At 51.0% G+C, this 71,577-nt stretch overlaps 1 protein-coding gene across 1 annotated transcript; it reads left to right on the top strand.

The window, feature by feature from the left end:
- Window positions 1-12,364: 12,364 nt before the first annotated feature.
- ANGPT4 (angiopoietin 4) lies at window positions 12,365-51,534 on the top strand (the record flags this gene model as incomplete). Its single annotated transcript, XM_082645340.1, has 9 exons — window positions 12,365-12,673; window positions 32,086-32,241; window positions 33,715-33,836; window positions 36,368-36,600; window positions 40,527-40,642; window positions 43,288-43,389; window positions 45,064-45,230; window positions 50,313-50,443; window positions 51,374-51,534. 9 exons carry the CDS (start codon window positions 12,365-12,367, stop codon window positions 51,532-51,534), a joined length of 1,497 nt encoding a protein of 498 aa, XP_082501466.1.
- Window positions 51,535-71,577: the final 20,043 nt, after the last annotated feature.

Genomic DNA, 71,577 nt, shown 5'->3' with positions numbered 1-71,577 from the left:
CGGTATGTGGGCCTCTCACTGTTGTGGCCTCTCCCATTGCGGAGCACAGGCTCCGGATGCACAGGCCCAGCGGCCATGGCTCACGGGCCCAGCCGCTCCGCGGCATGTGGGATCTTCCCAGACCGGGGCACGAACCCTTGTCCCCTGCATCGGCAGGCAGACTCTCAACCACTGCGCCACCAGGGAAGACCTGTTGTCAGTCTTTTTGATTGTAGTCATTTGGTGAATATGTAGTAGCATCTCACTGTGGCTTTAATTTGCATTTCCCTAATGACTTTTCATGTGCTTATTTGCCATTTGTATCTCTTTCTTCATTGAGAGTTTTTGTTCAAAACTTTAGCCCATATTTTTGGGGGGTTGTTTGTTTTTTTATTCTTGAGTTTTGAGATTTCTTTATATACCCTGGATATAAATCCTTTATCAGCTAAATGTTTTGCAAATATTTTCTCCTCATCTGTGACTTGCCTTTTCATTATTTTAATCGTGTCTTAGAGGAATAAAAGCAATTAACTTTAATGATGTTCAGTTCTTATCTATATGTCTGTTTTTGTGCCAATACCACACTGTTTTGTCAATTTATCAATCTTTTCTCTTATGATTCATGCTTTTGGCGTCCTTAGAAATCTTGGCTGAAGTTGTTTTTGTAACTTAATATATCATGGATCTTTCCAACAACCTCACTTTTAATAGCTCCTTGGTTTTTTCAGCCCACGAACTTGCTACAGTTTCTTATTCCCCTTCTGGAAGAGGAGTCCAGGCAGAGGGCCTCTAAATCCCCAAAGCTGGACCTGTGGAGCCTCCTTCCCGTCTCTACAAATGCCATCTCCTTGGAAAAGCCACACACACATCCCCCTAGTCATCCAGCTCTGTGAGGAGGGGCCATTTTGTTCACAGTCCTTCCTTGTTGCCTAGAGAGAAGTGCTGGGCATACAGTAGGCATGTGGTAAATAAAATAAGCAGGAAAATAAATAATAAAAATAAGTGAATGAATATTGTATGTGGATCACTGAGCAGTGTGCCTGGTGCACAGAAAATCTCACTAAACAGACACTGTGATGACTGCAAGAGGGAACCTTCATTGACTGTTGTATTAGCTAGTGTAAGTTGGTGAATTAGTTTCCTGGGGCTGCCATAACAAAGTACAGCACACCTGGTGGCTTCAAACAACAGAAATGGATTTTCTCACAGCTCTGGGAGCTAGAAATCAAGGTATCAGCAGGGCCGTGTTTTCTCAGACACTCTGGGTAGATCCTTCCTAGCCTCTGGTTTCCAGTGATGGCCATCAATCCTTGGCGTTCCTTGGCTTGCAGCTGCCTACTACAGTCTCTGCCTCCACCTTCACGTGGTGTTCTGCCCTGGTATTGAAGCTGAGCAGGACCCTGTGGGGCCTTTGCAGGTACAAAAGCCCCTCTGTGTTCCCCGTTTCTTATTTGTAGAAAAAAGCCTTTAGTCTCCTAGGCCTTCCCCGAGTTCCAAAGAGCAGACACATTCGGTTACTAATTAGGGAAGTGAGGGAGTGCAGAAACAAACAAGGCAAGCAAGAAAAGTGATGATAACTCAGACAATGGTTCAGTGATAAAACAGAGTCCTAGTTCCTCCTCAAGGGATGTACATAACAATCTGACGACCCCCACCCAGGTGGAAGATGGTGACTACATGCTGACCCCAGACTGGTTGGAAACAGAAGGTTGATGGTTAAGATTCCTGCAACCATCACCCCAAATGTTGCCTTTAAAAACCCTTCCCTAAAAGCCAGTGGGGAGTTCGGGTCTTTTGAGCATGCACTGCCCATTCTCCTTGCTTTGCGCCCTGCAGTAAACACTGTACTTTCCTTCACCACAACTCAGTGTCAATAGATTGACTTTGCTGCCCAGGGGCTAGTGGACCTGAATTCCATATGGTAACAGTATCTTCACATCATCTTCTTATGAGGACACCAGGCATATTGGATTAAGGGCCCACCCTAATCCAATTAAGGGCCCACCTTAATCCTCATCTTCTTATGAGGACATGAGGCATATTGGATTAAGGGCCCACCCTACTCCAGTATGACCTCATCTTAACTAATTACCTCTGCAATGCCCCTTTTTCCAAATAAGATCACACTTTGAGGTACTGGGGTTAGGACTTCAACATATATTTTGAGGGACACAGGTCAGCCTAAAATAGTTGTTATGCTGCCATAACAAACAGCACAATACAACAAAGGTTTTTTTCGTCTTTCTCCTCCTTCTTGTCCCCAGTGGGGATCGGCAGGTAAGCTCATGGAAACCTCACTGGGACCACGAATTTTGACCACTTGATGTTGCTGCTGTCTTAACACAAGGCTTCAGTTTCTCTGCAATAAGGAAAGGTAGCAGAGAATCCCACAGTGGTTCTTAAAAGTGTCCAGTCACATTCTGTGGTCAAAGTAAGTCACGTGGCCATGTGTAACTTCAAGAAGGAGTGTCCTGGGAGGAGAAGAGACCTGGAAATCTAGCACTAGGGATGTTTACTTAAGTGATCATCAAATACTTAAATTATCATGTTTGCCTTTACATTTAAATAGCGATACCCTCCAGAAAACCTGGAAGGATGAGGAAGTTTTGGATAAAGAGGGGCAGCAGGGAGAACAAAGGGGACATAAGAAAAGTCACAAGTCTAAGACCACCAGGACATGAAAGAGAACCTGTCAGGTACCAAGTCCTCACTGGGTGATACTGACATGCACCATCTCATTCAATCCTCACAACGACTTTGAGGGATAGATATTAACCCCCATTTTACTGAAGAGGAATTGAGACTCAGCAACCTGCCTAAGATACACAGCCTTAATGAGCTGAGCAAAGGGAAAACCTGACTGGATCTGCATCAGCTTTTAGTATCTCACAAATCATTCCCAAATTCAGTGGCTTAACACAACAAATATTTACTATCCCCACCTTCCTGTGAGTCAACTGGACAATTCTTCTGGTCTGAAATGTGTGGTCTAGGATGTCTTCAGCTGGCCTGGTGGTCAAGGATGGCCTCACTCATCTGGGGGTTAGTTCAATGTCAGCTGAGGTGATAGGATGACTTGACCACATGTCCATCATCATCCAGCAGGCTAGCTGGGGCTCACTCACACTGTGGTCCCAGGATTCCAGGTGAGTGAGAGAGCAAGCCCCAGGGCACAGTCTCTTTCAAGCTTCGGAGCCTCACATTTGAAGGGGTCCCATTGGCCAAAGCAAGTCACATGACCAAAGCCAGCTTCGAGGGGGTGGTAACATAGACTCCACCTCTTAAAGGGAGGAGCTGGGAAGTCACATTGCAAAGAAGCGTGCTTACAGGGACCGGAATCTGTGGCCAGTTTTGCAATCCACCCCAAAACAAAGCCCAGTGTCCAACAACAGAGAATGAATTAAGAAAACCTTGGCTGCACCAGTGGAGGCTTGCGCCACCATTAAACATGTGCTTATAGAAGAACCTTCTGCTGTAGAAAGTACTTCATAATACATAGAGTGTTAAGTAGGAAACACAGGCTACAAAATTACGTGTACATAATTTCACGTTGATTTCACAGCCATCAGATTGCCACAAAAGTAAAGCCTGACAATACCAAGGGATGGCAGGAGTGCTGCGCAGCAGAGACTCTCCTGCCTGCTGGTGGGTGGTACCTCAGTGCCGCCTCTTGGAAGCACAGACTGGAAATCTACTCAGGCTGGCAATGCACATACCCCACATCCCAGGAGGAGCACCCCTCCATTAATACCCTAGAGAAATGCTTGCTCATGGTACAGGGCTAGCGTATAAGAAAGCCACAGAACTCGTTAGGAACTACAGAAGAATTGAGTCAACCCAAATGTCCATCCGCAGAGGCTGAATAAATAAAGAGTAGTGTGATTATTGACGCAATGCTGCACAGCAGTGAAAAGAAGATGATCCCAGTCACGGGATCTATCTGTGAAATTTGTATAGATCTGGAAAACATGGTGTGCATGCAGGACATTGCTTACAGCTTAATAGCATATGTTTGAGTTTTAGAAACACAGAAATAGTATCATTATTTATGGTTACATACATATGGACCTGTGGGCAGGGAGAAGAGAAAATGAGACTGGGAGGAGGATGTAAGGGATGCCAACTTAACCTGTAACAATATTTCATTTCTTAAAAAAAATCTGGGAAAATTTGCAAAATGTGGACAGATGCCCATTTGGAGTGATGGGTATATGGGGTTGTATTATATTACCCTGTGCATTTTTTATATTTTGTTTTTCAAAAAGTAACACCAATGTAAGTAAAACAAATTTTGTAATGGCTTAGAAATGTTCCTTTGAGGTTCTGGAAGATTTTTTGTTTTGGGGGATTGCTAGAAAACCACCCCAAAATATACGTGTCTGTATGTAGAGAGAAATAATTGGGGGAAAAATACTCCAAAATGTTAGCTGTGGTTTTGCCTCTGGCTGGTGAGAGCACAAGCAACATTTATTTTTTTCCCCTCTTGCTAAGTATATATTTTCTGACTTTTCTATGAGGGACATACTGTGCTCGTTTAATAAAAACAAACAAAATGCAGAGGGGCCTGATGGTTCTCTGGGTCACAGGCTCCCCTGGGCCTCCAGGGGGTGCCAGGTTCCAAAATAGATCTGCCCTTCGACCTGGCAGCCTCACTCTTCACGTCCTGCAGCGAGTGCCAGGCGTGGGCTCAGAGGCAGTGGGACTCCCCAGGCCTGAGAAAGGATGGATACGGATAGTGGCCCAGGCCGAGTGACACAGATAAGAGGTGCGTGTCCTCCACCCTGGTCCCCTCAAACTCTGGGGTAGCAGAGTCAGGCCTGCCTTTGTTCAGAGGGGAAGCCGAGGCCAGAGGGGATACCCCAGGGAGAGGCAAGTGTCGCTAACAACAGAGAGATCTCTGTCCGAGGCCCGTCTGGCTGGGACTGGACTGAGTGCTGATATGCTGGGTGGCTTTGGACAAATCCCAGAGTGTTTCTGGGCCAATTTTTCTGGCAGCCCCGATGGAAATAATCCCACTTCCTGCTGCACCTTTAGCCATTAGAAGGGCTGAAGGACATTTTCATGCAAAGAGATGCTGGATCCTTCCCATAATAGCAGGGATAATAATAACAGCTACCAACTATTAAGCACTTTTGTGCTAAACACTTAAATGGCATTTTCTCATCCTGCCCTTCTTTGGCAGATTATATTTTCCAAAAATGGCCACATCTCCCGTCCCACATGCTCTTCCAAAACTTTGCCACTCTCCATTAAGAGGTAGTCTATTCCCTTGCTTCTTGAACTTGGATGGGACTGTGTGAGCTGGCCTTGCATGATTCATGAGGCTAGGTCATAAAGGTCATGTGCTTTCTGCCTGATTCTCCTGAGATGCTCCCCCTTGATAGCCAGCCACCACGTCGTGAGGACCACCCCGCCCCATGACATGCGGAGGCCGTACGTAGTCTTTAGGGCTCACAGCCCCAGCTGAGGTCTCAGCTATATGAATGGATGAGCTTGCAGATGATTCCAGGCTCTAGCCTTCAAGCTGTCCCAGCTGATGTCGAATGGAGTCATGTCAAGCTGTCCCTGCTAAATCTGGCCCAAACTGCACGTTTATGAGTAAAATAGGTGTTGCCATTGCTTTAAACCGCTAAGTGTTGGGTGTTTTATTACACAACCCTGGGAACTGGAAGCCCCCTCCCCAAATCACCTTGCTAATGAGGGACAGCTCTCTCAATATATAGATGAAGAAACCAAGTCTCACCTACTAAAATGGAATCAAGATTCAGTACCATGAGTGGGGAACTCTTAATTGATAAGTGTGGGTCACAGGAGTGACCTCAATACCTAGCCTGGGTCCTCCTGATCCGTCAGCTGTGTTGTGGCTCTAGGTTTGGGGTGGCAGAAAGCAGAGGCAGGGAACAGTCGACAGACTTATCTTGAGTGGGAGGTCTCACGGGGCGGGGGGGCACCATGATTCCTGCTCCAAAGGTCCCCCCCCTTGGCCTCCTGAGGACACTGACAGACCATCCCCCCGGTGGTCAGCAACCCCAGAGCTTCCTGCCAAGACTCGCCCCGTTGCAATCAGCAGCCCTAGCAGTTGCCAGGCCAAGTTCTCAGGGATGTGGGGAGTAGAGAACAAGAGGCTTGGGGCACTTCAGGCTGCCCACTTGCAACCCTCAATTATCACCCTGGGTGTTGAAATGTAGGCGGCTGAAAAGGGAGGTGGGCGGGGGAAGTGCTGGATTGTGGAGATGAAGCCAGGAGTAGGAGACTCAGACTGGTGACTAAATCCTCTTCTTTGGATCCAAAATCAGTAAGTGATTCCCCAAGAATGATCCCGTTTTCCCCACCTTTGTTCCCCGGAGCAGAAAGAGCCATACTTCCAGGAGAATCGACCCCAGTGTGTGACTTGGGGCAAAGTCACCTCATGAGCTAAATGCGAGGTGAGAACCCGTGGTATCCCTGGTTATGCCAAGGCTCCCCTGGCTGGGGGCGGGGGGACAGGAAGCCAGTTTGCTTGGTGAGTGACTAGGATGGGGAAGCAGTGGGCAGGTGGTCTGTGCCCATCAACATCCATCTCCCTTCTGGTCTCTCTACCCCAGGTTTCCTTGAGAGCCACCCTACCCTTCCCTCAATCCCTTTGGGTCCCATGAGGTTGACCCATGAGGCACATGGCCCAGCCTGACCTACCAGAGTACCTCATCCCTCTGGCTACAGTAGTTGGTTCAGGAGTGCCCATGTGACCCAAGCCAGAACTTTCCCAAGAGCTGTCAGGAAAGGGGTACTCCATTTCTGGGGGGGTGGCTAAGTTGATAGATTAGATCTACCCTCATCAGTGGTAGAGGTGATGGTGGTGAGGACTGTCTGGCGATAAACTAACAGAGGAAAACAAGAACCGAGAGCTAAAGAAAAGGGGGAAAAAAAAGAATTCCTAATATCAACTGAGCACCTGGACCCAGGCTATGCCTGAAGCCATATACCCCTACACTTTTCAGTTACATCGGCCAATACGTTCTCTCTTTGCACAAGACATTTGAGCAAAAGCCAAAGTCTCCAGAATGATATGAATATTTTCTCCACGTTCTGGCTCCACGGCAACAGCAGGCCAGCAAAGGGAAAATAAACTAGGGGTAGAGGGGTTGTTTTAAGTATTTGGAGGCAAGATACGTGAAATACCCCAAACAGAAACTTCCTGCTTCCCTTGCCCTGGAGAGGGTGATTTCCTTAGTCTCCACCTTGGGACTGCAGCTCCAGTCCCCACACCAAAGTGGAGACTATTTATTCAAACACTCTTGAGAACTTACTATGCAGTTGACCTTAGGCGAGGCAACAGACACAGAAATGGAAAGTGTAGCTGATGCCCTGAAAGAGTTTTCAAACCAGAGGGGGATAAAGGCATACAAACAAGGCTTTATAATACAGGGTGAGAGCTTTGATGGGGAAGCACAGGCAGGGGGCCCTGGGGTCCCAGAGGAAGAAGGCCTATTTCCACCAAAGGAGGGAAGCTGACGGGGAAGGCTTCCCAGAGAAGGTGATGGCTGAGATAAGACCCAGAAGACAGGTAGAAGGAAGCCAGTGAATAAATGTGAGGAGGATTGTCCAAGCAGAGTGACTACAAAAACAAAGGAACTGAGGCTGAAGATAGCAGAGAGAGTGTTGGAAATTAAAACCAATTCTTCATCACAAGGTACCAAGTCCTAGGATAAGAGTGGTGAGGCTGGAGGCCAGATCCTGCAGAGATTTATAAACCATGTAAAGAATTTGGAGTTTAAAACTGAAGGGTCTTAAGCAAAGGAGTCAAGAGCTGGATTTGTGTCTTAGAAAAATCACTGACTGCAGCATCAAAGATGGATTAACAGGAGTTCAGTTCTGAGGCTGTTATTCTCCCTTTGGCTAGGGATGAAGACACTGGGCTGAAAGAGTGACAGTGGGGGGAATGATGACATCATTGCGCTGGCATTTATTGAGCCAGACTCATATGTGCCAGACTCCGTGTTAAGCCTTTACAGGGATAAGCTTTTTAATCCTTTTAACAACCCTACCAGGTAATTGCTAGTATCAACCCCATTTGACAGAAGAGAAAACTGAGGCACAAACAGGTTAAGCAAATTGGCCTAGACCATACATTTGGGAGATGGGAAAGCCAGAATTCCAACCCAGACAGGCTGGCTCCAGTACGCCCAGAACAGTGAAGAGGGGCAGAAGGGAGAAATATTTAAAGGATCATGTCGGCAGAACAGGTCCAATTGGATGGCAAGTGGGGTTACGGGGGTGGTGGGGCCTTGTGTCCCCCTGGCAGGACCGGCTACATAATTTGAGGGGCCCAGTGCAGAATGAAAGGGCTGGACCCTTTGTTCAGAACTTATTAAGAATCTAAAGGTGGTGACAGCAGGGCATTAAACCACGTGTGGGACCCTCCTAAGCGTGGGGCCCTGTGTGACTACAGAGGTCACACACCCATGAAGCAGGCCGGCCCTGCTTCCAGGTTTCTGGTCCAGGTGCCTGGTCAAGGCGGGGCAATTCCCAGGGATGGAAGAATCCAGAAGAAGTTCATTTGGAGTGGAGTAGCGGAGGAGAAAATGAGGAGCTCCGTTTGAGACCTAGGAGGTCACGTCCAGAAGGCGAATGGGTCTGGTGCTCAGGAGGGAATTCGGGACCAGGAGTCCACAGCACAGAGCATGCTGGTTACCAAAGACCCTTCAGGTCCAAAGTTCAATGTTGCCTCCAGGCTCCCTGAGCTCGCTAACCGACCCCAGATGGCATCTTTCCAGTTTCCTCTCTGGGTCTGGGCACCAGCTCCCCCTGCCTGCTGCCACCTGGGCACTTGCTGCTTCTCGTGGGACTGGCTGGTTCCCACTTCCCAGAATGCCAAGAGGCCACTTTGTAAAACCTCCGTCTCCTGGCTAGACCTATGCCCAGACTACCTCCGACACTGGCCCTGAGGCCCTGTGTTCAAAGATTCTCAGCGGCCTGACAGTTTGTAAACTTTCCCTAGAGCTCCCCTCTGCGAGATCTCAGGAGACCTGCTGGAGCCTGTCTACGCCCTCCGCCCTCCGACTGAGGAGGTAGCTTTGGCCCCAAATGGTGATCTGCCCGAGGCCTCCCAGCGTTGTGCCAGCTGGGACTTGCCCTGGTGCCACAGCCCCATGGCAGCTCCACAGCATCCCACCTCCTGCCCCCCATCAGTCCGATGGGGAGAGCCTGGCTCAAGCATTCATTCCCTCATTCATTCATTCATTCATTCATTCATCTGACAGATATTTATTTACTGAGAACATACTGTATATCAAATGCTGGGAACAGAGGGAGATAAGTAATTACACCAGTAATTAACCTCTGAGCACCTTGAGGAAGGTTAAGATAAAGGGGTAGGGCTCCAAGAGGGGCGGGTCTGGTTTGAACAGGGCTGAGGGGGCCGTGTAATGATGTGTCAGTTCTCGGACCTGTAGCATTTCCCAGAGGCGGCTACGCTAACGCACTTCCCGTCCTGCAAGCTCCTCTTGTGACAATGACACTCCTCCATCAAGGGATGGTGTCTACATTCCTGCCTTGAACCTGGGCAGACCCCAACCAATAGCATAAGGTAGAGCTTCCACTGAATGCCTTCCGAGGCTAGGTCATAAAAGGCGATGTAACTTTCACCTGGCTCTCTGAGGACATGTGCCTTTGTAGCCGCCATGCTGGAGACACCACCATGTGGAGTGAGGAGTATGCCCAGATACTGGCAGGTGAGAGAAGCCTTCAGGATGACCTTGGCTCAGAGCCACCATCTGATTTCAACTTCATGAGAGAATGGAACAGACTGTCCAGCTGAGCTGCCCCTGAATTCCTGACCCACAGAAACCCTGAGAGATACTACGTGGTTATTTTTGCTTTAAACCACTAAGTGTTGGGGTCATTTTCTGGCAGCCATAGTAACTGGAACACTGATGAAAGGTGGGGGTGAGGGCATGTGGACAGTAGTGTTCTGGACAGAGAAAGCAGCATATGCAAAGGTCCTGAGGTGAGAAGGAGGTGCTACAATGAAGGTGCAGGGGTTGGCAGGGCCATCTCCCAGTCTTTCCACAACTCTTCTTTTGATTCTACCTGCATTTCTCCTGTGAACAGACAATCCTATTTCCTCTTCTGTGCAGAGAGCCATTCTGTGTTAGTGCAATTATGGGGCCCATGTCTATTTAATTAAGCCCTGGGTAGGGGCGGGTAGAAATGAACATTCATTCTTTCTTTCAATCAATAAGATTAAATGCATTGCCTGTGCCAGGGGCTTCCCTTGTCATATTGGTGCCCACGAGGAGGTGTTAATGCTCCCTTCGGTGCACAGATGAGGAGGCTAAGGCTGAGGGGCAGGCATCCTCACACACTGCCTTGACAGGTACGTGGGAGGAAGTGGAATGCGCTCTAGGGCCAGCATGGCTTTTGAGCCTGCCCACCTTCACCACTTCCGGGTCAAGCCCCTCCAGGCTGTGTGACTTTGGACAATTCACTTTCCTCCTCTGGGTTTCAGTTTTCTCCTCTGTAAAATGGGGAGGATAATAATGCTGGCCTTACTGAGATTATCTCGAGGCTCAACCTACACAGTCTTAACGATAGCTGCCCTTACTCTGGGCTCATCTGCGCCCGGCACTGTGATAAACTTGTCTTACATTAACATTCTTCTTTCTTGCAAGGGCAGAGGTGTTGTTACCCCCTTTACAGTGGAGACAGTGGAGGCAGCGGTGGGCAAGCAGGGCTCCGTGAATGCTGGTAGCTGATGACCAGCTGCCTTTCCTTTTCCTGCCAAAGCCTCACACACCTGGTTTCATGTTCTCAGTCCCCCGGATGAGCCCCTACTTTGCTGCTGTCCCAAGCAGCCTGCCCACTTCAAAACTCCGTCAGGATTTGGGAAGACAAAGGGAAAAAAACAATGCCAAACAGCCGGATAAGCCCCCACTCTGGGAAAACAAGCAGAGAAAGCCAGAAGGCAGCCCACATAGGAGGGGCCCAACCAACTCCTGGGCACCTTTTGTCCAGCAACCAGGTCCCCCAAGGACAAATCCTTGCCCCTGTGGTGTTTACATTCCAGCAGGGTGGGGGAGGGGAGGTACGTAATAACTGTGACACTGATGACAACAACCAAAAGCATTTGTTTAGCCAGCGCTGCTGTAACTCATAATTTTCACACCCTGTGAAGTGCATGGTATTATCTCTCTCTGTTCACCAAGAGGAAATGGAAGCACAGAGAGGTTAAGCGACTTGCCCGAAGTCACACAGCTGATAAGTGGTGGAGCCAGGATTTGAATCAGTAAACAAGTTAACAAGTAAATAAAAAATTCCTCAGTCCCCACGTGCAGAACTCATATACGTTCCTCATGCAAGAGATGGGGTTTACCCAGCTTACACACCAGCGTATGGAAGCCGAGAGAGGTGAAGTTGCCCACCCAAGGTCTCAGGGCCAGTAGTTGGGGCAGGAGGATTTAGAGCCAGATGCCGCTAACTCGGGAGCTGGTCAAGACACTGCTGCACCCCAAGCTCTTCTCCCCAAAATCTACTTCTCCACTCCAGCCAAAGACGGCCCCAGAACAATCTGCCCCAAGACAGGACAATCTCTCATTACTGTCACAGCAATGGAGCCAGGGCAACCTTAAGGCCCAATGTCCCTCCAGGCCCTGAGGGAGAAAGGAGGATGGGAGCCCGCTCCGGCTGGGGCGCCCACTTCCCTGGCTTTGCAAGGATGTTCTCTGTCTCTAGAAACAGATTGAACTGGCTGCCTCCTCCCCAGCCTCACCCGTCTGCCCCCCTCCCCTTTGCTCCCTGTAAGGTCACTTCACTGTGTTCCAAGGCTAACTGGGAATCAAAGGGGGGAAGGTGGAGTGGGGAGAGAAGGGGAAGGCGTTGGGGGCTGAAATTTGAGATCCCAGCCTCCCTGTGGGGGGAGGTTGGAGAGAGAGACACCGAGAGACAGAGACAGGAAGAGAGAATTCAGTTGCCTTTGGTTTTCCAAAGCGGGCAGCTTGGGGGTTTGTGTGTCTGTTGTTTTCTTTCCTCCGCTCAGGCAGGGAGGCCAAGCCTCCCCTGGATAATCCAAGGACTCAGAGGCGAGGCAGGCAAGCCAGTGCAGGGACACAGCAGTGTGCGGACAAGAGTGAGGAGGCAGGAAGGGAAAGGGGGAAGAAGAGAGGTGAGGGGGTGTCTGGGGCGGGATCCTGAGGCGGTGGGAGGAAGCGGAGCAGCTGTGGTATTTGGAGCAAGTATAAATAGCCGCCTGGACGGAGCTTGGCCAAACAGGGCTTTGCAGCTGCAGCGGCTGTGCAGGCGGGACTGGCCACTGTTGGCCACGGTGGGTGCAAACTGGGCAGGGAGACAGGCAGTGGACAGGCACGGCCCCTGGGCTCTGACCTGACACACCTCACCATCACATCTCTGGATGCCTTCCTGGCCAGCCATGCTGCTGAGTGGCCTCCTCCTCATGGTGGCCACCACGACGGTGGCCCAGCGGAGGGGGCAGGAGGCCGGCGGGCGCCGCCGGGCACACCGAGTCCAGCAGGGCCAGTGCAGCTACACCTTCGTGCTGCCTGAGCCTGAGCCCTGCCCACGCGAGCCCGAGGCCTTCGGGGGCTCCAACAGCCTTCAGAGGGACTCCCCGGCAGCCGCACTGAACCTAGGGGACTGGCCGACCCAGCGGGTACGACAGCTGGAAAAAATGCTAGAGAACAACACACAGTGGCTGCAGAAGGTAAGGGTTGGGCCTGCAGGGGGGCGGTGCGCAGCAAGCAGCAGGTGAAACATCTACCCCAGAGGCCTGCCCTGGACACAGATGGCCGGGCTGATAGGTCCTTTGTCTCCGAATTGTAAGGGTTGGGATGATGAGGCCCAGAAAGAGAGGAGCCTGAGGCCACACAGCAAGACTGGGCGGAGTCAGAGCTGGAAACCTGACTCCCTAACTGCCATTCATTCATTCATCCGATTAAGGGCCAGGCCCAACCTAGGCACTGGGGATACAACAGTAAACAGAACCGTACATCCCCATCTGGACTAGTGGAAGAAAGAGGCAATAAAGAGATGAACAATAAATATCTATTCTGTCAGATGGTGAAGCAAAATGAAAAAGGGGAAAAGGCAAGGAATGACCAGAGGTGACTATTTGAGGTCAGATAATCCGAGAGGACTTCTCGGAGGTGACGTTTGAGCCCAGAGAACAAGCGAAGTGATGAGGCAACCCAGGAAGGTATCTGGTGGGAGGGCATTCCTGGCAAAGGGATCAGTAAGTACAAAGGCTGTGTGGTGGGAATGTAGTTAGGTTACCTGGGGAACAGCAGGGCGGCCAGTGTGGCTGGAGCAGAAAGGAGGAGGACAGAGGGGTGAGGGACAAAATCCGAGAGATGAGGGGAGGGCAGACCATGTCGGGCCTTGGAGGCCACTGGGAAGGATTTTGGCTCTTTCTCTGAGCATCACGGGAGCCATTGCAGGGTTTTGAGCAGGTGAGAAACACCTGATTTAGTTTTAACAGAATAGACTGTAGGAGAAGATTCGATGCTGGGAGCCCAAGGAAGAGACCACTGCAGCCACCAGGCAAGAAGTGATCAAGGTGTGGAGCAGGACAGGGCTGGGGGAGGGGGTGTAGCCGTCAGGTTCTAGTATATTCTGAAGAGGCCGCGAATGGACTCTGCTGATGAATTGAATACAGCGTGGCAGAGATCAAGGAGTTGAGGACCCCACTGCCATTTTGGCCCAAGGCCAGGGCCACTCTAGGGTCTCCTGTCCTCATACTTTCAGCAGACACTCTGAGCACCCTCCATGTGCCAGGCCCTAGGCAAGACACTGAAGTACAGAGGTGAACGAGGCAGGTTTGGCCCTGGGTGGGGTGGGGGCGGGAAAGGCATCCTGTGGTGTCCAAGATGGGGAGAAGTCCCTCCTTACCCATGGTTTCCAAATTTTTCAAATCATTTGCCCGATCAGCAAACAATGCTTCGCTCCCCCAATACACGCATATTTATTTAGAATTTATGCACGTGCACCCATATTAATATAATACGTACAGGGTATGAGACAAGTGAAAATGGAACTTTAAGAAGATAAGATATGACATCATATAAACTGAAGTTCTGGTGGTTTCCTCCTGTTTTCCAAAGGATTGCCTTCTGCATACCCTGGGTTGAGCCATCCCCCAGGTGGAGAGGTTGCACTATATGTATCTCATCAAGCTGATTTGTGCACACAGTCGAATACACACTTAACCTCCTGTTTCACTCCTGCCCTGGCCGTCTATCTCCCTAGCCCCCCACTCACCATCTTCCCATAGTCCCTGCCTACTTGCCCTCCACCCCTCCTGCCCTGCAGCACTTCCAGCTGCCACCATCCCACCCCTGGATCCCCCTTCAAGGGAGCTCTTGGCCTCATACACCAGAGCCCAACCCAGAGGGCTCCATGCTGCCTCGAAATCTGTGTGTGTCTCTTCAGGCAGCTGTTTCCAGTCCCATAAGGGTCATGCCAAACCTCACCTCCTCCTCAGGCTTCCATCTTCACCCCCTGCCCATCCTCTCACCAGACCATGGACCTCCTACTTCAAAGAGAAATGGGGCCTGCCCCACACTTGCAGATTCACCCGTGTACCCACCAGTCCCCAGGGCCTTTCTCTGGCTCAGAGAGAAGTGTTCCTCCATGAGCCAAGGCCACTCTTCCCTACCTTTGGGTCCCATCCCTTGCAGCCCCTCAACCTCCTCAAACCAACCACGCCCTCTTGTGTCTCTAACAACACCTCCCTCTCCGCTGTTCCTTCCCCTCAGTCCTTAATTGCATCCAAGTATCTCCCATGTTAAAAAAGAAGGAGAAAGAAGAGAATGAGGAGGAAGGAGAACAAGCCCCTTCTCCAACCCCCACACCCTCTGACGTCTGGTCTGGCTCTCAGAAATCCACAAGCTCTGCCTCCACTTCCTCCTCCATTCCCTCCTTTCCCTAAGTAGCCTCCCACTTCCCACTTCCCACTTCCCACATCCAATGGCCATGGCTCAGTCTTCATCTTACTTGACTTCTTGGCAAATTTAATATTGCTGACCAATATCATCCTTCTAGAAACAGTCTCCATCAGCCAGTCCTCAGCTGCTACTCCAACTATTTTCCCTACCTCCACCCAGGACCAGCCACCTCCATCTCCTACCTGTATGGTCATCATGGCCGCTGCCCTGGGCTCCATTTCCACCCTGACCCCCATAGTTCATTCTGCACTCAGCAGACAGAGGGGTCCCGTTAAAACCTAAGCTAGATCCTCTCCTCAAAACCCTCCTAGGACTCCCATTCTCTTTAGTTATTCTCTTATTGAACAAAAATCCTTACAGCTTGGAACACCCCTCACCCAGACACTTCTGTGGCTCACTCCTGACCCACCTCAGGTCTAGTGCTTAAATGTCACCTCCTCAGAAAGGCCCTGCCTGTCCACCCCATTCAAAATAGCCACAATCCTTCTGCCACTCTCTGTCCCTTTTCTCAGCTTTGGTTTTCTCCCTTAACAAACACCTACCACCACCTGTTCTTAAAAGCATTCCTTTTGGTCTGTGAGCCCCAAGAAGGGAGGAGCCATGTCTGTTTTGTTCACTACTGGGTTCCGAGGGCCTAGAACAGTGCCTGGCACACAGTAGGTGCTCAATACATGTCTGTTGAATGGACGAATGCATGGATACACAAGGGTCCTCCAATCTCTCAGGCCACTCCTGCTCCTCCCCCCACCCTGAAATGTTGGTGTTTCCTAGGACACAGTCTCCATTCTTTGCTTCCTCTCACACTTCGTGGCACAACCCACAGGGCTGCCCCTGTCACTTCCAGCAGCACCGTCTCCAACCTGCCCCCCAGTGACACCAAACCAGCATCTGATGGGCTCCTGATCTCCTCTCCGAGGGCTCACAGTGTCTCAACTCCAAAGCTGCCTGAAACTCAGCTCTTCCCTCCCCTGCCCACCTGTGCTGTTGAAGACATTACCACCCAGCCAGTAGGTCACCTATGGCCCTGGGGTGTCCTTCACCCCCAACTCACCCCCAGGCAGCAGGTCCCATCCATCCTGTTGCCTCAGCTTCTCAGGTCATCCTCCCGTCTTCCCGGCCACTGCCCTGGCTCAGACCTTGTCACCTCTCCTGTGGACACTTCTCTCACCTCCCACCTGCTTTTTCTCCCCCAGGTCTCACCCTCTCATCCATCTTTGACTCCCCTGGGTGTCTAGTGCTTGGATAACATTGGCTGAGCCAAATGATGGATTTAAACCAGTGGTTTTCAGGTCAGGAAGTCACCCACCTCGCCTCTTTATCTAGCGGTGGAGTGTCCTCTCCAGGTATCTGTCCACATAGCCTGATAATCCCAGGCAGGGGTCACCATGGAGCACCATGGGGCTAAAGAGTACTGATGTGGGAATCAGGTGGACCTGAGTTCACATCCCGGCCCCAGCCACGTGGCTGTTGATGAGCAAGGCTCAGTTTTCCGTTCTGCAAAGTGGAGAGAAGAACAGTATGTTAAGGGGGTGGCTGGGAGGACCAGTGAGACCACTCAAGCACCACTCACAGCCTGCTGCCCGGCTACAACATATGAAGACGTGGGGTAGCTCACCTGGGCAACGATACAGTAGCTCAGTAGGCTTTTACTTCATTCAACATCATCTCTATTTGGAGCTCTGCACCACTGGGTGGGGGAAGCTTAATCCTGGTCAAGTCAGTCCAAGGGTAGCAGGTAACCTTGGGGCAGGAAGTGTCACTTGTCCATGCTGGTATTCTCGGGGGTCCCCAATCCTGCCTGGTCTCTGTTGGGGTCCAAGCAGAGGTTTGTTGTGCCATCTCCTGGGTACCCTTGCGTTGAGTGCCCCCTTCATGCCCTTTGGTCTTTGGGTTAATGCCAGGTCACCCTGTGCCGGTGGAGCCTGCCACAAGGTCAGACCCAGTGGCAGTCACTTTCCTCTGGATCCTGTCACCTCCTTGGCAGCAGCATAGCCTGGAATGTGAGAGCCCCAACTCTGGAGCCCAACTTCTGGGATTCGAGACCCATTCTGCCCCTTTCTGACTGTGTGACTTGAGGCAAGTTGCTTCACCTCTCTGAGCCTCAGTTTCCTCACCTATAAAATGTGGTGACAACACTATCTACCTTTATGAATATTTAATGAGATGATGCATATGAAGTCCTTTGCCCGGCACCAGGCGTACAGTAAATTCTCAATCAATGTTGGCTGTTTCTATCAGGAGTTCTCCCTGGAAAGAAACACAAATCCTGCAATTCTTGAGTTCTTCCTCCCCCAGATGAGACATGTGGTGCCTGGCTCAGAGATACAAGGCCCCTGAACAGTCATCTCTCTCCCTCTAGTTAGGGATGCTTGCTACCTTCTGTGACCATGACCTGCCTCTGGCACTTCTCTTGTGTATTCTCTTGGTCTGGGCTTATCTCAGAGTATTTGAAACTTGAGGGCCTCTTTTTGGCTTCTGCTGTAATCTCCCAGAAGAGAAAAAAAATGAGTTTCAAAATATTCTCATCACCACGGCCATCAGGGATGACCAGGGATGACTGGGGAAGACTGGCCTCCCAGACTGAGCTCTCAGCAAGATTCGTTCAGCTGGGGCGGTGCAGGGAAGAGCCTCCCTGTTGCAAGCTCGCCATAGCCAATACCTGCTCAGCCCATGCCCCCAACCCCTCTCCCTGTTCCCAGTATACAGGCGAGCAAACTGAGGCCAGAGAGGGGAAGGACCTTGCCAGAAGGGCACAGCAGCGAGACCCAAAGTCCAGCTTCCTTCTCCAACTCTGCAGGTGTCAACGAGGTGGGAGAAGCCCGATCTGAGACAATGGGGTGCTCCCTTCTGCCCCAGAATTCCCGAACCTCCAATACCTACTCTCTTCTTTCAGCACTCTGCTGTGGTGTCCTCCTGCCTATGCTCAGGGGGCATGGGGGTGCCCCACCCCCGCTCCCTCTCCCCCATCCTCACTCCCCTCCAGGCACCCCTCCCCTCCCCTTCCTTCTACTAGTCTCCTCTTCCTCTTCCCTCTCCCTCCTCCTGGAAGCCTCTGCCCCAGTGACTCATGTCTGGAGCCGCTATCAGCTCAGCGGGCTGCACATCAGCTCTTGGCTCTGCTGCACCCCTTCATCTGGGTGAAGAGCTGCAGCAGGAACGTTGCGGGGACAGGGATGGGGGGGACAGAGCCAGCTGGAGAGCAGGCTTCCCTCGCTGGGCCGTGCAGACCAGTGGTTAGCGCCTGGCTCCTGAGTCCACCTCGGATTAGCCCTGGGAGCCTCAGCTGCAAGAAGGAGAGTGAAAGGTCCTACTCCTGACATTTGATGTAGGGTCAAGAGAGGCAGAGTCCAGAAAGCATCTGCCCATGGCAGGTGCTCGATAAAGCCCCACTCTTGTCCTGTCATGCCCTCAGCGCCCCAGCCTCCAAGCCAGGAAGTGCCATACTTGGCCTTCTCCCGTGCCCCGCAAGGAGACCCGTTCCTTCACATGAGGAGCGTGAGGAAACGCAAGTCCCCAGGCTCCCGTCCCACCCCCAGCACCTGAGGGCAGCAAAGCTTCTGCTGAGAGCGGGGCAGACTCTGAACCGGGAAACCACTTTCTTACCTGTACCGAGAACTGCTGGCCCCCTCTGCCGATCTCTCTGTGTGTCTCTGCCTCTCTCTGTCTCTGTGTCTGTCTGCCTCTTGTCCTAGGGCTCTCACAGTGGCCTGACTCGCTTTCTCTAACTCCGTAGGTGCCTCTGTCACTCTTATTCTCTCTCCTGTCTGGCTGGCGTCTACCTGAGTCTCTCCCAGTCTCTTGCTCTGGTCTCCCCTCACCCCTAGGCCATCCATCCCTCCTGCCTCTACCTCCCCGGTGTCCACATGCTCTGTCCACACTGGAGGACCCAGGACACACCAGCCCGATGGCTAGCACCCCACCCCTCAGCCAGGCTCAGCTGGGGCCTCTTTCTCTTCCCCTTCTGCACCCAAAGCCAAGCAGGGAAGGGTCAGAGGCTGGGCAGGAGCCCCCCAGCCTCTGCTGTTCGCTCCAGGTCCCTGACGTCAAACCTCAGAATAACTCGGCCCCTCGGCCCAGCGGTCGCGAGGCCTTGCCTGGCTGAACGAGGATCGAAAGTGCATCCAGCGGGAGCTCAGCGTGGGGTCCTGGCCCAGCCCAAGATCCTCCCAAACTGGCCGGGGCTCCCAGCTGCCCTGGCCTCCCCAGGCTGCCCGTAAATTCTTGGCATTTTCAGCCTTTGGTTATCCAAACAAGAAATGAATCTTGGTTGCCGAACAAAATGTCTTGAGGTTTGATTTCCTAACCTCACCGCTGGCTCCTCTAAGGAGTTTGGGGCTGGGGAAGGGGGTGGGGAGGACAGCATCTACTTCTTGGAAGAATGGGGTTATTGTTCCAAGGAGGGAACCTAGAAATGGATTGCACAGATGCCCTGGGCGTAGGGATGACCAGGGAGCAGAGGCAGTGGAGCCCCTCATGCAGGATTCCCCAAAGGAACAGGCCATCCCATACGGGCAGCTTCTGGCTCTCTCCTCCCGGGCCCCAGAGCTTGGCCTGGCTGGGATATACACAGACCCCTTCCCCTTCACTCCTTGGGCAGGAAATGTGAGAAAACAGGCCCCAGGTCTGCCCCTCAGCCTGAACCTCTGCCTGGCCTCTGGCCTCTGAGCGTTTGCTTAACCCCAGAGTCAGCTCTGAAATGTCTGGAATGGAGCCTGAGTCAGGGGTCATGTCCCAGTGGGGCCACCAACCAGCTGTGGGCCCTGGGGAAGCCACCTGCATCAAGTAGTTCCTCTGCAAAGTGGAATTTAAAATCCTACCTCCCACCCAGAGGGTAAGATAAAGAAACAGAACAGGAGTTATGGCCAGCATTTATGGAACACTTCCTGTGTGCCAGACACTGTCCTATGTGCCTTGTGAGAATTATTGCACTGAATTCTCACAATGAGCCTAAGATTGTTTGCCCATTAACAGATGAGGAAACTGAGGCACCAAGAGGTGAGGTGACTTGCCCAAGGTCACAAGACCAGGAAGGGTGAGGTCAGGTTCACACTCAGGCTGTCTGATGCCAGAAACCACGCTCTCAACACAATAAACAAGACATGTCCATTGTGACCTGGTCCCTGGGTACCCAACTGGGGCCTGGGGAACAGCAAGGCCCTTGGCCATCAGAGGGAAAACTCACAGGTGCTAGATTTTCCCCTTCTCCCAGGAGGCCCTCAGCCAAAGAGAACTTCTCTAGGGCTCTTTTGCCAGAGCCCTCAGGTAGCACCTCAGTCATCAGGGGCAGCCCTTGAAAGCTGAGGGAACCCTGAACTTCCGTCTAGGCGTCCTCACTGTTACAACCTCCATCCTTGGCCCAGGGCCTGGGGTAAATCCCACAGAGACTGAGCGTGGGCCTTGGGGCCCCACTGACTGAATTTGAATCACATCTCTACTGTTTGCTGGGTGTGTGTTCTCAATCATTTTGCCAGTCTGTGCCTCAGCTTTCTTGTCTGTGAAACAGACACTAGGACACAAGGACACTAGTAGAAGCCACTTTGCAGGTTGTCGTGGAGATTAAATGAAGTAATATACATGCAGGGCTGAAGACAGTGCCCGGCATAGAGTCAGAGCCCAGGGAAGCCCGCTGTTGAAAACATGCTTGGGCACAGGAAGGCAGTCCATCTTGGAGTCAGCACAGGAACCCGACCCACTTCTCTGTGTCCCACCTTGTGTGATCTTGGGAAAGTCCCTTTTTCTCCTCCCTGGGCCTCAGTTTCCTCATCTGCCAAGTGGGGAGCATGAAAACAAGTACCTCAGGTGAGGACAAAATGAAGTAAATCATGCAGAGATTTAGTGGGGCCTGCAGGTAAGGAGATGACTGGGGACTCTTGAAGCTGAAAGCAAAACAGCTTCCTCTGGACAGAGGAACGGAGCCTCAGAAGCTCATGCTGGCGGAGCCTTGTGGCCCTTTGCTCCTGGCTCCAGTCCAACACTCGTTGGTCTACCAAGTAGGGCTGAAGGATGGAAGGTGATTCCCAAGCAGCTGAGGGGAACCCCCATATGAAAGTTCTGCAGAGACTGTAAATGGGTCCCCCAGGCGCAGAGATGAGCTAGGGAGAGGCTGTAAATAAAGCGGCTGGGGACATGCTGACCTAGGGTCCAGTTCCAGCTCTACCTCTTGCCAGCAGCCCAGTTGTTTTTCTCAGCTTTTGACGAATTTTCAGTGTGCAAAAACTGGGAAATATGGAAGTGTGTGAAGACACAGAGGGAAAAAAATCACTGTCATCCCAATCCCCTGATCATCTCCTGGTTAGTTTCCTTGCTGTTCACTCTATGCATTTGAAATTTTAACTGAAATGCTTTAGATGTATGAAAAGGTAGAGAGAAAGATCAGATGAAATTTCTTGTCCCCACAACCCAGCTTAAGAAACAAAACCTTACCAACCCAGTTAAGCCCCTCACCCTCTCCTGCCTCCTTCCCCCACCAGAGATGGCTACTGTGAGTTCTGTGTTGATGACCTCCTACTCCAGGTCCCTCCCTAACCGATGTATATTTGTTTCCTATATAAGTGGTCACACTGTCTATCTCTTTCTACAATTTGCTTTTGTTCACTCGACCTTGTATCTGTGAGATTTAAAGCTCTGCAAGTGTGGGAAAAGCCTGAGTCACAGTTTTTCCATCTGTAAACTGGGGACAATGGTAAGCACATGCCTGAGTTTGCTGTGAGGCCCAAATAACTAGTGCATGCTGAGGTCTGGGAGCGTGCCTGGCGCTGCATCTGCTTGCAGGGAAGTAGGAGATGCGGTTATTGCTTCTTCTCTCTTCCGGGGTGAATGCGTTGCTGTGGCTACTCCACAAACAGGACTGTCTCTGTGCCAGGCGCTATCATACGTGTTTTACAAACATTGACTCATTGAACCTCATGATACCCTAAAAGGTGAGGACTGTTATGATTCCCATTTGTTGTGGGGAAACTGAGGCCCAGAGAGTTCACACATCTAGGAAGTGAGGGAGGTAGGCTTGAACCCAGGCCAGCTGGCTCCAGACCTCACACTCTTAATCACTACACTGACTGCCTCTCCATGCCACCCATTTTACAGATGAGTACACTGACCCTGGGTGGAGGAATGACTCGACTACATTCACCCCAGGGTCATTGGCAGGGACAATCTTGTGGTGACAGGACACACAGCATGTCAGAAACCTCATGAAAAATCCATGCGTCCTTACAGTTATGAAGCTCTGGGATTATGTGCAGAAATACAGGCCTGCACACGTGCACACATGCACTGTTCTGAACTTAATTTGCCAGGTAGAGTGTTCATTCCTCCATGCACTTCATCATCCCCTCCACTGATGCTTCCTGCAAGCTTACACGCTAGGCACTGTGCAGGTGATGAGGATTCAGCAGTAAGCAAGGAGGACTTGGTCTTTCCCCTCTGGGAGCAGAGGAAGAGACACTAACCTAGTAATTTCTCATGTGTAATGATAAACCATGATACATGCTGTGAGGGAGGGGCTCACCTGTTCTAGGAGTGGATAATAGGGGGCCCAGCCTTGATGGAGGGATGGCTCCAGGAGGAAGGACAGAGCTGAGATCCAAAGAGTGGATTAGCAGTTCCTAGGCAAGGAAGAGAAAGGAAAAACATTCCAAGCACAGGGGATGGCAAGTGCAAAGGCCCTGAGGTGGAATGGAGCAAAGTGATCTTGAAGGAGTGAAAAATGTTTGGTGTGGCTGGAACACAGAGAGTCGGCAGAGTGTGGCCAGGATGAGACCAGCATGTTCATCAGGGCCCAGACCCAACCTCCCTGGGCCTGACCCTGCTCTCGAGGCTTTCAGGTGCTGGGAACTGTTGTGGCCACTTTCTGTCCTGCCCCCAGTGATGGGCAGTGGCAATGGACGTCTGGACCTGCTCCTCCCCTCTTTGCCTGACACTGGTCCTATCCCTGTCACCCTGTCTTCAATATCAGCCTTGCCCACCAGAGATGGGGGATGGGGGGATGAGTGAGGGAAAGAGCTTGGCCATTGGATTCAAATCCTCACTTACCAGCTGTGGGTAATGCTTGGCCTCTCTGGGCCTCCGTTTACTCATTTGTCAAGGGTGGAGCAATGTCTCTTTTCCTCCAGGCTGCTGGGGATCAGAGTTATACACCAGAGTTGCACCGGCAGGAAACCCTGTTGCTACGTGGGGAGATACCCCAGCAAGGCCTCCTTCCATCTAGAACACACTTGACTCCATTCCCCCAGGTGGAGCTGGGGCTGGGAGGGGAGCTGGGGTTACTGTCACATGATCACTTCAGTCAAGCCAGCTTTGAAGTGCAGCCTGGGAGAGTTACTCCCAGACAGCCTGGATTTGCCCTTGATGAGCTGTCTGTCCTTGGACAAGTTGCTTAACTTCTATGTGCCTCATCTGTAAAATGGGTTGATAATATTTCCTACCACAGAGGGTGGGATTTAATATACATAGAGGTTAGAACAGTGTCCAGCACATAACAAGCACTAAGTAGATACTTGCCAAGCAAAATGGACACACCACCCCACTCTGTGTAAGGGCTGATGCACAGGTGGCAGGAAGGTGAGTGACTGCAAGAAATGTGCTTCTTTACTTCCTCTTGATCAAACTCCCAATTCCTACACTTGGGAGAATAAGGAAGCCTCATCCACTGGGCCTCATTGTAGACAATCCTTCCAAGATCAAGGTTTAGATACAGACAACCACAAAGGGATAGCTGAACCTGAGGCCAGAGCCCTGGCAGCTCCTTCCCAGCTTATGAGAGGCACCCACATCCAGGCGACAGAGGCACCCACACCAGCCCCTCTGCAAGGAGGAATCAATGAGCCCCATTTTCTGATGAGGACACTGAGACTCAGAGAAGCTCCATCACTGGCTCAGAAAGCAAACACCAAAGCTGTGATTGGACCAGCGCCTGACTCTCAGCGCCATGCACCAGGCCCACACTAGACTCCGCGCTCCAGCTGGAAGTTTGGCGAAGCCGGGCCTGTGTCGGGAATCGCAGCTTGAGCTGAGAGTGGAAAATCGCAATCCTCCTCGACAGCCCGCTGGTCCCTGACACTCTCCACTCCTGGCTCCCTGCCCACTCACTCTGCTTACTCTGAGCCCTGACCCAGAAGAAAAGCAACAGAATCTCCTGCAGGGAGGAAAATAGCCTAGGAAGTCTGGGCCTGGCGGCTCAGGAAAAACAAGACAACCCCCTCTGCCTTGAGCCAAGGGGTCAGGGCCTGTGTGGGCCCCGAGGGGATGGGAGGGGCTGGAGCCAGGCAGAGGAGGAGTGGCCAACCTTGGCCATCAGGCTCACAGCCACAAAGTTAGTTCCATTGGGAAAATGAGGAAAGTGAAGCCTGCGGATGGCAGGGCAGGATGTGATGGACCAGGCAAAGGGGGCAGGGCCGGCGAGAAAGAGGGTCTGACTTCTGTGACCTCTGCAAAAGCAGTACAGTAGTTACAGTCATCTATTGTGGCATAACACATTACCCTAAGATGTTCAGGAAGTTAGAGGAACCACAAACATTTATTATCTCTCACCGTTTCTGAGAGTCAGGAATCGGGAGCCCCTTAACAAGGTAGTTCCCACTCGGGTTTTTTTCCATGCAGTTACACTCGGATGTCAGCCGGGGCTGTGGTCATCTGAAGGCTTGACTAAGGCTGGAGGATCAGCCCCTAAGGTGGCCCCAGCACAGGGCTGGGAGGGTGGTACTAGCTGGTGGTGGGGGCCCTCTGTTCCTCTCCAGATGGGTCCCTCCTCAGGGCTGCTTGAGGGTCCTCAGGACATGGGGGCCAGCTTCCCCCGCAAGCAAGAGATTCAAGAGGGGGCAAAGCAGAAGTCACAATGTGACGATGTCACCACGGGCTCACCACCAACATTTCTACAGTGTCCTGTTGGTCACACTGGCCAGTCTGACCACACTGGGGCATGAGTACTGGGAGGGTGATCATCGGGGCTGCCTTGGAGTCTGGCTGCTACAAGCAGCCCGCTGGAGTGGTGAAGGCTGTGGTCCCAGGAGCCTGAAGGCCTGTGTCCCAAGCCAGCCTCTGTCACTCCCAAGCTGTGAGACTTGGGGGACGGGCTCATCTTCTCTGTGCTTCTTTTCCTCATCTGTGAAATGGGAGCGATGAGACCAAGGATGAAATGGGCTAAGTAAAGCCCTTGGGGCCGCCCCTGGCACCCCTCCTCAAGCAGGAACCAGCCTGCCCTGGTTACCGCTCTCTCCCCAGTGCCCCGCAAGAGTCCTGGCACTTCTGAATGAGTTTGTCGAACAGACAAATGAGCCCCGAGACTGTGTCAGGTTTCTGGAACATTCCTCCTGCAGATACCACAGGCTGGCTACCTCCCTTGCCGTGGGCCTCCCTCGGCTCCTGCCCCCCTGCCCTCCAGTCTCTGTGCAGCATTTCTTCCCCTTTTCTTCCTGCCCTTGGACCAGTGGTCTGCCCAGCACTCTGGCCCTCTGGCCATACCTCTCACAGGGCTCCAGGGGCAGCTGGGGCTGGGTTAGGATGTCCAAACTTCTTTCTAGCAGCCAAACAATGATTCAGTGGAAATCCGGTGCTCCTTACATAAAATGGACCTATTTGTTCTTTTTAACAAATAGTTTCTGAGCACCTCGTATGTGCCTGGCACTGTTAGAGGCACAGAGGGCGTGGCCATGAACAGGGCAGCCCTGCACTCCTGGGGCTGATATTCCTGTGGGGGGAAGAGACAAATAGGAAATGACTGCAGTGATTTCAGATGCATGACATGCTGTGAAGAAACCACAGTCATGGCTGGTAGAGTAGGACTGGGGTGCAGTTACCTTTGATGGGGTGGCCAGGGAACGCTTCTCAGAGGAGGTGACACTTATGGGCAGACCTGAAAGTCAGAAGGGAGCTGACAGGAGAAGCTCTGGGAGCTCCTGAGATAGGGGCATGTGGATGTGTGTTGGAGGATTCGAGTAGGTAACATCCTGGCTCAGGGCCCCTCCTCCAGACGCAGTGTGGGAACCACAGACACAACCTCTGCCCAGGGCAGTTTGTCCACATCACTAGTGTACACACCCTTAAACTCGGCAGTTCTGGTTTAAGGGATTTATCCCCAAGCAGCCTTGCAAGAGAGTTAATGACAAGTGGACAGGATGTTCCCAGCAGCCCTGGTGTGATAGCAAAAGCCTGGAAATAACCTACAGCCCAGCTATAAGCAAACAGTGGGAGGCTGTTAAAACAGCAAGGCGAGTCTCCCTGGATGAATCTAGAACAATCTCCAAATTAGATTAAGAAAAAAGACACAGGGGCAGCATGGTGAGCTGACATTTTTATAGACTAAAAGCAGGGGGATATAAGCATACTTACCGCTGGTACATGCTTAGAGTTTCTCTGAGAGGAAACCTGGAAGCCCCTTCAGTGGCCTGTGAGTAGGGGAAACAGGGCAGGGCTTATATTACCCATTCGAAAAATAATTAAAATTAACATTACAAAAATTTGCATTTAAATTGAAACACATGCACAAAACCGTCAAAGCTCTGGCCTTCCAGATGTCCATATGTCTGGCTAGACAGGGCAGTAGCTCCTGTGTGTAACTTCCTGCAAGTTACTTTCCTGATTGGGGCCTCAGTTTCCCTGTATGTGAAATGGGGCTGGGCTGACTGGGCCCTGCATGTCCTCCAGGCTCACCATGTCTCTGCTCCTGTATCCCTCCCTGCCTGGGGCCCGGTGCCTGAGGGACCCCTGCTGAAGCCCTTTCTCCTTCCTTAGGCTCTAATCTCTGCCCTTCCAACCCTGGGGCCAAGGTTCAGCCTGTCCTGCTTCACCCTAATTCCCATCCCAAGATGGGATGCTCAAGAAATAATTTCTGAGTGAATACATGAATGAAACTCAGAGGGTGAGGGATTAGCTTGAGGAAACACATTTATTATTATAACACATTTTTATATGGGACATTTTATAGAACCTTGTGTTGCTAGGTTTTTTTTATATTGAGATATAGTCTCAGTATGTGGATACAGTGAAATTCACTCTTTTAATGTACAGTTCTATGAATTTTGACAAATGTATATAGTCATGTAACCACCATCACATGATACAGAATATTGCCAACACCCCAAAAATTTCCCCTGTGTCCCCTTGCTGTGAATCCCTACCCCCGGGCCCTAGCCCCTGACAACAACTAATTCTGACTTTTCCAGAAAGTCATATAAATAGAATCCTACAGTATGTAGACTTTTGAGTCTGGCTTTTTTCGTGCAGCATAATTGGAGATGCCTCCGTGTTGTCGCATGCATCAGTAATTCATTCCTTTTTATTGCTGAGTAGAGTTCATTGGATGAATGGACCACAGTTGTTTATGCATTTACCAGTTGAAGTCTTTTTCATTTAGATAATGCAGGGGAAAAGCTGGCTTGAGCAGATCCCCTTGGGGAAAAGCTGGCTTGAGCAGATCCCCTTGGCCACTGAGGCTGCTCATGCCTTCATGCTCATCCCTAGCCTGTCCGAGGTAGCCTCCTTCCTCCCCCAGCCCCTGCCTGTCAAAACTCCTTTCCTGGGCTTCCCTGGTGGCATAGTGGTTGAGAGTCCGCCTGCCGATGCAGGGGACAAGGGTTCGTGCTCCCATCTGGGAAGATCCCACATGCCGTGGAGCGGCTGGGCCCGTGAGCCATGGCCGCTGGGCCTGTACGTCCGGAGCCTGTGCTCCGCAACGGGAGAGGCCACAACAGTGAGAGGCCCGCGTATCAGAAAAAACAACAACAACAAAAAAAAACCCTCCTTTCCTTTCCTTCAAGGCCCTTTTCAAATGCCCCCTCCCCAACAAGGAGCAGGGTTTACTGTCCCCGTGTCACAGGTTGGTAAAGCGAGGCTCAGAGAAAGGTAGCCCTCACCTGCTAGAGGCCCACAGCTAGAGCGTAGCAGAGCCAGAAGTCAAACCCAGGGCCAAGGGGAGAGGGAGTAGCTCAAGGGCCAAAGATCAGCCTCTTTGCAGGCCAGAGGGGTGGTGGGAGTTCAGAGCCCCATTCCCCCCATCTCAGCCCTGAGAGTTTACCAGCATGAGGGTGGCAGAGAATGGGGGGGTCCAGTCCTGCGTTGGGGGTGCGGGGTGGGGCAGATCCCACCAGGGCCTGTTTCTCCATGGGGGTCCTTCCTCCACCCTTCCAGCTGGTGCCTGAGCCCAGGCTGGGCCCAGCTCCCACCACACAGGCTGACATCAGTCACCAGAGCTGCGGGCTGGCTGAACGGTGCCCATCTTGTCCAGATTACCCATCCTAGGGCCCATGAGCATGCATGGCAAATTGGGTGATGGGCCCCAGCTGTGGGTGGCCTTCGCCCCACCCAGCCATTGGCAGCCACAGGACAAGTGGGGGACTAATAAGAGTGCTTAGGGAGCTCCCATCACTCGAGAGGATCCCAAGCTACCCTGCTCTGCAGACCTGAGGAGTCTTGGAACACAGCCCACCAGCTGGTGACCTTCGGCAAGTCTTCTGGGTCTCAATTTGACCGTCTGCAAATGAGACTCTTGGGGGAGAGGCTTGAGAAGGTCTCATGGCAGGAATAAACTTGCTGTTTCTGTGGAGCAGAAGCTCAGGGCCTGGGAGTCTATATTTTAAACCAGGCTTGTGACACATGGGCTAGTCTGAGAGCAGCCTCAGTATAGCTCTGCTTACGCTTGTGCACATGAATGCACGCTGGGCCACATGTTAGAATCCCCAGAGTGTTGATAGAGGCATGGCGGGGAGGCTGACCTGTGGGTATGCTGGCAGCCCGACCCAGGGTGCAGGGAAGTGAACAGATTGGCAACTCACATTAGGATCATAGTGACCAGAACTTGCTAGTGGATTGAGTGCGGTGGGTGACAGAAAGAGTCAAGGATGAAGTCTGGGTTTGGGGCTTAAGTACTGAGTGAGACCATTTACTGTGATGGGAAAGAGGGAGGAGAATGGGGTGGGGCGGCAGGGACGGGGTGCTGTGGGAGCTGGGGAATCAAGGGTTATGTGTTGGATGCTTCTGCCTGAGATGCTTTTGGAAGCCCGGGTGGCGATGGCAAGCTGGTGGGACATTCAGGGGAGAAATCTGGGTGGGATGGAGACCATGCAGTCAGCACATAGGGGGATGTGAAAATCCTAGGACCCACTGGAGTGGCAGGGCCCTGATGCATCTGGGGCCTTGAGCACTTTGCCATCTGGTCCTGGGTGGATCTTATGGATCCCTTTTCAGAATATTACTTTTAAATGCATAAAATAAAAGCACAAGAACACCCAGTGATATGGCGATTATAATCAAAACATTAAAAATTAAATCTGTGCCATAGTTGTCACATTATCCAGTGGTGGGTTTGAGAATGTCTGTCATTCTGAAGTGATGATCAATATAATATTTTACGATACTGTAACATCGGTGCTGTGATGTGAAAATAGTTGTGATTTCTATTGGTAATGAAGTTGTAGAATCAACTAACAATGTTATGATTTGGGGCCTATGCTCATAATTGAAGGAAATACCAAATTTTAATTACAGGTTAGTGATCAAAAATGTAATTTTTCTCTCATCCAAGTTCATGGACCCCCTGAATTCTCTTCACAGGCCCTGTGGTCCCCCATTAAGCACCCTTGACCTAGGGAGAGAACATAAACACCCTTGACAAGGGCCCAGGATGGGGCTTATGAGAGCTCCCTAAGAAGCCTGAAAAAAGAGGACTCAGAGAGGGGGTGATGGGAGGGGAGGGCAAAGGACAGAGGAGGGGAGAAGGAAAACTCAGGGAGGGTACATCTGGGAAATACTTCCAGAAAAAGGGAGCGGCCATATGGGTTGACTGCTGCTGAGGTGGAGAGTAAGCTGAGGGCATAGAAGTGTCCCCTGACCCTCCCTTGTCAAGGAGGGTTATAACAAGGTGCGTTAAAGAGTGAAGGGGGGCTTCCCTGGTGGCGCAGTGGTTGAGAGTCTGCCTGCCGATGCAGGGGACACGGGTTCGTGCCCCGGTCCAGGAAGATCCCACATGCTGTGGAGTGGCTGGGCCCGTGAGCCATGGCCGCTGAGCCTGCGTGTCCGGAGCCTGTGCTCCTCAAAGGGAGAGGCCACAGCAGTGAGAGGCCCACGTACAGCAAAAAAAAAAAAAAAAAAAAAAAAAAAGAGTGAAGTGGCTCCGTGGGGCTGTGGATAGGTCGGCGGGTGCACGGGATTCAACAATATGGATTGTATTTTTTTCTTGAGTGTGGTAAATACACAGATTTTATTATACTATTCTTTATGCTTTGTGTGTGTGCGTGAAGTACACCAGAATGACATTCTTAATTTTTTTAAAAGGTGGGGACTTCCTGGTGGTCCAGTGGTTAAGACTCCATGCTTCCACTGCAGGGAGCAAGGGTTCGATCCCTGGTTGGGGAACAAAGATCCCACATGCCACAGCCCCAAAATTAATTAATTTATTTATTTATTAAAAATAAAAAAATTAAAAGGTGAGCGTGGGAATGGAGGTGAAAATGGAGACAACTTGTTCAAGATGTTTTGTTGTTTGGGGGAGCAGAGAAACTGGAGACACAGATAGAGGGGGCTGTGGAGTCAAGGATATTTTTTTTCTTTAATTTTTAGCTGGGAGCCCTTGGAGCACATGTGTGTGCTGGTTGGGGGGGGGGGCGCTGATGGTGCAGAGGAGGAAAGAAGGGGCCAAAGGGACAAAGGCTTGAGAAGCTCGGACGTACTTGTTTCCCTGGTCCTCAGGTCCCCTTTGTGACCTCTGCACCACGGGCTCTCACACTTAAGCGAGCATCAGCTGGCTGGGCCTCTCCGCAGAATTTCTGATTCAGTAGGTCTGGAGTGGGACCTAGAAACTTGCATTTCTCACAAGCTCCCTGGCGATGCTGCCACAAGGACCACAATTTGAGAACCACTGCTCTAATCGGCACCACTTGCGCCCCCTTCAGGATTTAACATTGCACTACAATGGACCATGCCCCTTCTAAAGCACTCAAGGGAGGAAGGTATGGGAGCAGACACTTGAGATGGAAGAGACTAAGGAACAAGCAGCTGAAACCTGACCCCCAGCCAAGGTCACTGCCTCTCTCTTGGAAGCACCAGTCTTCCCAGGGACCCTGGGAGCTGCCCTTTTGGACCTCCTGGAAGACTGACAGGAGAAGGGAAGGAGCCAGGGCTGGGGGATAGAGAGTGTGGCAAGAGGCCAGCAAGTATGCCAAATGGAGAGGGAGTGGAGGAGGGGCACCGGCTCTCTGCCTTCAGGCACTGAGCCCTGAGAACATGCTGTTCACCTTTGCAATTTGATCCTGGTCTCACACCAGACCAGTTTCTCCTACTCTTGGGAAAGAGAGCCGCCCTGTCAAAGAAATGAACATTAGCTTGTCAGATCCCAGAACATCTGAGCTGGGAGAACCCTTGGAGACTGGCCAGTTCAGCTCCATTTCACAGATGGAGGGAGCCAAAAAATAGAAAGTCCAGCTTGGTTGATGGACCTGCAAACTCTTGTACGGGGAAAGATGCATCCCCACTTCCTGCTACTGACTCAGCCCTAGGAAGCTGGGTAACGGGCATGACACTGGACGCTATGCTCTGACCCTTGCTCCTTCCCCTTTTCATTGACTCATTGAACACATTTTTTTTGAGCACCCACTGTAAGATAAGCACTGTGCTAGATATGGAGATAAAGCAAGACCAAGCCCCTTGCTTCATGGCACTGACATTCCAAAGGTAAATTTTAAAAGGCAATAAACAGATAAATATGTAATACAAAGTCAGGGAGTGATAAATGGTAGGAAGAGACCTGAAATGGCATGAGGGAGTGAGCCTTGTAGATGGTGTGCGAGTGGGGAGGATCCACACAGAGGGAACAGCATGTGCAAAGGCCCTGAGGTGGTTGTGTGCTCGCTCTGTTGGAGGGGTGTTACAGAGGCCAGTGTGTCTGGAGCTGAGTGAGGGAGAGAAGGCAAGGAGAGGAAATCAGAGTGGTAGCAGGAGGCCAGGTCATGAAAGAACCTGTGGTTAGAGAGGATTTTGGCTTTCCCTCTGAGAGAGACAGGAACCCTGGGAGGGTTTTGAGCAGAGGAGAAATGTGATTTGACTTAGGTTTAACAGGATCCCTCTGGCTGCTGAGTGGAGGATGCCCTTGGTTGCCTTATGTCCTTCCATGGGGACATATGGAAGGGACAGGAGCCTTCCCCCAGGCCCTACCCATGACCCCAGCCCACTGTCTGTCTCCCCACAGCTAGAAAGGTACATCCAGATGAACCTGAGGTTGGAGCTGGCGCAGGCCCAGCAGCATATGGTCCAGAACCAGACAGCCACCATGCTGGAGCTGGGCACCAGCCTCCTGAACCAGACCACCGCCCAGACCCGCAAGCTGACCGACGTGGAGGCTCAGGTACCGGAGGGTGAGGGGGCAGCACTGTGGGGCCTGTGGCAGGCCAGGCTGGCTCACAGCCGCAGTCATCTTGCCCTGACCCCCGTCCCTGGGTGAGGTCAGGGCCTCCTCTGACCCTGTAGCCTCCTGGGACTCCTCCCTGATGACCCCATTACAAAACTTTCTCCCACAAGGCCATGAGCCCAGGGTAGGGAGAGGGGGGAGGGTAGACACTGGGTTTGGCTCTTCTGCCTCTGTAACTCCAGTGTCCGGGTCCGTGCTGAGCAATGAGATGAGGGGATGCAGCAGCACACACACACCCCGCAAAGGACTCACAGGGCTCCGGGGGAAGATTGATAATAGACAATTCATTAGAACTCAGGGGCCAATGACTCTGAAAGAGGAGGCCACAGGGAACAGCCGAGAGGGAAGGAGAGGACAGGAATTTAATGAGAGGGTAAGTGAATGGCTGAAAAGACACTGACAAATGGGCACATGTTTGTTAAACCCTACTATGCACCAGGCACTGTTGGATGGGCCTGGTTCTAGGTTACAGCAGTAAATAAAACAGGCGTGGACCCTTACCCCCGTGAAGCTTCCTTTCTAACGAGCACCAAGAAAACAAACAGGATAAATAACATATGTGTGTGAGATGGTGGTAGCACTAGGGAGAAAGTAGCGTGGACGAGATCAGTGGGGAGTGTGTGCCGGGAGTGGCGGGAGGGGCGAGTTGCAAGTTTAGACAGTACGGCCAGGAAGGCACCACTGGGAGGGTAGGATTGGAGCCAGGCTTACTGGGAGAACCTTCCCGACAGGGAGAACAGTATATGCAAAGGCCCAGGGGTGGAATGGCGCTGGCAAGCTCCAGGAGCGTCAGGGAGGCTGGTATGGCTGGAGTGACCCAGGGAGACTGGTGGGCTCAGACAGGGGATGGGGGCAGATGGCATCACAGGGCTTTGCAGACCACTGCCGTGTGAGGTGGGAGCCACAGGGAGATTTTGAGCATAGGGGCTGCTTTTTAAGTCTGCCTCAGACTACCGAGCAGCCAAGGGCTGCAGGGAGCAAGGGCAGGAGCAGAGAGCCCTGTGAGTAGGCTGGCCCGGGTACAGAGGGAGATGGAGGCGGGGGCCTGAGTGGGGGCGGGGAAGTGCAGGGAAGCGGTCAGGTACCCATTTGGAAGGTGGAGCTGATGGGACCTTCTGATGGATGAGATATGGGGGGGTGGGTCAAGGGTGACTCCTGCTGGGGTCCGAGCAGCAGGAGGAATGGAACTGACATGCAGTGATGGGGAAGAGGAAATTTAAGAAGCAGATCATAAGCTCAGTTAGGGTCTGTGAGTGAGTGAGTGAGTGAGGAAATACTGAGAGGGTGGAAATAGGTCAGCAAGTTTCTGGAATGGCAGGGCCCAAGGTCAGGTGTGTGGCAGTTGGCAGGGCTCCTGCAGAGCTTACATGGGCCCCCACCTCCCCCCACCCCCCCCACTCGCCGGGACAGGTTCTGAACCAGACATCGAGAATGGAGATCCAGCTTCTGGAGACCTCACTGTCCACCAACAAGCTGGAGAAGCAGCTGCTGCTGCAGGGCCACGAGCTCCACCGGCTTCAGGGCCACAACAGGTGGGCACTGGCACCCTGGCACTGGACAGGGACAAGGGCTGGGACCTGGGCTGAGGGCCAGGGCCAGCTGGGGCCCAAGTGGGCTTGAGACCGAGGGTGAGCACCAGAGCCAGCCAGGGCTGGGCTCGGGCCGGGGTCGAGGTTGGAAGTTGGACTTGGGCTAGTGCCTGGGCTGGGGGATGGGGCCAGAGCTAGGGGCCTGGATTAAGACTGGAGTGAGGGGACACTTGGGGGACTAGGGCTGGAGCTAAAGCTGGGACGTGACCAGGGCTGGGGGAAAGACTGAAACCAGGGCTGGGGATCAGACTGAAGCCGAAAGTGAATGTGGACCCTGGGGCTGGCGGCCAGGCAGGCATGGGGCCTGGCTACCCCGTCCTGGGTGGAACAGGGGACAGGCATTTTCCTGGGGCTCAAGACACGCTGATTCTTTCTCTGTTCTTTCTGTCTCTCCCTCTCTCTCTCCCTCTCTCTCTTTTTCTTTCCTTCTTTTCTTTCTTCCTTTATTTATTTCATGAATTTTAACAGCTTTATTGAACTACCATTTACATACCACACAATTCACCCTGTACATTTTAATTTGATTTACTTATTTGTAAATACATAAATCTGATCTCGTCTACAAACTCTCCTTCCCAGAAGCAACCACAGTGACCAGTTTCTTTTCTGCATTAGCAGACAGTCTCTGCATTTATAAGCAAAGACACACAAGGGGAACACCCTTTAAATTACAAAGAAAGAAAGAGTCCTGGGGTACAGATAAGGCAGAGACATGGACATCTGAAGCTGATTTCATCTTGGTTTCGAGCTGAGTAGAGGAAACACTGCCAAGGTCAGGCTGCTGGAGGAGGCACCAAAGCAGCCACAGGCCTGTGTACAGGGCGAGATGTTACTGTTGCTCACATGCTGGGTCAAGATAAGGCATAAGGATCCTCCAGCTCCCTGTGATCTGGGGACCGTTAATGATAGTTTGTGCACCTTCTTATTCTTACTCTCCACCCTGAGGGGGGAAGGGCTGGGACACTATCAATCACTCTGAATTGAATTACCAAGTGCCTAGAGACCAGTGAAGATGGAGGATATCATCCATAAGCTCTTGGCCCATGGAGACAGCTAAAATTCTAGAATCCAGTGTGCCCAAATTCTCTCTTTTCCTGAGACATAATTTGGGGTCCAGGGAAAATTCCTCCTGCCCTGGCTGGACTCATTTTCTTAGTCTGGAGAATGGGTTGGCATAGCCTCATGTATAGGAAAACATCTCCCTCCTACCCCTATCCCTCAGCCACCCGCCCACCCACAGCAGAGGCAAATATGTATGCACAGTCCCTTTTTAAACCCAAGTGAAGCAGACTATTCCTTGGCACATTGGATTTTTGTCTCGTTTTTTCAGTTGTCCTAGAGATGGTTCCATAACTGCATGACACGCTTGCCCGTTCTTTCCTCCAGCTGCATAATGTTCCACTGTATGGCTGTCCCCGCATTTGTTTCCCAGTCCCCAATTAATGGGTATTGAGGTCATTCCAGTCTTTTACGATTCCAACCAGTGATGCTATGAATAACACTCCCATATCTTATTGCACACATATGTGAGCAAATCTGTAGGATAAAATGCCAAAAGTGCAAGAGCTGAGTCAAAAGCTTCTTTCTGTTTTAAGACTCTTTTTTTAAAACTCATTACAAACATGCCTCATGCTTATTAGACAATCTTACTTATCAGACAATAGAGACCTGTGCAAAATGAAAGGGAAGGTCAGTCCCCTCCACCCACCCTCTCCTCTCCACCCCCATCTGCTCAAACCTGCTCTGCGGAAGTGACAGCACTTAGTGGATTTTCTTTCACATTCGCTAGAAACACAGGGGCCACTATGTCCTTCCACGTGTCCATCCACGCCTTTTCCTATAAGCTCCCCAGTATCCCTCTACATTTACATTCATACCTTTTTCTTTCTCTTTTAAGTTCCCACATGTGGGGTTAGACCAGAGGTACTGATGCGCCAGGGCGCCCACTCCAAGTCCCCGGCATCTTTCCAATTCTGAGCAAATGCTCTCAGCCTCCTTCCTCTTCACCGCTCCAGAACATTTCCAGGGACACCAGAACAGAACAGACTCAGCCAGTCCTGGCTGTTGGCATTTTGGCTGTTTTGTTTTTCCCTATTACAACCCATCCTCCAAAGGGCATTCACGCCCATGCTCCCTGGAGGTTATCTCTGGTGAGTGGACAGCTAGGTCAAAGGGCACACATATTTGGGATTTGATAATGGCTACCAGGTTGCTGCTGTGTCCCTCCCACCCCACCTCTTTTCCCTACTGGACTCCAATCCATTTTACTCCAAGGCCAGGTCTCTCTTTCCTCCCCTCCTCACTCTGTGCTCTCTGTGGGCGTGGACCTCCGCGCTGTGTAACCCTGGGCGGGACGCTACCGCTCTGAGCCTCAGTGCGGGTCTGAGCCTCACCCCGGGGCCCAGGGGAAAGCCCGCGAGTGTGCCTGCAAGGTGGGGACGGCGGGTTCACGCCTGTGCGCCCCCGCCCCGCAGCGCGCTGGAGACGCGGGTGCAGGCCCTGGAGACGCAGCAGCAGGCGGAGCTGGCCAGCCTCCGCGGCGAGAAGGAGCGGCTGCGGCGCCTGCTGGGCCGCCAGAGCGGCGCCCTCGCCGGCCTTGAGCGCAGCCTGCGCGCCGCCAGCAGCAACTCCAGCCTCCTGCAGCGCCAGCAGAGCCAGCTGCTGGAGTCGGTGCAGCGCCTGGTGCGCGTCGTGGCCCAGAGCCCGGGTGAGCAAAGTGGGCCCCCCAGGTGCGGGAGGAGGGGAGGAGAGGGGTGGGAGACCCCGCTTACCCTCCCGGTTCACGCCAGTCCTGGAAGCTACCTCGGGAAAGACCACCCCCCGCCCCCACCTGTGAAACAGAAATAACACCAAACAGTAGTAATAATGGTGACGACAACAGTCCTAAGAGGAACCAATCCAGACTCTTTCCCCGACTCCATGTGTGACCTTGACCGTACCCCTGTCCCTCTCTAGGCCTTCGTTTCCCCATGCGTTTAATGGAGGCGATGATAATAAGGAGGATACCACCAGCCCAGACGGAGGAGTCCGGGGTCCACGATCCACCCTCCATCCTCACTTGCTTGGGCTTGCCCCGCTCCCCAGGCCTCAGTTTCCCTATCTGCAGAATGGAGAGGTTGGACTCAATGCCTCCCAAGGACTTCTCTCACCCTAATGCCCCCAGCCCCTAAGCCCAAGAGGGCCAAACAGAAGTGGGGAGGCACCTGTGGCCCAGGCTTCTGAGAAAGGAGGACAATGGCCGGCCCCGCTCCCCAGCCCTCACTTCTAACGGGACCGACTTCAATCACTCATTTCCAGCTTCAGTCACTCAGTCAACAAGCACTTACTGAGCCAGACCCGGTGCTGGGTGCTGCGGATACAGCTGTGAACAGCAGAGTTCCACAACTGTCTCATGCAAAAGATGCCCAACCCCTGTCTGTGGGTCTCTGAGGGAAGGAGGAGGAAATACATATTTGTTAAGTGCCTACTATGTGCTAGATGCCCTGCTACCAGTGTTCCCGAAGTTTCCAGTGGTTAAGAATCCACCTGCCAATGCAGGGGACATGGATTCGATCCCTGGTCCTCCGGGAAGGTCCCACATGCCGCGGGGCAACTAAGCCCGTGCTGCAACCACTGAAGCCCACATGCCTAGAGCCCGTGCTCCACAGTAAGAGAAGCCACCGCAATGAGAAGCCCACGCACCACAAGGAAGAGTAGCCCCCGCTCGCCACAACTAGAGAAAGCCCGCACGCAGCAACGAAGACCCAATGCAGCCAAAAAAAAAAAAAAAGCAATAGTGATGGATTCCAGACACTATGGCTGGCAGCGATTTAGAGACAGAGGATGGTACCATGGCTCATCTAAGTTGGGCAGGCCCCACCAGTTAGGGGTGTGAGGCCTGAGGTAGCCACAGGCAAGAGAGGTGAACACCTTCCAAACCATGAGATTAGGAGTGACCCAAACCCATCACTGGCTTGTGCATAGAGCCGTAGCAATGAGGCTGCCTAAATTAATCCTGTAGCTCAGCCAAAGGCATGGGGCCTGGGCCCAACACTTCTCCCCACAGGCTCACCGCTAACCCAGTCTCCAGCTGTGGCCCAACATCTGCTCACCAGCCTGGGTGAGAGGTTGTATAGGGGACTTTGCCTCAGGCACCCTTTGACCAAACGCCTGTCCTGCCCCACTGTCACCAGGGAGAGGCACTACGGGTTGTTTCTCCCTACTGTCTAGATGGAGAAACTGGAGGAATATTAGTCACCAGGTGTAGAACAGAAGATTGGATGGAGACGGGCACAGGAACCAGGCATCCATGAAGGCCAGCAGTAAGCCTGAACCCCCTCTCTGCACAGCTTTGTCCTAGGCAGGTGGAGGCTGGCAAGGGGTGGAGAACTCAGGGCATTCAGAAGGTTAGAAGGACGGGGACACAGGTGGAAAGACCTAACCCACGCATGGTATCAGAAGCAGCATTCGTTAACGAGGTCTGTTTGTCCAGCCTTGTATGGGCTCAGTGGTGGAGACCCAAGGGGAGGTGGGTAGTAGGAAAGGTACTGGCTCTCCAGTCAAATGGACCAGAGTTCAAGCTCTGGCTCCTTCACTTACTAGCACTGGCACTTCGCACAGGTCATTTAACATCTCAGAGCCTTGATTTTCCTCACCTATAAAATAGGAATAATAATAGCTCCTATCTCTCAGAGTTCTGGCACAGAGCATCAGATGAGTTCATACACATGAAGGGGCTGAGCATGGTACCTAGGGCCAAAAGGGGGTGAAGCTGATTAAGTACAAAGATTAAGGGGGCGTCCAGGCTGAGGCCAAACTATGTTGCATGTCAATACTGGCCCATCCTTCCTCTTATGCTCCCTGAAAATACTTTTCCTGGCCCCAGACTGCCCCTGACAGTACCTGGCTAAGAAACCCTACAATGCATGGTGGGTATTTCACTTGTATTGCTATGATTGTCGTTAAGGCTATTGTTGTTGACTAAGGAAAACAATAGTGGACAGACCCTGAGAAGAGTGGCTGGAAATCTGAGGCCAGCTCCTAGCTCTGCCCTTGCCTAGCTGGGAAAGTTGGGCCTGTCCCAGCTCACCTCTAGGCCAGCAACCTACCAGGCTTGGCTAGACTCCAGTTCCCCAGGGACCAGGGGGCTGGCAGATGGGGCCGTGGAGACCCTGCCCAGGGAATGTTTGTGCACAGACTGGGATGGATTTGGGGCCTTTGTCCCTTCATCTGTGATCTGGGAATAACAGCCTCATTTCAACAGGGCCTCAGCTCCAAAACCCAGGATCCAGGTTCAAGAATGAGGCCAAAACAGGAAGTCCCACCCCTTGGTAGCTTCCTGGTTCCTCACTGGTCAGGATACCTATCCATCTGGAACTTTAGCCCTATCCTTGGATACCCACCTACCCAAAGATTGGTTTCTGGTGGAATCATAGCCCAAACCTCTAATTGGATCCCAAAAAAGGAGCCAGAGAGGGTGTTTGAAACCTCTGTAGTCTATTTACCAACAGTCACTTTTTTTTTTTTTTTTTTTTTTGCGGTACGCGGGCCTCTCACCGCCGTGGCCTCTCCCGTTGCGGAGCACAGGCTCCGGACGCACAGGCTCAGCGGCCATGGCTCACGGGCCCAGCCGCTCCGCGGCATGTGGGATCCTCCCAGACTGGGGCACGAACCCGCGTCCCCTGCATCGGCAGGCGGACTCCCAACCACTGCGCCACCAGGGAAGCCCAACAGTCACTTTTTTCAGGTTAAGCCTGGAGGCCTCCAGGGCCCTGGTGGGATTTGGCCATTAAATTAATATTCTCCCTTGAGGCCAGAGGTCAGCTCCCAGGGAGGGCATAATGAGGGCGACCCACCTAAGAGCTGCAGGGATATCCAGCTGGTAGAGTGGGCTGTGGAGGGGACCCTGGGTCTCTTACCCGAGGGAGCTCCAAGGACAAATCCCCCATAAGACCTGGAGAGAGGGAAAGCCCTGCCCAGCCCCTCCCACCCGACCCAGCTGTGTGCCCTTGAGCCAGTTACCTCACTTTTGGGCCTCAGTTTCCTGGTCTGTGAAATGCGGAAGTACCTCAGTGGAGTTCAAGACCCAATTACCTGTCCTGGAAGACTCTAGCAGCCTCATCTCTGGCCTTCCTGCTTTGAGTCTCATCCCCTCCAATCTCTGCTCTATACTCTGTCCAGAGGGCTCTTCTTCTGCACAGTCTGGGCTCCTCAGCCTGGCATTCAAGGCTGAAATCTCAGCCTCATCTCTCCTTCCTTAATGATGCTCTCTGGTCCATCAAAGAGCCAGAGCTCCCTCTGGCCTTAGCTCTGGATCTGGGTGTCAGTCATCTCCTCTTTGTGGCCTCAGCCAAATTCTCCTCACCACACCCCGATCCCTGCACACACAGGACTGTTCCCGCCTTGGAGCCCGTGCATATGCTGTTCCCTCTGCCTGAGACCCTCGCCCCTTCTCCACCTGGGTGGCCTCTGCTCCTCATCCAGGTGCCAGCTCACTGTCAGCTCCTCTACGAAACCTTCCAGGGTCCGATACATCTCCCTCTCCCCAACGCCTCCCAGCCCAGAACCTGGCACAGAGCAGACGGGAGTGCCCACCTGGCCCCTTCCCTCTCTCCTTAGCTCACTTCCAATTGTTTTTACCTTGTCCCATTGCAGCCTCCATGAGGGCAGCTGAGCAGGTGTTCCAGGACTGTGCAGAGATCCAGCGCTCCGGAGCCAATGCCAGTGGCATCTACACCATCCATGTGGCCAATGTGACAGAGCCCAGAAAGGTTAGGGGGCTCCCTGAGGCCTGAGGCTATCAGAGGGTGCTGAGCCAAAGGACTCTCAGACAACCCTCCACCCCACCCCACCCTGCCCCCACCAACATCACGTCCAGGCCTTGTCCAACATCTGAGATTCCAGAGAAGGTGGGGGTGACCCTACCCTCTGGAGCCCCCACACATTCAGGGGTCAGATCATGCGGTTAAAGCAGAAGTTCCCAAAGTTGGCCATGCATCCTTCTCCAGCATGTTTTCCTGGGATGCTTTTAAGTTGGAATAGCAATAAATGGTTCTGTGTTGGTTCAGATAATGCTAGCTGATACAGCAAACAAACCTGCAAGAAATTCAGTTCCAGGGGCTTAACACAAAGAAGTTTATTTCTAATTTACTTACAGTCCAGCTGAAGGCAGGTGTGGGAGCTTGCTTTATGTGGGAAATTAGAGACCGGGGCTGATGGAAGCTCCACCATCTTCAGTGAGTGGCTCCCAAGGTTACCCAGAACTTTGAGGTCCAGTTATCAGATGTGTGGGGGGAGGGCAGTCAAGGGAAAATGTGGATGTCAGGAGAGAGGGTTTGGGGGCCAGGCCCAGAAGTGGAAGAGTTTGGGGAACAACTAGCCAGTCTTCCCACTTCATATTCCCTTTTCAGTTTTCTTTCAACCCTGCTGAATATATCAAGGAGAATGGCTCAGATTATCTTTAACAGTCCTCACACACCTGCTAAATCCCCCTTTCAACAAAGAGAGATCAGGCCCTCAATCTCTAGCTAGAATTTTGTAACACTATTTTGTTTTCATTATATATATATTTACAATTATCTGAATAAAGGCAAGTGTTACTAATTTTCCCTCTATGGTACTAATAAGATTTCCTTTTAAGATGCATTTAGTCTGAGTATTTATTTAAGTACAAAAAAAAAAAGACCATTTTTTTAACATCTTTATTGGAGTATAATTGCTTTACAATGGTGTGTTAGTTTCTGCTGTATAACAGAGTGAATCAGCTATACATATACATATGTCCCCATATCTCCTCTCTCTTGCATCTCCTTCCCACCTCCCTATCCCACCCCCCTAGGTGGTCACAAAGCACGGAGCTGATCTCCCGGTGCTTTGCGGCTGCTTCCCACTAGCTAGCTATTTTATATTTGGTAGTGTGTATTTGTCCATGCCACTCTCTCACTTCGTCCCAGCTTACCCTTCCCCCTCCCCGTGTCCTCAAGTCCACTCTCTATGAAAGATACCATTTTTAAAGTAAATACTTTATATGAAATTAGTTCAGCTATGGTGGAATTTGGTGGAATTTGGGAAGGTGTGAATAACTAAACTTTGGGAACACTTATAGAGAGGGAAGAGCTGGCCTGGGAGGCAAGAGATCTGGGCTCAAACCTCAGCTTTACTTTGGACTCATTTGCCTTGAGCAAGTCCCTTCCCTTCTCTGGGCCTCAGTTTCCCTTCCTGAAACCTCTGCTACCCTCACAACAGATGCCACTGGCTTCTCTCCCTGAGCACACCTTCACCATCTCAGAGCTTCTACTCCTGCTGCTCCCTCCACTGGAAACACTATTCCCACTCATCTCTGTCTGGCAGGCACATCATCATCCAAAGCCTTGTTCCAATGCCACCTCCCCTGGGAAGCTTTCCAGGATTGCCCCGTGACTGCTTCTTGGGAACTCTCTTTGTAGCTGCCCAAATGTTCCTATTCAATAGTCTGCCAGCCTTACCAGACCTAGCCCTATCAGTCTGCTAGCCTCCTCCAGACCAAGCCAGCCCTGGGGGTTAATTTATCTTTGATTTGTCTCTGATTCACCTAGTACAGGGGCAGGCACCAAGTGTTTCCTCATCAAACATTGAAATGTACTGAGCTGGCTGGAAAAAATAATATGTGAACAAAAGTTAAACTGAAAGATGTGATTGTGGTGGATGGTAAGTTCTTTGAAAGAAAGAATCATTCTTTCTTATCCATATTGGCATTTCCCATGCCTTGAATGGAACCTGGCACCTAGTAAGTGCTCAGAAAACATTTGTCTGCTGAATGTAATAACATTTCCTTTTTTTTTTTTTTTTTTTTTTTGTATTTTGGCCATGCCACCCGACATCCAGGATGGTTCCCCAACCAGGGATCGAACCTGGGCTTCCATAATGAAAGCACAGGATCCTAACCATTAGGCCACCAGGGAACCCCTGTAATAACATTTCCTGAGTCTACACCATGTGCCAAGCACTTTACACCTCTTGGCATTTAATTCTTACAGCAACCCTGCAATAATAGCGAGGCCTCCATTTACTGAGTTCCTAGTATGTTATGTGCCAGGCTCTGTTCTTTTGATGGATGACAAATCTCATTTAATTTAATTTTAATTTAATTTTCACAACAATCCCAGTGTGCAGATGAGAAACTGAGGCACAAAAAGGTTTCCTCATTTTACAACTGAGGAAAAGAAGGCTCCGAGAGGACATCACTTGCCCACCATTTTAGAAAAATGAAGACAATCGGTGGGGGATTTGGACCTGGATCCTTGGGATGCCCTTGACCGCCAAGCTCACCTGTTGCTCTGTGAGGTTCTGTCAGCCAAATCACCCTCGGGCTGGCCCAGACCTGGCTTCTGGCTGCCTCCTGGGGCTTCCAACTTCCCACCTCCCCAATTTCCTCCAGGTGTTCTGTGACATGGAGGCCAGTGGAGGTGGGTGGACCCTCATCCAGCGCCGTGAGAATGGCAGCATGAATTTCCAACGGAACTGGAAGGATTACAAACAGGTAACATTTCTGCCCTGGGGAGGAGCTTGTCAGCCCTAAAACCTGGGGCAGGAAGTGGGTTGTGGGCAGGGGTCTGGTTTGCCCCCAACCCTTCTCAGAAAAACAATCAGCCTACCTAAACCAACTGCCTTCAAACAGATTTGGCCAGTGCAAATACGCTATCAGGGACTCCATCACCCGAAACTGAACCCTCTTTTTGCAAGTCCTGACATATATCCTAAGAATGAAAGTTTAAGTTTTATTTTGTTTTAATTTTTGGAAAAGATAATACATATACCTTGCTAAAAATGTTTAAAGAATACAAAAAAGGGAACAGAAAAAAGTGACCTCTGCTGCTCACCCCTGGCTGCATTGCTTAAATGAATGTCTTTGTCTTAGCACACACACATGACTACATCTGCAGGAGAGATTTTTTAAATTCAGAATTGCTGGCTTAAAGACCCCATGCATTTTACAAGACAAGGAATAGTGCCTGATTGTCTTCCAATTTTTTAATTAAATTTTGGATAAAGGATTTTTGGCAAGCTGACTTAAAAGCTCTTAAAGTTTTTAAGAGCAAAAGAAATAGAAAAAGATACACAGAAATACAATAATACTATTTCTTGTGTGTCTGCTTGCTGTGCATTTGATAAATACTTTTTTAAAAGTACCAAATTAATCTATGAGTGTTCTTGAACCAGTTGGGTTTTAAAGAATCATTCAAGGGCTTCCCTGGTGGCGCAGTGGTTGAGAGTCTGCCTGCCGATGCGGGGGACACAGGTTCGTGCCCCGGTCCGGGAGGATCCCACATGCCGCGGAGCAGCTGGGCCTGTGAGCCATGGCCGCTGAGCCTGCGCGTCCGGAGCCTGTGCTCCACAAAGGGAGAGGCCACAACAGTGAGAGGCCCGCGTACCGCAAAAAAAAAAAAAAAAAAAAAAAGAATCATTCAAATGGCAAAGAGAACTAGGGTGCTCAGAAGCAGAAATACACAAAAGACTGCTGAATGTTAACCATTAGGCTAATAAGTGGTACAGCATGACTAAAATGGGGAGTGGGGCTTAGGTGTGCCCTGTCCTCGGTGCTGAATTATTGTTCTGGCCAAGGGCATTGGTCACGTGTCACTCTGGGACACTGGTGACTCCCAGTGCTCTTAGCTTTACATTCCTATGTTAATGAAATATTGCAGTGGCTGCTATGTCACTGAACAATGTTTGCTCTACCACTTATGCAGCTGATTTAAGTTTTTAATTTTTTAATTGAGATGTAATATTCATGCAGCTAAGTGCACAAACCTTAAGTGTAAGACTCAGTGAATTTTCACATATGTATTCACCCATGTGACCACCATTCAAAGCTAGATATACAACGCTTCCAGCACCCCAGAAACCCTCCTTGTGTCCCCTCCAAGTCAAGACTCCCCTAAAGGTAGTAGCTATTCTGACTTCTACCACCACAGACTTCTTCTTTTTTGCCTGTTCTTGAACTTCAAATATTTCAATTATGATTCATGTGATTTCAATTATTTTTAACAGGCTTTTACATTCACAAAAGTCTTAGTCTTTTTGCTCTAGGAGTTGGGGAGCTCCTAGCAAAGTGGTTTTGGGTAAGTGTCCCCAGAGCCCAGCCCAGCTCCTTAACCAGAGGCATAGCCTTCCTCCTCGGCATGCAGCCTACCCGCATTCTCCTCTTCCCCAGGGCTTTGGCAACCCAGCCGGGGAGCACTGGTTAGGTAACGAGGTGGTGCACCAGCTCACCAGCAGGGCAGCATACTCTCTGCGTGTGGAGCTGCAAGATTGGGAAGGCAACGAGGCCTACGCCCAGTATGAGCATTTCCAGCTGGGCAGCGAGGGGCAGCTGTACAGGTGGGCTTGGGGCCCAGGCTCATGGGTGGGCTGGGAGTCCTGGGCTAGTGGCTACAGAGTATGCACCCACGGTCAGTCCCTGGGCGTCTCCAGTTCCTGCCATCTGTCCCCCATTTGGGCACACGTCATGGGATCTGGAGGCGGCTGGTTAGCACTCATCACATCCTGGCCACTGGGTGAGGTGGAGAGAATGTTGCTGACACTGCCATACCAGGAACAGGAAGTGGCCTTCCAAGGTCAGTCACCCCGAGGCAATCATTTTACAGAGGCCCAGAAGTGGGGAGGTGACTTTCCCAGCCTGTCCTATGCTGTGGGGTGAGGTGGAAATTCCAGGCTGGGAATCAGAGGAACTGGGCTCATTCTGGCTCTGCTCCAGCTCAGTGTGTGAACTCAGGCAAGTCGAGTGGGCTTCCCTGTACCTCTGCTTCTTAACCACAGGATGGGCTTAAATATGAGCACATTATAAAATCATCAAGGCCTCTCACCCCTCCCTCAGCCTGGTTCTTGGCTCTGTTCAGGAAAAGGATGAACATTTCTTGAGCACCTATTATGTTCCAGGCACATGACTCCATTTAATCCTCCCCACAACCTTCTGAGGTAAGCATTGCTGTACCTGCTTTAGCGATGTGGAAACTGAGACACAGAGCTTAAGTCCCCGGCCCAAAGTTAAAAAACAAGTAGGGCCTGGTTTTGAACTCAGTTTTGCTGCCAAAACTCATGGTGTTTCTCCTACATAATGTTACGTCTCTCAGAAACTCAAGGATCTTAAAGATAAGCTATCTTGGAACCAGGACAGAATTGAATTCATAGACTCATGCTCTAGGGCCGCAAAGGACCTCACATGTCACCCGGTTCTTTACATGATGCTAGAACCTCCTCACAGCCACACTCATCATCCAGCCATGCTGGAATGCCTTCACTGATGGGAAGGTCACTTCCTCCCAAAGAATCTCTGATGACTCTCTGTCCGCCTGCATTGTATGCCTCATTCCACCTCTGAGGGCTTCTCGGTGATGTGCCCCCAACCCCTCTATTAAATGCCACTGGTTCCTCCAGCTAGCTGGTTCTGACATCCCTTCTATGGGACCCAACCCAGTCTGATAATGTTCCTCCTTAAAGTGCAATGTCTAGAGCTGAATGAAACATCCCCGGCTCTGGGCTAGGCGGGGCTCAGCTGGATGCCTCCAACTCCTTAAGCTGACCAGGGAGTAGCCACAACACCCTGCTGACTCCTCTTTAAGCCACTGGCCACCAAAGCCAAGGCTTACATCCTGACTTTATCCCTATCTCCCTGAGCGACCCTGAGCAAGTTCCTTCACCTTCTCATCTGCAAAATGGGTGCCATAGGTGTACCTACCTCATTGAAAGTGTTGTGAAGCCAGAATGAGATACTACACATAGAGCATTAATGCTGGCCCTTAGTATATGTTCAGCAAATAATATTATAACATTATATTATAATATTATAATTACTGTCCCCAAGCCAGCCCTTCACACACTTGGCTGGACTGCTCTGTGCGAGTTCACTGCTGTTCCCATCTCCAGTGCCTGGGACATGGTAAGTGCGTAACAGGAAGCTGGGGGAGCCTCCCTTTCCTACACAAGTAACAGTTAAACCTCATCTCCATGACCCAATTCTTGGGCAGCAGCTTCTGTGGCCCTAAGTCCAGTATCTGCCATTTTTCTTGGGGAAGAAACATCGGGAAAAGTATCTGATTGTGCTAAATAACATGGCCCTGGAGCCAGATTGCCTGGGTATGAACCCTGACTCTATCACTTGTTGGATTCATGACCTTAGACAAGTTACTTACCCCTCTGCGCCTCAGTCTCCTCATCTGTAAAATATAGTATCTATGTCATAATTGAGATAATCTGCAGAAAACGCATAGCATGTGGTAAATGTTACATAAACGTTAGAGATATACAAACAATATATTCAAAGACAGAAATATAATATTTCTGCCTCTGTATATCTCAATTATTTATGTCCATTTATACAAACATATACATGTATGTTACATTTGGAACCCCTTGCTGTGCTCTCCTCTGTGAATTTGATGCGCTGCCTCTGGCTTTTTATCTGAGGCATGGAGAGCTCCCTGCCCATGGTTCCAGACTGCTATGCTCAGGTTTCAAAGGGCCCACATCTATGTGACCCTTTGCAGAGCCCTAAATAATAATAATGATATATTGAACACCTGCCCTGTGCCAGGCATGGGCTGGCTCTGGTCATTTGTGGAAGAATCAGACCTGAGCTCTACCCCTCAAAGTTGTTCACAGTCCAGTGTGTCATGTGTGTCTGAGGGTGAGTGTCTCCACAAGCAAACCCACACCCCCAAGAAGACAGGAGCTGCCTAAGGGGAAAGCACTGGGGCATAGAGATGCTTGTGCTATCGGGGAGGGCTCCCTGGAGGAGGTGGTGCCTATGAAGAGTAGGCATTCTCCAGACAGAGAGAGGATAGAAAGGGCTCCCCAAGCAGCAGGGAGATTCTGAAAAGAAGGCAGAAAGAAGAGTTGACATGCAGCTGGCCACAGAAACCCCAAACCTGAGCAAGGCTCTTTCAAGGGCTCCGGGGATCATAAGGAATAGGCCCTGCTCATTCAGGAAAAGCTTGGAAGATCCTGGAAAACACATAGGGACCTGGAAACTGCCAGAGAAGGGCTAAGGGGAGAGTGACAGAAACAGGTGCTGTCCCTGGGGCCCCACCGTACAGAGTCAGCTGCCTGGTGAGGTGGGGTGGATCCCCATAGGGAAGCCTAGAGGTGGTGAAACCTGGGCAGTCAGAAGCTGGGGCATGGGCATCGGGGTGGGAGGGGCACCCTTATTTGTCGGACACAATAATGGGAACCCTCTGAAGCCCGGCTGGGGTGCATGCATAGCCTGCAGAGAAGTGGCCCACGGAGCGGGATGGGGGAGGCACAAACAAGACACAGGCACACACTGACACCAGGCACAGGCCTCCCAGAGGTACCCACACACCCAGACCTGGCAACAAGCACAAGATACACACAGAGATATACAGGGACATGCAGAGACACACATGCACATGTGGAGGGGCTCACCACACCCCTGGGGTACACACTTGAACCTTCAGGGCACAGACTCACACAAGTGCCATAGCTACACAAACAAGCACAGACACACACCCAGGCATGTGTGCAAACATGCCTCAGAGAAGCCCTCTCAGGTAAACACACACACAATCTCAGGCACAAAGACATATTCCAGAGCACACACTCAGACCCACCATAAAGATTGCTGCACAAACTTAAACGCACACATAAACACGCAGGCACAGAGACTTGTATCCGGATGCTCACGACCTCAGACACAGACTCACGCACCTCCTGTGTCTCACTTGGGGGTGTCCAAGGACTCGTGTGTATGTTTGTGTTCCCCAGACCTGAGCCATGATTATGTCCAAAGTGCATCTGAGCAATGGGTCAAGTAGGGCTTCCCGGCTCATGACTTGAGGGTCCCTTAGAGATCACAGGTCCCCCTTCTGGCTCCCAGAGAGGAGGGGAAGGGAGGCTGAGGACTTGGGGCCAGTGCTGCTGCAGTGACCCCATGAGATCATTTGGCTTTGTCCAGCACTGATTCCACACAGCCCCAGACTAAAGGTGACCCCAAACTTTAGCCTGGCCTTGAACTGACATGACTGAGCCCTCAAATGGAGCCCTCAATGGCCACAAGGAGAAGCTGGGACCATATGAGCAGGTGGGCCGGCCAGCCTGTCCCCACCCCAGGGAGCCCCTGGCCAGGTAGGCCTCTTGGTGGGGGATTTGCAACACCGCTCATGCAAGCCCAGGGTGGCATATTTAAGGGTACAGTTAAGGTTTCACGACTGGCCACCCTGAGCCAGCCCTGCCCTCACCACAGACAGAGAACACAAGTGGTACGTGCAGGGACTGAGGTGGCCTCATGCCCAGGCCCCACATTCCCTCTGGATCCCAATGGGGGCATGTCGCAGGCCCTGCCCTGGGGAACCAGGGCATCCCTGAGCTGCCCTGGCTGCATCTGGTGTCCACTTGCCTCCACCCGTAGAACCTTCTATTGCTCCCAAACTGGCTCCCGCCTCAGCTGCCAGTGCAGCCCCTGCCCTGCTACAAGCCCCCAACACTCTCTCCCGCCAGGCTCAGTGGAAGCCTGTGCCAGCCATGCACACAGGCTGGGAACACAGGGACAGGACGGGACGAATCAACAAGCACCGAACATGCCAGGCACTTACCGTGTGCCAGTGCTGCCCTGCACCTGTCACACACTGAGGTCACCCCATCACAATGACGGTTAATATACTATCGTTACCGTTTTAACAGATGAAGAAACTGAAGCTGAGAGGCGAAGCAATCTGCCCAAGGCCACACAGCTGACGAGTGGCCCAGCTGGGATTTGAATCCAGGCATTTTACTCCCAGAACTTGTGGTCATAATCACCACACAGGCCTCGATGTGCCCGCCAGGGCTTCATAGCCTGACCAAGAAATAGAAACCCTCACCAGCTGGCTGCAGGAGTGGGGGTGCCTCAGGCCCCTGATCCACGTGGGCTGGTGTGGTCAAGGAAGGCTTCCCGGAGGGTGTGGGTGGGTGTGAGGAGGTGTGACAGGGCTGGGGTTGCCAGATGGTCAGCTGGGAAGGTAATGAGCACAGCTCCCAAGTCAGGCCAAATGGGGCTGGGATCTGTCTCTCACCCTCATTAGTTCTGAGATCTCAGGCAGGCTCCTGTGGCTCTTGGGAGCTCTGTTTCCTCTTCTGTAAAATGGGAATACTAAGGTATTTTGAGGATTAAATGAGAATGAATTAACCCATGTAAAGTGCTTTAAACAATGCCTGGCACATAGTAGATGTTCAAGAAAATGTTAGCCATGGTCCTCATTATTATATTGTCATGATCGTTCTCACAACTGGCCAAGACTCAGGTTCAGCAAGCTGAGGGAGGCCTGGCACGCGGTGGGGGCTCTGTCCCTGCAGGCAGCAGACAGGGAGGGGAGATGCCTCAGCACAACCGGAGGGGAACCCCTTCCGCAACCACCCCCAACCTGACTCTGGGCCCCTCTCCCATCACCACCTCCGGGTGGCCTCCAGGCTTTCTCTGAGTGGGTACAGCGGCTCAGCGGGGCGCCAGAGCAGCCTGGTCCTGCAGGGCACCAACTTCAGCACCCGCGACGCAGACAACGACAACTGCCTCTGCAAGTGCGCCCAGATGCTGTCCGGAGGTGGGTGCAGGGCGGGGTGAAGCCCCACCTCCCCACAGGCACACCTTGCTGAATACCCCCATCCCCTCCCCACTTGGGTCCTTGTGCAGCCAGGTGCCATCAAGAAGTGGGTGCAGGTCAGGGGCTCGCTCACCCACGGGCTGGCCTGGCTGTGCCTCAACCTTCCCCCCGACAGGGTCCTTGAGGTCCCCTCCAAGGTCTCACCTCCTCCTAAAGCTGGCATCACCAGTTCTCCTCTGAGACCCCTGAGAAGCACTGAGAGTGGGGCCCAGGGTGCACCCTAGGCGGGTACAATGCCTAATCTGTCCCAACCCCAGGCCTGAGACTTCCTCCCCAACCCTCCTCTTGGGCCGAGCAGGATCCAGAGGTGGGAGACCTGGGTGGAGGGCAGAGGGGCGGCTGCCCACCAGCTCTGGCTTAGGCAGTGTTTTCTGCAGGGAGAGACATCAGAGACAGAATGGGAAGGACACAGATCAGAGGAGGCCTCCAGAGACACAGAGACAGGGACAGGTGGAGACGAGAGAGACATCAGGATGGACAGGCAGAGTGCTGGGCACAGAGCTGCACGGGGACAGAGGGAAGTACAGAGGGAGAGATGGAGAGAGAAACGCAGACCACAGAAAGACAGATGGACAGTGTGTGAAAGACTGAGAGACCCAGAAAGGTAGGGTAAGGGAGAGCAAAGAGAGACAGAGAGAGACACAGAGAGACAGACATGAGTGCACTGCCTCTGGAGGCCCCATACTGAGCAGCGGGTCTGGGAGCCTCCCTCCCCCACCAGCCAATGCCCGTTCCCACCCAGCCCCGTCTCCAGCGAGCTGGCTTCCCAGGGGAGCCACCAGCCCTGATTGATCGTTGGGGTAGGGGGCTGCCCTCACCCCACTGGCTGGGCCCCCACCTCCCCAAAGCCTCTAACTCCCCCTCCACCAGGATGGTGGTTTGATGCCTGCGGCCTCTCAAACCTCAATGGCATCTACTACCCGGCCCGCCACCACGTGCGCAAGCTCAACGGCATCCGCTGGCACTACTTCCAAGGCCCCAGCTACTCACTGCGTTCTACTCGCATGATGGTGCGTCCCACAGACGTCTAAGGAGCAGCCACGCCTGGAGGCTCGTCCCGCAGGAGGACCTGGATGCGGTATCCTCTGAACGAGCTGGACCCAAACACAGGACACCATGCCAGGACCTTGTCCTGGACACCCTGGGTCCCCTGAGCCAGCCCTCCTTCCCCCAGGAGTCCAGAAGAGTCACCTCCCTCCCTTTGTCCCTCAAGTTGTGAAATGGTGGGTGTTTGGGGGTTCCTGCCTCTGCATTGTCCCTATTTCCTCTTCTCTCCTGCCTCCTGCAGGGCCCTCCGGCCAGCTTGAGGGTCGCAGTACCCTGGATGAGCTGAGAACAGATTTAACTGGGGTCCTCAAAGGAATACACGACGAATGGTGGGATGTGAGGGAGGCGGGAAGGCATTTACAGGCAGGAAACTGCCCAGATGGAGGCCCAGAGTCTGTCCCTGGGTTGTTGGGAAGGCCATCTCTTGTTCCAAGCTTTCTCAGCCTTGAGATGTCCTTGAACTTTCTGTTCAGGACTGAAGGAGCTGCACCCACCCTATAACGGGAGTTATTTCCACCCACATTGTCCACCACTCCTAGGCCCCAGCATCTAAAGCTCAGACGTGGTTTCTCAGGGGCTCCAGGAGATCTAAGAGGGATTCCTTTACCCCTTGAATGTCCTAGAATATATTCCAGAGAGAATAACTAGGACTCCCCTCTAAAAGTACCTGTGGTCAAGTGAGGGAGGGAAACACCAGGTTAAGTCAACGTGAACAGGCATTCTTAGCTGCAGGCCTTGTCAGAGCCATTCGTGTGGTCATGTGCTTAGTGACTGCCCAGGAAAGGGCTAGAGTGGGCAGCTTTCCCCAAATTTATTTATTTGAAAATGGGCCCTGATTATCCCAGAGCATCTCTCAGGGCTGTGGATACCCTTGGAAAAAGCTGGTCCTCGTATGTCATGAGCTGAAACCCCAGGTCACTATCCCCACCCCCAGCTGCTTTCACCATTTCTAGCTACGAGGGCCACAGTGACATTCTCAGCCTCTAAAAACAACTGGAAGGAGCCTTTGGGTTAAAACAGATACACCGTCGCTGAAGAAGGGTCTAGAACTAAGTTTCCTGTCTGTGCTCCAAGGCTTCTCTGTCCGTAGGAAGCCAGATCTCTGTCTGGGGGCTGCCCTCAGCACTCCCTGTGACCCCAGCTCATACCAGGTCAAGATCAGGGGTTCTTGGGGCCCACTCTGCCTCGAACAAGACACCAATCGCTGGGTCCAGATCCCTCCTGCCTCCAAGCCAGAGCCCCTAGCCTCCTCTTGCCTTGTCCAACAGTGGTGCTGCAGCTAGGGGTCCATGGAGACTGGGCCTTTGCTGAGTCTGGGAGACCACGGGCTCCTCATGAATTTCTATCAGAGAGGGGCCACAGCCACTCTGCCACCCACTCCCATTACTGTGTCCCCCTCCTCAGACCTGATGAGGCCACCAAAGTCCTGTCATTCTCAGCCAACACCCGGGCCCAGCCCACGACCGACCTGCCCTACCGCCAGGTTGCGCCTCTGTCTTCAGAAGGTTTTCTCCTGGATGAGGCTGCACGGTGGAAATGGGGCACCTTCATCCCACTGGGCTCTGCCCCGCCCCTGAGAGCCACCTCAGCCAATCTACTGATCAAACCCAGCACAGGGCTTCCCTGGTGGCGCAGTGGTTGAGAGTCCGCCTGCCAATGCAGGGGACACGGGTTCGTGCCCCGGTCCGGGAGGATCCCACATGCCGCGGAGCGGCTGGGCCCGTGAGCCATGGCCGCTGAGCCTGCGCGTCTGGAACCTGTGCTCCGCAGTGGGAGGGGCCGTAACAGTGAGAGGCCCGCGTACCGCAAAAAAAAGCAAAAACAAAAACAAAAAACCCAGGGAAAACAAAGGCTGTGGTTGCTAATGGTGACTTCAGGCAGGAGGGAAAAGTACTTAGGGGCAGGTAGCTGCCCAGAAGGCTGACACAGCCCTATCCAGCATTCGCTCGGCAAGCCTTTATGTAGTGTCTACGGTGTGCAGTGTGGTGCGGTTGGCAGGACTTAGGAGTCAGACAGCCCTGCTCCAGCTCTTGAACTTGAAGCCAGTGGCTCAGCCTCTCAAGGCCTCAATCATCTGGTCTGTGAAATGGGGATGGTGATATTCCCTCCTTGCTGTGCTGGGGCAGGAGGAAATGCGACCTTGTATTGCAACTTCTTAACAGAGCCTGGCGTGAAACAGGTGTCTAATAAATGTTAGTTCCCAAAGAGGTGAGTGGGGTGGAGAAATCAGCCCCCTAGTGCATGCCACCCCTTCTTCTGCACCCAGGGAAGGTAAGCGTTTTATTTTTGTATCTACAGCATTTATTTTTGTGCTACAAGTGTATAGGCAATGCTGTGTGCCCCAGGAACAGACCTCCTCTGGGTGGGGTGAAGGCCCAAATCCCTGTCTGCACGCCAGTTTGTCTAAGAAGACCAAGAAGCCGACTTGGGCAACCCTCACACATCTGTTCTTTAAAATATTCATCCTGCCTTCTTACTTTCCTTCCTTCTCTGTGCCAGGACTCTCAAGTGCGAGGGAGAGAAACCTTATCCTGAGGAATGGATTGACTCACATACAGGGAGCCTAGGGATGGATTCAAATGTGGTTAGATCCAGGTGCTCTAGTGATGTCCCTCCCCACCTCTCAGGCCTGCCATCCACCATGCTGACCTCATTCTCAGTCAGGTTCTCTCCTGAAAGATGGCTCCAGCAGCCCCAGGCTTGTGTCCTGCCTGCTTAGCATCCTTCAGTCAGAAAGCTCCCCTGTCCCAGGGGTTCCAGCAAAGGCAGGATTCTTTCCAGCCAGAACTGGTCCTGTGTCCATCCCTGTGCTTATCACTGTGATTCTGGTTGACCAGACCTGGGTCACACTATCATGCCTGGAACCAGGGGGTGGAGTTAGTTCCCTCCAAGTCATGTGGACGGGCCGTGGGGAAACTGAGGAGCCACTTTAGGAAGCAGGGATGCTGGGCAGCCAAGAACAGAGGTTCACTTTTTCCATCTCTCAGACTCCCATCTCTCTCATCTCCATCTCTGCCCCTTCTCCTAGCCTCCCTGCCCCTCAGGCTCCAGCTAATCCCTGGTTTGCCCCAGACTATCAAGGACACTTCTGTGTTCTGCCCAGAGGTGTCAGACCCTGGTTCTCAGTCCAAGCTCTGTCGCTAGAGCAGAGCCCCTGCCCTCTCTAAGCCTCCAGTTCTCATCTGTGCAACAAGGATGGAGCACCTGCAAACATCTAAAAGAAAGCAACACTGACTCACCGTGCCTGCAGACATGAACAGCTAAAGGATTCTGGGTGCACAAGGCCCTAGGGGGCCTGGCTGGCGAGGTCTTGGCCTTGGGTGGGTCTCCTGGAGGCCACCCCTTGCAGGAACTGGCTTCTGAGATACCTACATCTGCAGGTTCCTATGTAGAATCCTTGTCCCCTCTCCCTGCATCAGACCAGCGTTCCCCCATTTTAGTAATGAAGAAATTAGAGCTCAGAGAGCAAAAGAGTTTCATCCAAGTGGCACAGCCAGTCACCACCTCCAGTGCACTTGCACCTATCAGCTGCCTCCCTTGTCCAGAGCTCTCTGGAGGCACCTTGGCACCGACCACAAAAATGCTGGAGTGGTGTCCCCTCCACCTATATCAAGGGCTGAAGGAACTGTCTGGAAAGTTTTCCAAGACTAATCTGTCTTTCCCAGTGGCACCTGGTAGGTCCCGATGGAGCCAGGCAGGCAGAATGCATTGTTCCCGCGATCTCTGCACGTCCGCAGCAAAGGCAGTTGCCACACTGGGGGAGAGAGTTCACTGAGCACAGCCCAGAGACAACAATCATGGATGGGATAGGAGGTGGCCCTTTGCAGGGGGCAGGGGATAAGTCAGCATCAAGATGGTTTGTCCTGCTGGCTGGGTGATTTGACCCCTTTTTCCAGACTTTCCACCCCTCAGTGTCCATCTGGGCCTTCATCTCTCTCATTGAAGATGCTTCGGAGAGCTAACAGTGTTGCCTTGGCAACAGCAGCATCAGCATCTTTTGATGGAGCAGCCCTTCTGAAAACGGAATCTGGTCCAGGCCACAACCAGCAAAAATATGTTACCTTCTTGTGTTAGCTTAACGTGTAATGTGGCCTGTGAGCTGCTGTTGCCTGTGTCCTGAGGGCAGGGAAGTCCAATGGCCTTTAGCATCCAACATATTCCCACCCTCCCCTGTGGGACCTCTCTGAGACTCACTTTCCTCATCTGCACAATGAAGATACTGTGATCTAGTCACGGGGAAGTCATGCAAATTCAGTGCAGTGGTGGACATCCAGGCCTGGAACAGTCACTCATGTATTTATTCGTTCATACATGTATTCATTCTTTCACATGGCAAGGATGTACTGAGGACCTGCCTGGGCCAAGGCCTGCCTCGGTGATGGGGAGGGAGCAGCAAACGAGACAGACAGATGGCCACAGTCCTGAAATGATAGAGTTTAACAGGCTAGAGGGAGAGACTCGCCAAAATAAAATTAAAAACATTTTTTTATTTAAATTAACTAATTAATACATTGTAAGTGAAGTAAATAAACAGGAGTTACAGATAAAAGATTTCAGAGGCAGGGTGATCAGGGAAGGACTCTCTGAAGAGGGACACTTAAATTGAGGACTAAAGATGAGAAGGAGGCAGCCAGGTGAGGAGCTGGGGGAAGAGTAGGCCCACTGGAGGGAACAGCATGTGCAAAGGCCCTGAGGTAGTTGTGAGGAACCATAAGGAGACTAGTGTGGGAGAGTGATGCCACTGAGCCAGTGAGCCAGGGGAGAGTGGTGGGAAAAGGTGCCCCCGACACCTATTTCAGAAATCAACTCCCCACCCCAGTGCCCACGAAGGACTGGATCCAGCACCACTCTGCCCAAGTTGCTGTGGAGCTGGGGCAAATTCCTGCCCCTCTCTGGACCTCAGTTTCCTAATCTGTAAAATTCAGGAGAGGGATCACCTCTGTCTGAAAGTCATCCAGACCCTGGGTCTAATGTCTGTTGTGTCCACTGCCCTGAGCCTGTGCCACCAAGGGAGTCAGAAGGAGGACGAGAAAATAAAAGTCTTGCCACTGGGCTAAACGGGAGTGAGGGGCCAGCCAGGGGCCTGTGTGGGGATGAGGGGCATTAGCTGCATGGCTCCTCCGTGTTAGTTCTACACACACCACTTCTGAATCCTAGTGGGTTCTATTATTGCCCCCATTTTACAAATGTGGAAACTGAGGCTCAGAGAAGTAAAGTGCTTTACCTGAGGTCGCACAGTGAGTTCTGGTACAGGCTAAGCTGCTGTAGGAGAAAGACCCCAAAACTCAGTAAGTTAAATATTTCTCTTTTGTGTATGTCTGGAGTTGAGCCGTCTATGTCTGGTGGGTGGCTCTGCCATCCTCCACCACAGCTTCCTTCTCTGGGAGCAGGGCAAGCTGTACCCAAAGGTGACACTTCCCAGCTGCCAGGAAGGGAAGCAGGACATCCGGCACCGCTTCCCCTCCAGCACCTGCCCTCTCACCCCAGCCTCATGTTTTGCCTGGAAGATCCCAGCAGCCTCTCAACAGAGCCCCATCTCCAGGTTTGCTCCCTCCTGGCTTACAGTCATGTCACTTCCCCTGCCTGGAGCCTTCAGTGGCTCCCAAGTACCCTGAGCTCAGCCTACAAGGAGGACTCTTCACCGCCTAGCTCAGCCCCTCTCCAGCTCCACTCCTGCTCCAGGGGTTCTTAAACTAGAGTGCAGAGGCTTCGGGCCTGAAGTATTCCTTCTGAAGAAAGGGTCCCAGATGGCCATCAGTTGTCCTGGAAGAACTGTCCATTTCCACTTGACCTTTATTGCCCTATGGAACAGAAAGCAGGGCCCAGCATGCAGCAGCTGCTCTCTCTAAGTAACATGGTTCTTTGGTTCAGCCCTCTGGTTCTGTAGAGAGCTACGTCCAAGTCCCACTTCTGCCTCTTTCAAGGATCATGCTGGAGCCTCCAAAATCCACATGAAGGCTTAGTAAATTGTAAGGGCCCTCGTACTGGGCCTGTACATAGTAAGTTCTCTGTGATGTTATCTCCAATTATTTCTCTATGCCAGGCACCCCACAAAGAACTTCCCTTAGAATATCTGGGGAAGCCCTATAATGACTGTATGGGATAGGTACTATTATCATCTCCCCCTTTTACAGATGGGGAAATGGAAGTCCAGAGAAGCCAAGATACTTGGCCAAAGTCACACAATGAGGGGTTTCAGAGGTGGTTTTGGACCCAAATCACCTGCTCCAGAGTCTTATGTTCCCTGTGACCAAGATTAAAGGAAAATAAATACATACATAAGCAATTGCTGGGTCCAAACTGGCCAGTGCTTGAAACACACAGGAAGATAAAGGTCATTGAGTCCTCTGGATCCTCCTGGGGCAGGGACGGGAGCTTCCTTCCTGCTTCTGACTTCCTGACTCCCCTGCCCTGGCTTCAGAACGTGACCACAGCTCCGCCACCCCCAACTCTTCTGCAAGTAGGACTTAGCTTTCTTGTTTACCTCCTCGGCCTTCTCGCCGCTCTGATCCCACCTCCTGCTGCACCCACGCACCACCCCCCCACCCCGCCCACCAGGTCCCGGGCAGGGGAGGGTCACACTTGTCACTTCCAATCTGGGAAACAAGGGAGGGCTACGGGAGCCCTGGAAGCCCCCCTGGCTGGCTGAGGCCCCATCCCTCGGTCTGGGAGAGGTGTCAGGACCGCAGTCACCCAGGCCTGGTTGTGTCCACAAATCACAGGGGACTGGACCCTCCCCTCTCTGGGCTTCACTCTCCTCATCTCTAAAATGGGAGTGAGCAGCCCAGCCCTGCTTGCTTCACAGGGTTGCCATGAGACTCAAGTAAGATGGTCCCTTCCCTCAACAAATGCTATTGAGTGCCTACTATGTGCCAGCAACTGTGCTAGGCTCTGTGGACACAGCCGTGAACAAGACAGACAGACACCTGCTCTAAGGTGCCTACAGTCTGGGGTGGGTGGGAGGAGACAGAAATTCAATAACCAAACAACGAAAAGCACAGTGACAGTGACAGGGGAACTATACAGTGCTATTGGAACAAGGATACCAACTTAGGGAAGGCGTCCTTGAAGGACGAGGAGGAGTTAGGTGAAGAGGAAAAAGAGGGTCCCAGGCAGAGGGAGCAGCATGTGCAAAGGCCCAGGGGCTGGCTCAGGGAAAAGCTTGAAAACATTCAGGAAGGGGAAGGAAGAGGCCAGAGCTCTGAAAGAGGCAGAGGAGGCAGAGCCTTGGGTGCCAGACTGAGAAAAGGACACAAAGATGTGGTCTAAACCGAAGGAAGCCAGGGCCATTGGGGAGCCCAGAGCCTATAGGCTTTGCCATCCTCCAATGTGAGCGATGAACCTTGAGCAAGTTACTTCCCCTCTCAGAGCCTGGGTTTTCACTCCCAGTGAAAGAGGGGTCACAATACCTATTTCGCCAAGGCTTTTGAAGATTAGAGAAGACCTATCTACTGTACGTAAAAGACCCTATCCCAATGCAAAAGACTTCTCCATAGATGATGACCACTGTTATTCTCAGTAGCAGCCCATGGCATTTCTGGGTCTTCGCATTATTTCCTGTTTCTTGAACATCTGTCATTGCTAAAACTTGGTAGCCGGCAAGTGGGAACGAACCCCAAAGGTTTTAGGGAAATTTTTGTACTGAAAAGAGCCCATCCATGCATTTGTTCTTTTTCCTGTCATTTGAGAAAGAACCCCAGGGTTCCACAGGAACCTAGTTTGAGAACAATAACCCAACAGAATGGCAGAACCATAGAGGAGGATCTAACAAAGCTGACATCTGTGCAACAGGTTCTGATGACTATAATAAAAGCCAAGGAGCATAGAATATATTAGCCCCTAACGGGAAATACCAAAAGGAAATTGGATAAATAGTGGTAAATTCATACCATGGAAGGGTGTATTCACTGGGAAGGGGGACTAAGGCAGCTTTTAGGTTGCTAGGAACGTTTGTTTCCTGACCTGGGTGAGGGTTACACATGTGTTTAGTTTCATCAAGAATTCATCAAGCTGCACCTCTGTGCATTTTTCTCTATGTATGTTTCTCTGTAGGTATGTTGGGGAGGGGGATTATACATGTACAAATATACTGTAAACACAAAGAAGGCTGTTTAGAGAGGAATTTGGCAATAGTGAACAAAATTGTGTATGCATTTTACCCTTTGACACAGTAATCCTCATTTCTAGGAATCTGCCCTAAATATACATAAACTATGCACAAAGTTATTCATTGCAGCTTCATTTGTATTAACAAAAGATTGGAATCAACCCGAATGAATAAACTAGGATACAGTTATTTCTGCATATCAAACTACCCTAATCTCTGGTGAAACATAACAACCATATGTTTTATTTTGTTCTTGGATTCTGTAAATCAGGAACTCAAACAGGGTACTGCAGGGATGGCTTGTCTCTACTCCATGAAGGCTGGGTCTCAGCTGGAAGACCCAGGTGGATGGAGGTGTCTGGAAGTTGAGGTGGGGCTGGGGGAGGGCTAGGAGAGGTAGGAGTGGAATCATCTGAAGGCTGTATTGCTGTCACCTGTGCTGGGATGCCCCAAAGGCTGGGCTTGGGCAGGACTGTTGACTGGAGCACCTACACATGCCCTTTCCATATGGCTTGGGCTTGCTCCCAACATGGCAGCTGCATTCTGAGAGGAAGCGTCCTGACAGCAAGCTTTCCAAACCAGGCCAACAACATAATTTGCAGGGTCCAATGCAAAATGAAAATGCGGGCCCCCTTGTTCAAAAAGTAGGAAAAACGTGCCAGTAGGAGTACTGAAATATAACGCTGTTTCCTCTCTTCTAGTCTCTCTCAACTTGTCATGGTGTTTTTTATTTACTACTAAATGTTGTTCTAAGAAAAATTAATTTTAAATTAACATGAATTTTACCATTCATGTTTATATTGTGCAATAACAGTTTTAAATGCAATATAAGAGCATTTAACTCATATGTGGAATCACTGAAACTACACCATTGGTATTTCATAGCTCATACATTCTTACCAGGACAGAGGAAATGCTGCACCAAACCAACTGAATTGCTTTTATTTCACTTCTTGATATTCACACATTTTACCAACACTCCCTACTTCCTACTTACTAATGAATAAGGAAGGCTGAAAAGAAAGGGAAGTACGGGGTGTCCTATGTTTCCCCTTCCTTCTATGTCATCATTTTCAGGGTAAGTGATTGGCTAAAACAGGGAAGTAACATGATGAAGAAAGGATATGTTAAGTTTCCTTGATTGTCCTTGTTTCTTGGAAGACCATTACCTTTTTTCTGTGACCTAAGAAACTTCTAGTTTGAACAGAAAGCATGGCCTCTTTGGGCTGTGCCCCTCCTTACCATAGATACAACACGCTTCCCTTGTACTCATTTTGAGTCTCGCTGAATGTCCGTGCATTGTGGGTTCACCAGAATTCTATGCTCATGGGGCACTGTGAACACTGTATGTGAATGGTGAACACCCATATCGCATGTATCTCTTCTGCTCACACACAAGATCCATTGCCCATTGGACTTCACTTCCAATACACAGGTTCAAAGATAAAATTAAACATTTCAAGATGACAATTATTAAGAATTTCAAGATGTGACAGCAGAGCATTAAAACGAGAGAGGAGCCCTTCTGAGCACGCGGCCCTACATACAAAATAAGCTCGGTACAGAAGCCACGTAGCAGGCATCACAAACGCATATACTAATAATGTAGCAAGGAACTAATACACACACATCTCCCGCGTGGCCACAGGAGCCACCATCCCATCAGACTTCACTTACAAAACACAAGTTCAAATATACCATCATCAAGAAGGTTAAGACTACAGCAGAGGGGCTTCCCTGGTGGCACAGTGGTTGAGAGTCCGCCTGCCGATGCAGGGGACATGGGTTCGTGCCCCAGTCCGGGAAGATCCCACATGCCGCGGAGCGGCTGGGCCCGTGAGCCATGGCCGCTGAGCCTGCGCGTCCGGAGCCTGTGCTCCGCAACGGGAGAGGCCACAACAGTGAAAGGCCCGCGTACCGCAAAAAAAAAAAAAAAAAAAAAAAAAAAGACTACAGCAGAGCATTGAAACAAGAGAATGATCCTTCTGAAAATCACAGACAAATGGGAGCTCCCAGAGCCCCTGCTCTAAATTGCACACGTGGAAACGTTTATAGGTGATGGATATGGTTCGTTATCTTTACTACGGTGGTTTCACGGGTATATACGTATGTTAAAACTTACCAAATGCTTTGCTTTAAATACGTGTAATTCATCATGTCAGTTTTACTTCAGTAAAGCTGTTGTTTTTTTAAGTTATTAGATAAGATACAAGTTGTTATTTTCTCTTCCTGCCCAAGTTTCCTCAGACATAGCATTGGGTAGACATAGCGGCTACCATATAGAATTGAGGAAATACAGATATTTCTTTTAATCCTCACAAATTCTGCAAGTAACTGTCTCTGTTCTTTAAATAAGAAAATGAGATGAGGTGACTTGCTCTGATTTTTTTCCATTCTGCCCCGACTCCTTAGAAAGCACATCACAGAGCTATAATCAGTGACCCAGTGTGGCACAAGTATGAGGATTAGCAAATGATGACCACAAATAATCCATGTGATATATGTATTATTGTTATTGATATCATTTAACATTGGGGATGAAAACAATTAACTAGACTTGGCATTTTTGGAAAGATATATTGAGAGGTACAGCTGAGGAGCAGGGAGAGATATTCAGGGAGAATATTAAAGGACCCCTTCTGGGGGACTCCTATCCCATGGGCCATGGGGTGGGAAGAGCCTTTAGCTCTGTGGCTCAGATAGCTCACATCCAAAGACCCCTCTGGGGATTCAGTCTCCTCAGGCTATGAACCCCAGGACCCCTGTGTGGGTAGGGGGCAGGCTTTACTAGACTACTGTGATATTGTGATTTATAATAAGAAATATATAGATTTGGTCTTCATTCTGTTTCTGGCACACAGTTCTAAACCCTTGGAGTGAACACAGGCTGGAGGTTTTCACCAACAACCAATGAGTTAATCAACTGTGCCTGTGTAATGAGGCTGCCATAAAAACCCAAAAGGATAGGGTTCAGAGAGCTTCTGGGCTGGAGAACACATGGAGGTGCAGGGAGAGTGGGAACCCAGGCAGGGCATGGAAGCTCCGCCCCCCCTTCCACATGCCTTGCCCTCCGCATCTCTTCCATCTGGCTGTTCCTAAGTTTTATCCTTTTACAATAAACTTGTGATCTAGTAGGTAAACTGGTTCCCTGAGTTCTGTGAGTTGCTCTGGCAAATTAATGAAATCTGGGGAGGAGGTCTTGGGAAACTCCGAATGATAGCTGGTCTGTCAGAAGCACAGGTGACAACCTGAACTTGAGACTCGTGTCTGAAGTGGAGGGAGGGCACTCTTGTAGGATCTGACACTAATTCCAGGTAGTGTCAGAATTGAGTTAAATCGTAGAACACACCCAGCTGGTGTCACAGAACTGCTTGATGTGTGGAAAACCCAGTCCGGCGTCAGCAGTGAAGTAGTGGGGTATTGAGAGCCAAGGAGCCCTCAAAGAGTGTGGTTTGCCTTTACAGTTCCCAACAGCACTGCCACTCCCCCCAGGCAGCCTGGCACAGGGACTGTGGTCCCTGATAGCCTTCAGTGACAAGTGCCCAAGAGAAGGGCTCACTATGGGAACTGCCTCTGCTTTCCTCCAAATTCCCCTCCCCCCAGGCTGTGCCCAGGTTACATGTCTAGACCCAGGCCAGAGGCTGAGCCCTGGGGTTATGCTTGCCCTCCTACCCCACCCCCACCCGCTGCCCCTTCCCCCGGGCCTGGCCCCACTGTCCTTCCCCAACCCAGCCCTTCAGTTTCCAGGGCCCAAGCGATGTGGAGATGCAATTCATCCAAGTGATCCCAGAAGTCAGACAGAAGGCCCCGAGTGGACAGGTGTTTGTGGTTCCCTTTTCTATATGCACTACACACACCCACGTACAGAAACGGAGATCCGTACGGCCACACACATGACACCTGCCTAGGGACATTCACATGCATATGCATAACACAGAGGACAAGCCCACAGCAGACCATAGGCTGTAAACACAGCTCTCAGGTTAAATAATGCATTACAACTTTGTATCTGCGTGAACTTCAGCAAACTGTACAACCCGTCTCTGCCTCATATCCCCTTCTGTAACATGCTAGTAATAATACCTGCTCGTGGGGGGTCACTGGAGGATTTAATCAATGCCCAGGGCTCCTCACATCTGTCTTGTCATGGATACCTTTGGATCTAGCCATGGAGCACTTCTCAGAATGATGGTTTCAAATGCTTGAAATAAAATGCATCAGATTTTGAAGGAAACAAATTTATTAAAATTGTGGTTATCAAAATATTTTTAAAGAACACAATTGTGGCATAGTATTATATATGATTCTTTGTTAACACTTATTATGGGGGGGAGTGATAAATTAGGAGTTTGAGATTAACATATACACACTACTATATATAAAATAGGTTATCAACAAGGACCTACTGTATAGCACAGGGAACTCTTCTCAGTATTCTGTAATAACCTATATAGGACAAGAATCTAAAAAAGAATGGATATATGTATTTGTATAAATGAATCACTTTGCTGTACACCTGAAGTTAACACAACATTGTAAATCAACTATACTCCAATATAAAATTTTGAAATTTTTTAATTAAAAAAAAACACTTATTGCACGATCTAGTGGTGGATGTCATTAGTACTGCAATTTCAAAGTAATGGTGGATGTGAACGACATTCTGAACTACCTGAAACCACTGATAGGATATGAAAGTAGCCATGGTTTCTAATGGTGACAAAGTTCCAGGCCCTATGGCTTGTCTCCATGTTCATAGTTCATAACTGAAGAAAGTGCTGACATATTTTTTTTTTTTTTTTTTTTTTTGGCTGTGTCGGGTCTTCGTTTCTGTGCGAGGGCTTTCTCTAGTTGCGGCAAGCGGGGGCCACTCTTCATCGCGGTGCGCGGGCCTCTCACTGTCGCGGCCTCCCTTGCTGTGGAGCACAGACTCCAGACGCGCAGGCTCAGCAGTTGTGGCTCACGGGCCTAGTTGCTCCGCGGCATGTGAGATCTTCCCAGACCAGGGCTCGAACCCGTGACCCCTGCATTGGCAGGCAGATCCTCAACCACTGTGCCACCAGGGAAGCCTGAAAGTGCTGAATTTAATTAAACATGAATGAAGATAAATTCCATCCATGGACTGTGGTAAGACCCCAGGTTAAGAATCCTTAAACGAATAGATATAAAATGCTTGGAACAGTACCTGACACATAGCAAGTGCATGATAACTATTATTATTACTATTATCTTATTAGTTATATAATTCATTTATGTGCAGTTAATACTATAACTATATGGTTAAGGTAGTGTTAATATAATATGTAAGTGGGAGAGGAAAACTTCTGGGAGAAGAAAAGTGCCTAAAAATAGCTGTCCGGTTTGAGCAGGAGTGAACTTTTGCTTCAGCTTGAGATCTTTAAAAGGGGGGAAGGGGGCTTCCCTGGTGGCGCGGTGGTTGAGAGTCCGCCTGCCGATGCAGGGGACACGGGTTCGTGCCCCGGTCCGGGAAGATCCCACATGCCGCGGAGCGGCTGGGCCCGTGAGCCATAGCCGCTGGGCCTGCGCGTCCGGAGCCTGTGCTCCGCAACAGGAGAGGCCACAGCAGTGAGAGGCCCGTGTACCGCAAAAAAAAAAAAAAGGTGGTGGGGGGGGGAGGAATCCTCCCAGACTCACCAGTGTTGACTTAAGCTGAGAAGGAGAAAAGCAGCCCTGCCATCCAGGAGCTGGCATGGATGGTGATCACGTCGCTGCAGACTGGCCTGACACTCACAGGTGACAGCTGATGTCTCACCGAACATAAACAATTTCACAGAACACCAGTGACAGACAAGGTGCTCTGTGGCTGATGACTCAAGACAAACCCAAGACCACTTGTAATCATGTCTCAGGCAGAATGACCAAACATTTTGCTGAGACACTGTCCCCCTACCCCGCCTGACACAGTGACTGCTGCTTCTTCACCACTTACCAGAGTTAGCCTGGCTCTAGCCGACCTTCTCTTTAGAGAAGATGATCAAGATCCCAAGCCTGTAATGACTCCCACTTCCTGACAGCATCCACTCGAGAGAAAAACCCCACTTCCCTAAACTCTCCTCAAAATCACTCCACACAAGCCCAAATCCTATGATAAGCCTTCTCTGACACCCTCTTACTGAGACACCTGGGTTCCCCACGGCATGCATTCCCTCCCTGCAGTGGGTGATAAAGCCACCGTGTTTAACCACCACTGGTGTGCTCCTGATGGTCTTGGGCTGGGGGCACAGACAGAAAATTACTGATTCGTGTCCGCTCACAAAATGAGGTCTCAGGTCCTGACGCTTATAGTCTTCAAACAACTATAATCTGAAACAAAGTTACAAATTAAATACTAACCCACTACAAAACTAATAACAATAACTATTACATAACCATAATGGTTATATTGTATATCTTATATATCTTATAGAAATAGAATATAATTACATTATTATTATTATTATTATTACTATTAATCTACCGAGGTACTATTACATGTACGGTCCCTGCCTCACTCATTCAAGTCCCACAACCTCCCTATGAAGTAAATACTGAGTCCTTTTAGAATTAGGCTTGACTTCATGTAACAGAAAACTCAACAGATTGGCAAAAGAAAGTGGCTTGTGTAGCAGTTAGTTTTTGCTTCAAAACAAACTACCCCACAAGCTAGTGGCTTAAACTGACCACTGATGTGCTCATTACCCTGTGGGTGGGCAGTGTGGCCTGGGCTCGGTGGGGATGGCTCGCCTCTGTGTCTGTCATCCATGTGCAGTCAGCTATGGTCGAAGGCCTCCCGCACGTGCCTGCTGCCTGGCTGTAGGCAAGGGTAGTGGAGATGACCAGGCCACACGGCCTCTTTTCCTCCACAGGCTAGTGCTTCTTGCTCACGTGGTGGTCTTAGGGTCCTGGTTGCAGCAGCCCCAATGCACAAGCCCCTTTCATGTTTTGGCCTCTTCCCATTGGCTAAAGCAAGTCACTTGGCCCAGCCCAGACTCCAGGGATGGAGAGAGGGTCAGGTCTTGATGCCAGAAGCTATAATGTCACATTGCAAAGGCATGAGCATGGAGGAATGGGAGGAATTTGAGACCATTGTTGTTAAAAATCTACCTCAGTTTGTTTTACTCTCATGTGTCGAGAAGTCTGGGGAACCAACAGAACGGGATCCCAAGGTCCAAAGGTTGTACAATTTGAGCTAAAAAAATAAAGTTTTACTGGATTACACCCCAAAGAATAAAATAAATATCCATGAGCCCATACTGATATAAGTAAGTAAATAAACAAACAAATAGAAGAGATAACTCTCTTAAGAATTCCGAATAATTTATGTAGATACTCCACCCTTAAGGAGGGAAACTAACTCCCCACTTCTTGAGTGTGGGCTGTGCAAAGTGACCTTAATCCAAAAAGCACAGCGTAGAAAGAGGGGAAAAGGAGTCACTTTACAGAGAGAATCTGACAGTGATCAAAGTTCACCTCCACACTAAGTCATGTTGACAGTATCTACCCTTGACAGAACATGAGGAGGCTGCCACTTCATGTCTGTGACCTCCCTCCCCAAACACATCACCCAGTCCAACTATAAGAAAATTATCAGACAAATCCCAATTGAGGGACATTTTACAAAATACCTGACCAGTATTCCTCAAAACTGTCAAGGTCATCAAAAACAAGAAAAGTCTGAGAAACTTTGACAGCCAAGAGGAGCCTAAGGGGACATGATGACTAAATGTAATGTGGTGTCCTAGATGGGATCCTGGAATAGAAAAGGGACATTTGGGGAAAACTGGGGAAATCTGAATGAAGAATGGACTTTTTAGTTAATAATAATGTAAAAATATTGGTTCTTTAATGGTGACAAAGGTACCATACTAATATAAGATATTAATAATAAGGGAAACTGGGTGTGGGGTATATAGGAAGTCTCTGTATTATCTTTGCAATAATCCTGTAAACCTAAAACTGTTCTTTCAAAAAAAAAAAGTTTATTTTAAAAAAGAAGTCTGGAAAGATCATTCTGGGCCAGGGCTGGTGCAGCCTCCATGGTGTCACCAATGTCTCAGGTTCCTTCCGGCTTCATGTTGTTTCATCCTTACCATATATGGCTTCACCCTCCAGGTCCTTTTTGATCCAAGATGGCTGCTGGGGCTCCAGCCTTAATGCCTGAGTTCCATGTAGGAAGAGAAAAAAGGACAAATTGGTTTTCTTCTCAGCTGCATCAGCATCTTCTAAGGATATTTCCAACAAACCTCACTTAACAACTTCCACTCATTAGCTACAGGTAGCTGCAAGAGAGACTAGAAATGTAGTGTTTTGGCTGGGTACATTGCTACCAGGAATAAAATCAGGGTTTGGTCAACAAAGAAAAGGAAGAGAAGGGAATTGCATAGGGAACCAGCAGTCTTTCGAGTGTTGTTATAGTTCCATTTTAGAGATGAGAAAACTGAGGTCAGAGAGGTTGAGTGATTTGCCCATAGTCTGAGGACTAGGCAAGGAGGAAGATGGATTTGAACTCAGGAATTGTGTCTCTTAAGCCCTAACCACTAAGTTATGCTGTCACAGCATCAATGTAACAATATTAATTTAGTGATATGGACAGTGTTGCTTTGCTAAACCTGAATTGCCACTAGCAGTGTGAATGTGGGACACTCAGTTGTGCTGCCATTTCTTTTGGGTTCGTCACACACTTCCTCCCAACTCTGTGTGCTGCTGACTTTATTCTCCCACCACTTGGCTCTAATTTACCCATGGCAAAACTTCCTTCCCACCCTCTACCTCTGCATCACATGGCCTTCACTTAGCAGGAATTCATTTTACATATCAAGGCCATGCCTGCCTTTTCTCACCACTCCGAGCTGGTTAAATGGTAAAGCATTGTGGTCAAGATCACAGACTCTGGGGCGAGCAACTAAGCCCGTGCGCCACAACTACTGAGCCGGTGCTCTAGAGCCCGTGAGGGACGACTACTGAGCCCGTGTGCCACAACTACTGAAGCCCACGTGCCTAGAGCCCATGCTCCACAACAAGAGAAGCCACCACAATGAGAAGCCCGTGCACACCACAACGAAGAGTAGCCCCCACTCACCGCAACTAGAGAAAGCCCGCGCGCAGCAACGAAAACCCAACGCAGCCAAAAATAAAATAAATAAAAAATAAATAAATTTTTAAAAAATAAATAAAAGTAAGCAAAATTACCTAAAAAAAAAAAAAAAAAAAAAATCACAGGCTCCGAAGTCAGCCTGGGTTCCAATCTTGGCTGCACCCCATACTCGTTGTTGACCTTGTTGCAAATTACTTAACCCCTCTGTGCCTCAACTTCCTCTGTGAAATGGGGATAATAATAGTACCTATCTTATAGGGTTGTGAGGGTTAAATGAATACTACATGAAAAGTACAAAACACAGTACCCAGTCCATGGTTAGTTCTCAATAAATGTTATTCTTTGATGCCAGTGTGACCCCAAATCCAAATACAATCTCAGATAGGACTCACCTATGGTCATGCAGATGATTCATGATATATTCGAGTTACTTTTTTAGGGTTACTGTCAAAATGAAAGCAAGCAACTTAAAAAGTCTTATGGAGAGCTCATTAACCACTACCCCCAGTGCATCCCCAAATACCAGCTTGGGAAACACTGATTTAGAGCAAAAAGCACAGGCTTTTCAGATCTGGCTCAAACTACCATGAACTTGTGGTGTGACATTGGACAAGTCTGTCTTGGGGCTCGCTGGGCTCAGTTTGCTCAGCCCCTGAATGTGACATTGATAATATTGCTGGGCCAAATGTGACAACTGGTTGGGAAAGGAATTTGTGATCTGTGAAGTGCTTGGGGCCTGAGGTTCACCTGGGGGAAACAAGCCCTGCCACTAATTAGAGACAAGCTTCCTACTCCAGGGACTGTCCCATCCCCAGGGCTGGCATTTGGGGGACCCAGGAGCCCTCCAGGGCCTGTCCTAAACTTGCTGTGTGGCTTTAAGTAAAACCCCTCCCTCCTCTTCCTGGTCCTCGGTTTCCCCATCTGCTCATTGAGGTCCCCTGTGGTCCCATCCCACTGGACCACACAGAGAAGCTGAGTGATTTGCCTAAGGTCACACAGCCAGAAAGTTGTGGAGAACCAGACTTCGAGTCCAGTGCTCTTTCCGGGCAGAAGCAACCGACAGCTTCCTGCATGGACCAGAGGGTTACTGCCCCATCCCACAGTCAGCCCTCAACCCGCCACAATGCTCTGTCACCCCAGTCACCATGTTGGCCAAGGCGAAGTTGGGTGACAAACACCAGAAAGCGACTAACCAAGGGCCTGGCAGTGGATTTATGGGAGGGGCTCTGCCTATGTGCCCTCCATTCAAGTTTCAAATTCCTGGGAGAGACTCTGGCCTGCCCAGCCTGCAGTCAGGTGTCTGGAAGCACCTGAGAATTAGCTGTGGTCAGAGGACAGCGTGCATAATTCAAACATGGCCAGCGGGGACCTCGTCCTGATGCCCACCCCAGTTTGTGTCTATGACACACATCCCCACCTGCAGGTGTTTGCACAAGCTACTGGTATTCCTCTAGAGAAAAGCAAGAGGTGGTTCTCAGAACTGGGAAGAGAAATAAATGCATATTTTTGTTTCCCAAAACCTGCCTGTGGGGTTGCCGTTTATAAGCACTGAGATACTCGAGGCTTGGTTCAAGATGGGTGCAGGGCCAGAGGGCTGGGGGAAAAGAACTAGTTTTATTTTCCCAGAAATGTTTGTAGGCCCAGCCCACAAACATTTGTCTCCAAGGAAACCACTTCCCCCACCCTGGGAGGCTCTGCCCTATTGCCCCTGTGAGCTGGCACCACCTAAGTCACATGCTTGGAACGATGATAATGATGACAATAATAAAACTAGCTGACATTTTCTGAGACAGTAGCCTAGGTATCTGACCTGCGTCTCTCAGGTAATGATATGTATTGTTAATTAGCCCATTTTACAAGTTAAAAAACTGGGGCTGAGGGCTTCCCTGGTGGCGCAGTGGTTGAGAGTCCGCCTGCCAATGCAGGGAACACGGGTTCGTGCCCCGGTCCGGGAGGATCCCACATGCTGCGGAGCGGCTGGGCCCGTGAGCCATGGCCGCTGGGCCTGTGTGTCCAGAGCCTGTGCTCCGCAACGGGAGAGGCCACAGCAGTGAGAGGCCCACGTAACGCCAAAAAAAAAAAAAAAAAAACTGGGGCTGAGAGAGCTTAAGTGACCTATCCAAGGTCACACAGCTGATAAGAAGCAGAGCCAGAATTTGAACCCTAAAATGGTCAACTGTTAGAGCTAAAAGGGCCCCCCAAACATGTCTAAGGCATGAGATCAATTAACAGATGGGGAAACTGAGGCCCATAGGAAGGAAGAGGTTGGGGACGTGCATTTGTGCATTTACGGAGCTCGAACTAGCAGTTTCATGTACCTGAGCTCACTGGCCATCTGGAGGAAGGCATTCCTGCTCCCATTTCATGGATCGGACACTGCAGCTCAGCAAAGGGGTTTCCCTTGGCCAGAGTCTTACAGCCAGTGAATGGCAGAGCTGGGGTTCTAGCCGGGGTCCCTGTGACCTAAGCCTGTGCTTTGTCCCTCTCCCTGGGGCTCTCAGATTCAGGCCTGGCTCTTACGCCCTTGGGCCCTGCTCTGCTGGGGGCGAGGGTGCTCCTCCCTCCTGGTCACTGGGCCCGGCCTGACGGGGAACCTGCCTGAGCTTGCTGGCCCGGGAGCTGAGGGTATTCAGTGGGTGGCCAGAAGCCAGCTCTCTAGGAGGCCAGTGCCCAGACGGAGGAGGGGTTGGCAGACGATCTGGTACCCCCGCCTCCTAGGAGATGAGGGGCTGGTCCTGGCAGGGCCTCCAGCGCTGCGGCAGCTTCTGCCTGACACTTCCTGCCTGCAGGGACCAGGGTTCGAGGCCTAGCTACTCTCTGGGCCCC

The sequence above is a fragment of the Mesoplodon mirus genome (genome assembly GCF_964341445.2).
Source record: "Mesoplodon mirus genome assembly, chromosome: 15".
Taxonomy (NCBI): Eukaryota; Metazoa; Chordata; class Mammalia; order Artiodactyla; family Ziphiidae; genus Mesoplodon; species Mesoplodon mirus.
This window is presented reverse-complemented; position numbering and strand designations above follow the sequence as displayed.